The sequence below is a fragment of the Pseudopipra pipra genome, chromosome 24 (assembly GCF_036250125.1).
Source record: "Pseudopipra pipra isolate bDixPip1 chromosome 24, bDixPip1.hap1, whole genome shotgun sequence".
NCBI classification, from domain to species: domain Eukaryota; kingdom Metazoa; phylum Chordata; class Aves; order Passeriformes; family Pipridae; genus Pseudopipra; species Pseudopipra pipra.
The window spans coordinates 25,362-97,450 of record NC_087572.1 but is presented as its reverse complement, the minus strand read 5'-3'; the positions used below and the strand labels follow the sequence as shown (position 1 = coordinate 97,450).

Genomic DNA, 72,089 nt, shown 5'->3' with positions numbered 1-72,089 from the left:
CCTGGGAAGCCTAATCCAGAGTTCAGGCTGGGGGTGGCGGGAGCGGGTTTAGAGGTCAACAGCAATGCGACAATGGCCTAGTTAAGAGAAAAGAAAGCTATGATATAGCAGAATCAAAGAGTCAGTTCACCAATCACTGGGGGCTGCCTCGTACAGAGAGGTTAGAATTTATGCCCTCACTTTAGCCTAAAGTTCCTGATTTAGCTATTCTGTGCTCAGCACACAGAAAGCCTGAATGCTGAACAATAACAGTGACAGTAGAGCAAACAGTAACCAATAAGAAGACAGTGCTGAAAAGAAAACTGTGGATCATGTGCCCAGTGCCATGTTGCATTTACTAGCAAAATTACAGTTACATTTACAGGCATCTTAGACTAATGCAATTATTTTTCCTGAATCACTCCTTACAGTTGGGCATAACGTACTAACAGGATATAAATTCTCCACAGAGAGACTGCAAGGAGAGAAGCAGGAGTTTCTGGATAAACATGTGTGTGTACGCATGCACCTGTGCATATGTAAATTCTCCAATAAAAAGGGACAGGTGTAAATTCAAAAATATTTTGAAAGAGGAAGAGATAAAACTGACATGTGAGTTAAAACATTCACTTCATGAATCTTAATAAAAATAAAGAGTCATGATTGGTTTTCTTTCACTTAGCAGTCCAGGGAAAAAGAAAAAAAGACAAGAAAGTAAAGAAATTCACTATTAAAACTGGCAAGAAAAAAGATCTTTGAGATCAAGGTTGCTCAAGTCTCGCTGGTTTCTACACTACAATCCTGAGAAATAAGGAAATCTGGAATTTCAACAGCAACATAGAAATTGCAAATGAGTCAGGGAAAGCAATATGTAAGACACCAAAGTGGACAACTGTTTTCTAAATACTCACAGGCATTAGTCCAAACCAAAAGACTTACTTTTCTCTTACACAGGGCTACAGATATTTTCATCATCCAACTAAAAGGTCTGAAATATCTTCTAAATCCAGCAGCATTTCAAATGATGTAAAGAATTCTACTAATGCCCCAAATATGTGAGAACGCCATAAGGCATATCAACTAACAGCCCGTGGGCAGTGCTCTTTTTCTGCACAAGGGGGAATTGCTACTACATTACACTAAGAAACATTTCCAATTAAGGAGGAAAGTAGCGTAGGACAAACTAAATACTAAGTAAAGATCCGCCATTGAAAAGCACTAGATTTATTAAGATAAGACACTGTAGATCTGTCCACTTATGGTGCAACATTGATTTAAAAGACTATTCCAGTCTCACTGGAGCTCAGATACTTAAGTGATACTTAGGCCTTTCAGCAGTTCACATTACAAGGACTTCTTCCACCCCTCCCTCAATATTATTCCTTTAATGTGTGACAATAGGGCTCATGTACATGAAAGTATCCGTTGCATAGCTTGAATTAAGCCATTTAACCTCCATGGAAATCCCATAAAGAAAAATCAATCCTGACTCAGCTTTTTACTATAGAAACTAAACCATGATTGGTACCTGAGCTAGACAGCCTCAAGTTATATCAGGTACATCTACATTGTACTGTAATCATTTCTGTGACTGCAGGGTAGACATCTGTAGCCTCTGGAGAATTACTGTCAAGGCCTCAGGAAAAACCTGTCCAATGCTTTTCTGTAGCAGATAAATGCAGTGAGGGATTTTCCCAGAGAGAAAGGTGCAAGTGTGTAAACTGACATAGTTCCTGGAAAAACCTAACATGCACACCTTATTTCCCTATCTATAATGTGAAAACTAACTAGTCCTGTCCTACTGTCCTATTAGAAAGGGAGCTGGCAGCTAGAGAGATTTACAGAAGTAATTGCTCTTGCCCTGCACAAGGTAGGATGCTATGGGATGAAAGCCTATTCCACAGGAAGCACCACAATTATAAAGGGAAAAGGAGATGCATCCCTGTTTCAGGTTGCAGCACTGATATTTTCGTTTACAGCACAGTTGCAGTCTTAGATGGTGTAAGACAGTTCTCTGCCATGGTCATCACTGCAACTCAGTGCACTGTGAGAGGGGGAGGGAGCCTGGAGGGAGAATGGGATAAGCTGAGCTTTATTGACCCAAGTCAGTTATCACCTTCACACGGCAACTTCTTCCTTCATGCTCTTATTTGGAAAGAATAGCATAATTCAGTTGGGAGTGACCTACAGTGATCCACTATTCCAACAGATGTTAGTTATCAGCAAAGATGGAAAAGCAAAACCTCATTTCACACCACCAGTAAGAAGAGCAAATTGCGCTATAGAACTGAAGGTGAGAGGAATAGGTGGATGTTAACAGCAGAGAATTTTCAGCTCTAGAGGGCATAATCAAACTAATTGGACCACTGAGTTTACTTAGAATGAAGGAAATACAAACTTCCAAGAAAGACTCCCATTCAAATAAGAACTACAGCAATTGACACGTCTAGGATAGCAAAGTAAGTTCTTTAGGACAGACACATTTGTAAGACTAAAATGCATCTTAAGGAATTAATTGCTTAGAGTTTCTAGGTTAGACTTAGATATCTTACTAGTTATTTAAATATTATGGCTATAGTCTTTAATTCAAATGTATGAATTATAAACACTGGAAATCAAAATAGGCAAGAGAGAAAAAAGCATGTCAATCCTTACTGCCAGATGGAGGCGTTCCACAAAATGGTCCTTTTTTCTCAGGTGTTAGGACGGACATCACTTTGCTCAAGGAAGACTGCGAAGATCCATACATATGCATCTGCAAAATAAAGAAACTATTTTTCTTAATTCTCTATTGGAAGCTGCTAAATAATTTACATTTTTCAAGTAGTAGGCTATTGAAACTTAACTTCTTAAGTAAGTTTTATAATTTTCTGTAGTTACTAAATGCATAACAGAAGGATTAAATTGTTTGAAACACTGTCTAAGTTTAAAATCTCTCTCTGGTCAAGCCATAAAACAAAGATAAGTGATGTCGGTCCGGGGCCAAATTATCTTTAGAAGGATCAGATTTATTTACTGAACATGCAGGATACACAGAAGTCAGCAGGAAGCATTTATTGATTAGCCATCGACAGCAATGTGTCACCCAAGTGCACCATACTATTGATGAGGTTTACTTGGTCAATGTGCATCTGCAAGCTACTGTCTCCTACAAGGGAACAGTACAATGGCTTTTGGAGAGAAGTGGGACTTGAGAATATAAAGACATAAAAACTCTCCCTGACAAAGGGCCTAGGGCAGCTCTGTTCAATTCCTAGACTAAGAGAAGCAGAGATAATCTACTAATCCTGAAGAGTAGCATAGAGTGTGCCTGCCACCCAAGCTGAGTTCCAGAAAGATTTCTGTTCAAGAAAAGAAGCACCTTTCCCTTTGACATCAGAGGTCATGGGTGTTATTTCATCTGGCATTGGCTGGGAGTAGTAGCTCTTTTCATCGTGATCATTCTTTTCCACTGCAGGATGAGTCTGCTGTTTTCTGAGAAGGATTTACTTTCAATTTCTCTCTAATTTTGAGGAATACAGGATTTAGAGGAAATGAAGCAATTTGGTACTCTAAGAACCTGCTTTCATCTTTTCATTGCACTCTGAAGTAATTTTGCTACTTTGCATTTTAATAAGTAAATTATGTCAAACTGATCCATTCTTAAGGATGGGCAAAGCATACCCCTTACCTAAAGGTGTGTTAAGCAACTCACATAAGAACCTGCTTTAGCTGTTGCTCCAAGTCCAACAAAATACTCAAATACTCTACTAAGTTTGATGTAATTAATGGACAAATCCCTCTTTCTGGTGGGCACTTCTCAGTCCCATTTATTTGCTACAGTTCCACACAGGCCTAGTTACACAGTAATATTTAGTGTTCCACTTTGAAATCTAAACTTTCTAAGGCAGTCGTCTGCATCTCTCAGGTGGCCTGAGTAAATACCCATCTGTAAAAGCTGTATAGTGGGTGTATTCTATTTAATCAATTAAGATTTACTCAAGACTGTCAGATGGGGCAGCTCACAGAATCACAGAAATATAGAATGACTTGGGTTGGAAGGGACCCCAAAGGTCATTTCATTCCACCGCCTGCCATGGCAGGGACACCTTCCACTAGGCCAGGTTGCTCTAAGCCCCATTCAACCTGGCTTTGGACACTTCCAGAGGTGGAGCAGCTTCCCTGGGCAACCTGTGCCGGGGCCTCACCACCCTCACAGGGAATAATTTCTTCATAACATCTAATCTAAATCTCTCCTTTTTAACTTTGAAAGCATTTCCCATTGTCCTGTCACTATCTGCCTGTGTAAAAAGTTGCTCTCCCTCCTTCTTACAAGCCCTTTTTAAGTACTGGCAGGCTGCTATGAGATCTCCCTGAGCCTTCTCCAAGCTGAACACCCCCAGCTCTCTCAGCCTGTCCTCACAGGAGAGGTCCTGCAGCCCTCTGATCATCTTTGTGGCCCTCATCAAAGACGTAGAAATACTTTTATTAGCAGTAAGAACCTTTTTCCTAGAGAAATAGCTTGTCTTTTCTCCTTTTCTTAAAAAAAGAAAAAAAAAAAAAGGGTCATCCTTGCTTTCACCACCTGCAGACTGTCCTGGCAACTGACCAAGAGTCTGAGGATTGTATTTAATTTGCATAAATCAGAGCTGATTACAGTTACTTTCCTCATTAGTACACTTAGTACTGATTAATAATCGGCAATACCCAGAATGTACTGATGCATTCGTAAGGGGCTGAATGCATGGTGGATGCCAAAAATGTTTCTAAAAACAAAACTCCTGTTCCAGAGTGCTCATGCTCAACACACAAAGGACAACGATCTATATCACAATGTAGTCTTTGTTCTGAAAGGAAGAGAAAATCCTGAGTTTCTTTAGTTCCTACAGGATACATTTTCATTTTAAACCCTGGTGGGAGGGTGCAGAGATGTGGGTTACTCTGGTGGCCCCTGTCCCATTCCATACAGATGCTTCAGGCAGAGCTCTTGACACTCCTGACTGCTACAGTCACAGGTCCTATCACCTGAATCTTCTGCACCAACAGCTGGGTTTCAATCAGCAAGACAAAACACTGTCAAGAGGAGTAACCTGCTTTCTTCTTGCCTATACTGGACAGATGCAAGAAGCTCATTCGATATAGCACACCTCTCATTTCATTATGACAATATACATAATCTACCAGCATATTTATTGCTTACACAGATGTGAGTTTTTCTCATGAAAAATTGATTTATCTATCAGATAATTAGTAAACTTCAGGAATTGCAAAAACCTCTTAGCAATCAGTTGACATTGAATTAACATACAATAACTGTCTTTTTAAATCTCCATTAAAAACCTGTTAGAGTTAATTACAACCCATGTGTAGGATTCCATGATTCCTGGGGAAAGCACATTATAGTTAAACAGTAAGCTGCCTGGAACAGAGTTGCTGCTTGTTTCTGTTGCAGTGAGTTGCTCCAGTTTGAGGTAAGGACAGTCCTGTGTTTCAGATTCTAACACTTTATAGTTATGTAAAAATAGGATACGAAAAACATGAATGAAAAAACATGAAATGCTCAAGACTGTCAGCTGGACTCAGTTACAAACCCTTTTTCCTCGCATATGTGTGTGAAATTCATGTCTTAAGCACCTCCCGAGTCTATAATGGCTCTTGTGTTACAACAGAGCTTTAAAAACCATGATAAACTTCATGTAGAGGCACAAATGAATAGTCCACCATGTTCTTTGTATGTCATTCCAATAAGATTATTTGGAACTAGCTATGGCTTGGTTTAAATTTGTCCCCTTGCCCCCTGAGACCTATTCTGCTGGCTTCTGCTAAGGTAGGAGCATCTTCTATATGATCAGATAGGCAAACACTGGATTACACAGAAAGCTTCCAAAACACTAGGCAAAATAAATTATACATTGATTTTTCTTTTACTCAGCCCACTCAAAGATGATCACAAAATAAAAACCCAAACCAATCAACCAAAGAAAAGCCTAACCTTTTCCTCTTGCAAGAGAGGAAAAATGCAAACGTTTAGCACTACTGTTTAATCTGCAGTACATGAACAACTTCAAGCAAATACAAGATCCTTTAAAATGGAAATCAAAACTGTGTAACAGTATTCATATCTGTGCATGTTACTGCTTAAAGTAAGTCAAAGTCAGAATAATGTCAGTACACGGAAAATATGAACAATAAAACTTTGGAAATCTACCGCCTTGTTGTTGTCCTAGCCTTATAGTATTCAGGACTTCTCTTCTACATACAGTAATTTTCTGAACACCTAAGCATATGTATAGAAGTGAAATCAAATGATTGCCTCAGACTTGACAGAACTGCTGAACTAAGAACCATGCACTGTCCTCTATTAAAGGGCATCACCTTGAGAAGATAAAGCTTTGTAAATATTGCTCTAAAAGTTAGTATTGTCTGTTATTGTCTATTATATATATTTATAGAGTTACAAATAATGATCTTATAAGAATGATGTCACCTAGCCACATTTTATGTGACCCTTACAAAACCCAGATATCAGTACTCTGATATCAGTACCAGAGAAGAAACATAGATTTATCTCTATCAAAGTACTAATGTATATCTAAAAAGGGATCCTTTCTTTTGAAAATAGCAAGACAGATACTAAAAAGGAAAACAAACCTCTAGTCAGACAGAAGATACTGGGTAAGAGTGAGGGGCAATACTCACAGTAATCCAGGGACATTCAGGTTATAATGAGAGCACACAATGCATTATTTGTGACTTAACTTTAGTTTGAGGTCCCTGAATAATTAACCTGCTTTGTTCATTCATTTAAATGTTCATATTCTACTGTTTATGAAATTGGAATGTGTTCTACAAAATAAATTCACACTGCTTCCAGAGCTGCACAGAGACTGATTTGAAAAATGTTACTTGTTATAAATCTTATGATTGAAGTATTTTGTTTAAAAGAAAAATTTGCATTGCCATTTTAAAAAGATGTTGAAAGCAAGTATTTTATCCTAATTATAAAAGAATACAATTTGATATTTTTATATTGACATTATATCCACTTGTTCATAAAAATCTCAAATAAAATAGGTTCTTTTATAAAATTATCTCTATTTAAATATTGAATATGTAGTTTAAAATGAATCATTGCATGATATCAAATGGCAATTAGGTAAAGATTTGAGTGCAGCTATTAATACTGTAAATCATGATCACTGGTACTCTGCAATTGAAAAGGTACTATGCTTATGTAAATAGAAACTAAGGTAAAGGGTATATGTTTACACATTCAACTTTTCCAGTTGTCCCACAAAGGATATTGAACATTCCTAGCATTCCACTTGGTGTTACTATCCTCTTATATTTTAAACCACACCTTTCTAATTCTCCTATTTTCTTCATGGCTGCGTCTCTGCATTACAAACTTGCTTCCCTAACTATTAAAAAATATTACTGCTGCTGGAAATTCATCTGTCATTTTACAAATCTTTTTCAAAGGAAGTGATAACAGGTTGTCTTAGTGAAAGAAAATAACTTTGAAACAAAAATAGTTTGCTCTTTGCTCAAACTGGGACAAACCAAGTGATATTTACCTCTGACATGATAAACAAAAGATTAGAAAGTATTAGAACTAATGGCTCTGTAAATGGGATATTCAGAAGAGAGGAATCTTAGTAGAATTGCAAGAAAATTGTATCCGTTTTCAGCTGCCAATTTTTGAGGAATATCCTGATTTATAGAACTGTATTTATAGAACTGTATATGAACTGTATTTACAGAACTGTGTATGATAGCAGCAACTCTGCCATCAGCATCTTTTTACATTACTGCTGGAATTTCTCCTGAAGAGTTATCTACCGTCTCCTGCACAGAAAAAACTGAGGCAGATTATACAGAGGTCATTTTCAATACCGGCTAGATTTTGAAAAGCAGAGTAAAAGCAAATCCAGCAAAAGAGCCCACCTTCCAAAAAGAACACCCAAGTATCCTTAAAAAGGACTCAAGTCAATGGGACCTTGGACAGAGAAGACTAAATGCCCATTTCACAATATTCCTTTCTCTCCAGCTGTGGATCAAAGGCAGGGTAAGAGCAGAACAGACAAGACAAGAGTCTACAGCTGTATCAGAATGCACGAGAATCAAAGACATGCCTGTTGGATACACCTTCTACACACCTAAGCAAGTTATTTTCTAGTAAGGAAAGGAGAAGACAAAGTAGGTTACATCAAAGTACCTTCTGTTTACAAATAAACATTATGGCACAGCAAAAAACCAGCCTAAAGCCTATCTAACCAACACTGGCTTGGCTAAATACGTGAGCATCAGGGAGCTCAAGGAGAGAATGTGCTTTAAGCAACTGCAGATATTCAATAAGAAGGGGAAATATCTTCTGAAATTCTATCTAATTTATTTGAAGATAAACTCACAGCACCAAATTTCTGAACATTTTCTTCTCAGAAAATCTCTCTGGTAATTAGTGTCCATGAAGGACACTTTTGTGTTAGAAACACGCATTGTTTCTGACAACTGCACTGATGTTGCACATCTTACCCCTGCCTCCAAATTGAAAACTCACAATGGTGTGAACACGCCCCCTTCTATGTGATCAGCTCTAGCAGGCCCAGTGTGCTTCATTTTTTTCTAGTTAGTGAATTAAGAAATGTAAGTTGATCAGAGTCCGAGTTTCCGTCTTTCTGGCAATGCTAGATGATTAATAAACGCATACTCAGAAGCAAATGAAAAAATATGCAGTTGTGTAAATGTGCAGTTGTGTAATCATCCAATGCAGTTTCGTATTCATCCCAGATGGATACCAGGTCTTCTCACAGCACTTGCAATATAATTAGACTTCAACACTAAAGAAAAAAATTCCCCGAATAAAACATACAAAGATTACAATCTAAATACAATGTTGTTAGTTGAAAGAAATGAATGTAGAGTATTGAATGTTCAAAATTGTGTTGAACTAGATAAGCAAATCCCATGTAGACTTTGTTAATGATTCATAATCAGCTAATAAGCTCATCTCTACTAGAATAATGATCCATGGACCTGTTAGCTCATTTATCACTATGTTTTACAACACCGGCAAAGAAACTAATTAAATCCCAGCATCATTACACAGAATTCCTTTTAATAGAGATACAATGATGCACTAGAGGCTACAGATTACACTGCAAATTGTACCCAGAGATTCTGGACAGCAAGTTTTAATTAACATGTTAGCAAGAAGCTGCTCACTTAAATAATAACTAACTAGGAAACATCTGCACACTCAAAAACATTGGAGGAAGGAGAGAGTAAGGAAAGGAGCATGATGTGAGGTATGGAAATTGTAGACTTTTTTTTATCCGCAGTAAAAAGCTGTTGCTGTTCACTGACTGCATTCATTATACAACACAAATGAGAAGGCAGAACTCTGGCTCCAGATCAGTGTCGAAGATGCTGGCAGGGGCATGCACATCAGGTCACAAAAAAAAATAAAAATCTCTGCAGCACCAGTACTAGCCCAGTGAAGCTGAAGCATCTCTCAGAATATGGCAAGGACTCACAAGGCAGAGTACAAGAAGTTGTTATGTCATTTTGCTTATTGTGGGAGAGAAGACAGATGGGTAACTGCCCAGATGCACTGTTGACTGCTGTGAAAGAAAGAGAAAAGAGTAGAAAGAACTCAAAGGACAGCACAGAATGAAGAAAGACTGAAATGACTTAATAGTCCAACACTGGTATTCAAAGGAAAGGTGACTAATAGTGGGAAAACAACAGAATGTAGTCACTAGTTTCACCTTTTAACCTGAACATCCCAACCTAGAGCAAGAAGCACACACAAATTCTGCAGCGAATGTGAGACAAGAAACAGTGTTTGCCAGTATCTTTCAAATGCACATGTAAAGGAACATGCGGGGATGTCAGACGTTTCAGTTATGCCTTACAGTAGGTTCATGTGAACTTCAGGTTGCTATGAACTGTCACAGTTGTTTAGCCAATGTTAAATTTTATAAAACATATTGATTTAATTCAAAGTGATGTAATTTACAGTTCTTTCAGAACTGAGGCTGTCAGTTTGTGGAATTTGATGGAGGCTTCTGGTTACGTAAAGAAAACCTCAGTAGATAATTAAGAGCTAGGGACACACATCCAGGGATGACACAACCCATCACAGTGTGCAAGTCATAACGTTCACACTGCCGAAGATGCCTGTGTTAGACCAAGTATCACTTTCCAACGTGAGATACTGGAGCTCCAACCACTACCAATCATATTCCAAGTACAGACATATACTTTCTCCTATGAATATCTTTACTTATCAGCTATTTTTCAATCGCCTTTCTCTCATCATCTCTGGATCTTTACTTCTGGACCTAACCCTAACCCTAACTCTTTTGACAAGAGCCTGTAATTAGTTCCTTTACTTGTACATCTGTTACCACTGGTGTCTGTATCTTTTTAACATTAAACATTCACCTTTTCCCAGCTACCTTTCAGAGTTTTCAATTGAGAGCAACAGCTTTGGCAACACTGTAAGAAAACTCTACAAAACTACTGAATTAGACAGAAACCAACAGTGCTAATAATAATGCCACTGTTGAAATCAATAGTATGGCCTTGCCCAGAATAGTGGTTTCATTTTTGTTTGCTTTATTTCAGAAACAACACAGCAGGAAGAGAAAGAATTCAAAGATAGCTCACAAAAATGGTGCCAGGCCAGCAGGAATTAACTGCAATGCATAATTAGAATCTGAGTCTGCTTAGTTCAGAAGAAAAAGGATCTCATGCAGTTATACAAAAAAACCCCAAACCACATAGGGAATAAACAAGAGTTCCCACTTGCTGCATCTTGGAATACAGGCACATTATAAATAAATCTGAAAAGCAATTAGTACCTTTATTGCAATCATTAAGAAAAAAAGGAGGTTGGGGAATGAATGAAATTGCACATAAAATTCAGTAGGGCATAACGCAAGAGATATTGCTGTAGATAAAGAAAACATCTGCAAATAAAGGGCTGGTAGCACCAGTGATGTGATGACTCAAACATAATTTAGGGATCACAGCCATGCCAGGCAGAATGATTGTTCTAGACAATTGAGACAGATGAGAATCTGGCCTCTAAAACTGTTCTTTCTACCTGTTCAATTTAGGAAAGCGTATGGCAATTCCACATGTGCAGAAAGCATATGCTTTAGCCCTCTCTAGAAGGATCAAGAGGTGATCTCCACAGACCTGGTGCATCAGGCTGGTACCACTGATAGCACAAGCCAGACTTTGCCTCCTCGTTCCCATGACTGCAAGAAATCCACACAATGGGTATTTCTGTATATGTCTCTAAGCTCCTTCTCTGTGTTCAAATGGGAAAGCATAAATTGGATTTTTGCCATTCTTTGTACAGTGCGATCTACTTTAAATGCATAACATGTCTTATAAGACATTTTAGAAGTACCACCCACATGTTTCAGGATGCTCTTCTTTAATGTTGGGTGATCACAATTTCTACACCTTGTCCACCACTAAGTCTCTTGCAACAGCAAAGGTTCTAGCAACAGTCAGCTTATCACAGGATGAGAACTAAGTCCTAAATCAAAAGCAAACATACAGTCATTTTGCATCACTTTAATACAATGTACTCCAGCAGTAATACAAAAAAAGTGTTCAAGCAACACTGTGACCTGACTGCCCCCTATTCTGAAGCTTAGAAAATTACAACATTCCTTTAACCATACATTCCTTCTGGGTGGAAAAAAGAACCATCAACTTACCAAACAGCCCTTTCCCAACAAAAAGAATTTGAGTCCAGCACCCGCTTCTTTTTCCTGTCTGTAACAGAATCCTCAATCTCTAACCAGTGAATGTGAAATAAATGAACAATCCCAAAACACACCCTGGCAATTGCTCAGCCCCTGCCTGCCTGAGTACCAAGACCAGGAGAGCATATGTAAGAGCCAACAGGTGCATTTGATACTGCGATTGATCAGAACAACATTGGGATTATGGGGTTATTTCCTTTAAGGTACTTCAGACTCCAGTGTGACAATTCTTCAGCCCTAGTTTTCTTTTGTACTGTGCAAACTACATCAAGTGGAGTGATATCAATATTGTTGATTCTACAGCCAGTTAACTGACACAGAAGTTTTACTGACTTCCACAAATCACTGCAGCAGCAACTGATTTTATACTTACATTGAATTTTCTTATCTTTAAAATTTAAAAAAAAATTAAAAATAGCTTTTGAACAAAATGATTTTTTTCACAAAATCTAAGAAACTTTTTTACATAGATAAACCACAGATAGTTCTCACATCTTCTTCCATCAAAAAAGTCTTTAATTTTAAGTACAACTCAATCTTAGTGCACAATCCTAATTCACAATTAATTGAATTAATGCCAAGGTGATTAGAATGCTTGTAAGAATGAGGAAGAACTTCCCAAATAAAGTAAAGCAGAAACAAATTACTTTTCTTATATCAAAACATATTAGGCAGACCTCACAGCCTCTTTGTTGGATTTTAAAGGGGATTCTGCAGGAACAATGAAGCTTAGATTTTGAGCAAAGGTAATTTTGAAAGGTGGAATCACAGCTTATGAAACTCTCCAGAGAATTTTCTTGATGTAAAGCTAAGAAGATTTTATTGTGATAATTTCTTAGGAACTGGCCTCATTCCAAGTTGGATTTTAAACACAGATTATAAAGCAAACACCATCCCCCACAAGTATTGAGAAAGAAGAAAACAGAATGGGGGCTGCAGAAATGGTCTCTATTGTGGGACAAAAACCTGTCAATCAAGCAGGTTGACAGGCATCAGAGATTGACAGACAGGCCCTCTCTCCTGACTTCAGTTATCTGGGGGAATGGGAAAAGTGTCTGCAAGAACATGTTAAATTGCCAAAGTCATTACCAGTCACCAATTACCAAAGAAAAGATAACAAGGTGTATTTTAGAAAAATCGATGCAACAACATGCATTTCAATAAAGTGAGTTTTTCAGAACTTTAGAAAACAAAATGAACTATTTAGGGAATACATGATGGTTTTTTCATAGAATACCAAGCACTTTACTATGCCAGCAGGCTTTGGAGATTCATCACTATTCTCCCTATATTTTGTATTGGGGCCAGAGGTCAACCAACAAATATTTCCTTTTGTCTCTTCTTAGGCTTAACCTACAGAAAAGAAGTAATCTCTGTATCCCAATGATTAATTCTAGGTTTGGTGCTTGGAAAAGCTATAATCCAAAACCCATTTTGGTTCTCAAGTGCATTTATTTTAGTTGCAAGAATAAATTCTATTACATGTTAATAAATTACTAAAAAAAGACCAAAGCACCTTGATGTTTACTGCCAGATTTGACTTTTTCATTCACCCAGGCTGAAAAAGCCTCTTAGGAGTTGTGTTGGACCCACTGCATTGCCTTCAGACAGGCTGCCTAAGCTTGGAATACCACATTTCTCTCATATCACTCTATTAAAAATTTTTCTGCAGTCATGACCTGAATCAAGTAAAATGAAATTTATTCTGATACAAAAAATTAAGAAGCCTGCAACTAGGGCTGTGAGAAAATAAAGTCTTTGCTGTGATGGAAGGAGGCAGCTCCCTTGTTTTTGTCACCTTCCTTCCACCAGCACAACCAAGAAAAAAGCAGGACAACCCTTTTCAACATAAATAAAAGTGTTCACTTACTGTGAATTTAAATATACTTGCCTTCAGATTTTCCAAGCTTTCATAACAGTAATTAAATATCACTGCAAATACGTTGAGCGCATAAAGTGAATTAATTTTTTTTTAGATTGCTGCCCACTTATTTTTTGCTGAATTATTCCAAGTGCTTTCCATCTTTTAATTTAGCTGGCATTAGGTGGCTCACTTTCAGGAGTTGCTTCAATTTCAGTGGAAACAAAAGGAGGTTTTTTATTACTGCTGTTCCAGCTGTGATCTGCAAGAACATGATTATAGTCTACATTGGATCCCCAGACAGCACTGAATTCAAATGTGTCCTCTTAGGCATCATCTCTCTCTCCCACTGTGTCCAACAACCACAACATACCCCAGATCACCTTCTGCACTCTCCGTTATTGCCCACGGAGGATAGGATGGAAACTGCTGCTCCGGGATTTATTTGCATACCTCTTGGATACATCCTCAGGGTTGTGGTGACTTCTATTAATTTTTCTGACTTATGTAACTTTTGTGGTTTTTTTTAAAAAAGAAAAATGACTCTGCAATCCAGTTTGATGATCCCACACGCATCTTATACCCTTAAATTCCTGCAGCTCTCTCAAGTGGGCCTTTTGGACACCATACAGTAGGGAACTTAACACTTCACCTGAAGAGCCACTTGTATCCACGTGTGTCACATATCAGACCATATCTCTGTGCTTTCATTCAATCATGGAATTGTAAATTGAGTTAGCTTGGAATGGAAGGGACCTCTGGAGGTCATCTAGACCCAACCTCAGCTCAAAGCAGGTCTAATCAGATCAGCTTGCTCAGGGATCTGTCTAGTCAAGTCTTATGAACACCTCCAAGGATGAAAATTCACCCACAGGGTTAGGAAAAAAAAAAAAGAAGATATTTTTACTGTATCTAGGTGGAATGCCCCATGTTCCAACTTGTCTCCATTGTCTCTTATGCTATTGCTGTGCACCCCTAGTAAGAGTCTGTCTCTGCCTTCTCTTAGCTCTTGATTCACTAATATTAGGACAAAAATATTCAGAATAGTTACTTTTAGAGTGAAGAAGGGAAAAAATCCAAGAAGACTGAAAATATCTTGTGAAGACCTCTCAGAATATACAACTCAAGATCTCAAAATTATTTAACTAGCTAAATTAATTAGCTGGATCACAGATGAGGGACCACAAATGCTCTCATATTTCTAACAGTAACTTTGTACAGATGTGCCTTCAGAAGAACATGAGCATTAGTTCATGTCTCTATAGAAAAATGTCTCTATAGAGAGCACCTAAATCCTGCTGAAGGTCTATTTTGTTGGCTTAACCTTGTACAGGTCATCTCTAGCAGAAAGATGTCTTAAGAATTTTATTATCTTGAGTTGACCAGCCATGTGCTTCTCAAATCTGTGGCAAAGGAAAATACTCCTTATCTGGATTAATGATTTAGATGTTAAGAAACAAACTCTCTATATAAATTATTTATATAAATTTTTTTGTTTAAATTGATTACCTTCTACTGGCAGGACCCTTCCCATGGTTCAGGCTTACATTTCAAAGCTACCTGATGTCTCCAGAATCGGGATCTGATCTCTCTGTAGGATGTCTCAGTGAATATTTATTAACAAGACTGGAGAAAGCAGCCTCTATATTAATCATCTTCTGTCAAAAAAGAGAAGGCCAGCAAGCAACCTGTGGAGTAGATCAATAGATTTGACTTTCTTTATTCATTCAGGAATGTTTAAGTCAACTTTCCCCAGTAGTAACTAATAAGAAGCTTGTCCACTGTTCTCAATGGCAGCAGAGTTTTTGAGTTCTACATGATGTTCTTTAATGCAAAAATCACAAAAAGAGAGTCCATAAGGCAGGGAGTCTAGACCAAAGTACCATGTGTCTATTGCTCATGTCCTCAGACAACTGACTTTGGCTAAAATGAATAATATTTCACAATTGTTATCAATTTACAACTAATTCTAGAAAGTATAATTAAAACAAAAATTACTTTCCGCTTTTTTTTTCTGTTGCTCTATTGCAATAAAGGCCCAGTCTGGACCATGGCAAATACTGTGTGCTCTGCAAACCCAGATGGGAAATACAGAAGGAAGATAAATGAAGAAAACCCAAACAAACAAAACCCTTAAAAACCTGAACTAACATAGAAGATAGCCAACAGATTCACTCTGCAAGATAAGTCTTGCAGGGCAAAGGAAGTTAATGTTGGAATTTCAGATTTAATCCATTCCTAAGCAAGAAGAGTAATCACTTTGGCCTTAACCTCAGCTTTGAAAGCACTGTTCTGCATACATGCTGTTTCAACATTTCTGGGTTGCAATTCAGCATCAAATAATCAATATTCAAGCCTGTTCCCCTTGCAGCCTCCCTGACACACCAGACTGAATGCCACCTTCTACAAGAGCGCTGACACTATTTGAAATTGAAGAACAAATTTTGCATATCTTCAGGTCTCAAAGAACATTTTTGTGCAATACAGATGCTATGCTGAGAATTGGTATATGCATATCTGGTTTCATCCTTTCAATAGGTGTTTCTTCCTTCCTGTGTTTCCCAAACAGGAACAAGGTAGCTCTCAGCTACCTAGAACACTGTTGCAAATGCCCAAACTTCAACTAGTTCATTAGCAAAATTTCTGCATAACAGAAATATACCTGAAAATATATTTAGACAGGTGTAAAACAGACAGAATTTATAATCTCTTTTTCAGTAAAAACTTCTCAAACATACACAGAAAATTAACCATGAGAGTGTAAGATTTGTTCTATTTTACTGCAAATTCTACTTTAAAATTTTCAGGTCTTTTGATGTCTTCATTTTGTGACATTAGTGCATTTCCCAGATAAAAAAGATTATGAAGTAATTAAAGATGGTGAAAATCAAGGTTTACAGGGAGAATTTAGAGAGAGAGGTACAGTGGCAGTTACATTTTTTGTGTTCATTGAACACATAAAGAGCTTAGAAAAAAAAAATCAACAAGACCAGTCTATGCTGTGGCTTCCTCCAGAGGTGCACCCAGGCTGCATTTTTTTCCCACCCACTTGGGTTTTTTCTGGTAGCACTGAAAGTATCTGTGACAGTTCCGTGAAGTGCATGACAAAATTAAACAGATTCTTTTAGAGTGAACCAAAAACTGGAGGACCCGGGTGCCTTTTGCGTAGGTGCACGTCTGCAGCTAACCCTGCACTAGAAGGTCCCCTCCCAGTCTGGTTTGACTCTGGCTCCCACTCAGCCAACTGAAGGCTCCCAGTAGTCTTTATAAACACTACAGGTCTCTGGACTAGCTGTTGCCACCCATCCTGGGACAACACTCAGCCTTCTTGAGGAGGACAAACACAGCTCACCGTGGTCAAGTCAGAATGTGTTAGCAATTACCAGTCTTTCTTGTCACAACTAAACTTTGACAACATCAGTGATTACTACAGGGGTGTCTGCAGAATACTCAATTTTGTATTCACTATTTTCTAAATTCACAAGAATTCCCACATGTTGTTACAGTTCAGTAGAGAACTACTATAAGTCTTTGCACAACAGCACTTAACACAAGGTGTCTGACTACTCCACCCTTGCCCAATCTGCAGGAGCTCCTGTGTATGTGATGCTGCCCCATGCCTCCCCTCAGCAGCATGGAAATAGTTAAGGTCACAACAGAGTGCTGCTATGTAAAGGAGAAATTTCCCTGTCCTTGCCTAAGTGAATGTCTGGGATTAAACTGACAGCCCACCTTAGTGATGGTGGAATAATTGGTTGTTCAGCTCTGTCCTTGTCAAGCTCTGACAGTTCTGCAGATGTCCTGCTCGGCTCTCCAAAGGTTAGCCTCAGCTGAAGCTGGTGTTCATTAATCATTCCTTCCTGACAGGACTCAGAGCAGCCCACATCTGCCACTCTGTTCCCCTCAATCCCTGACGCACCCAGCTTGTGCGTAATCACTGCTGGTTTTCTTAAGAGGATACCTGATAAGGGAATATGCATTTAACTATGAAACTCATGGTGTTGTCTTCTTTCTTGGTAATTCTTTCAGTGAAGGGCCAGTAATATGAATTTGGTGTCTTTGTCCAAGACACTCTTGTAGAAAAAGAGTGAACTGTGGACTGGATGTACAGTAAGTACACAAGTATCACATTCTTCTTACAGTGTCTGTAATGCCTTCATATTACAGTAATTTTCAATCTAGTGGCATACTCACGCTGAAGATGGAATGACATGGTATTGCAATAACCTTGCATAGGTACATGGTAGCTGCCAACAGCACCTGACTTGGAGTGGGGAAAAACTCACCATGAACTATCCCACTGAGCAGCTGGGAAAAGAAAAGCCTCAATGCCGCCTTCTGATCTGGTCAATTTTTCCAACCATTGGATCTCTCTGGACTATAATAGTTGCTTCAGAGCCTGTTTGTGGACACAGTGAGTGAAAAATCCTGTCAGCAGCTCTGCTTTAACCCAGGTGAACTGGGTAATCTTCAGAGGTTCACAGAGGACTAATTTCGTTGGAGTATTCTGACTGCTTTTACCAGAACCTGTAAGAGTCACCCATGATTAGTATGCAGTTTAGAAAAATCAGAGAACTATTCAGATAATTCCCAGCAATTTCAAGTATACTGCAAGATTTCAAGTGTACATCCTACAGTTAGACAAAAACACAAATATATTACTTATGACTCTTGAGTAAATTGAAATAACCATCAGCACACAGACAGCCAGTGTATTATAGTTGCCAAGACTGTGTAAGGAATGAAATAATTACCCACTTCACAAACTTATTATGAGATTGCCCACTGACTTTTCTTGGGGTGCTGGTGTTCATATGTGAGCATTGTAGGAATCATTTCAAATAATTGATTAACTGTCTAGTCCACAAAGTTTAAAAAGGAACAAACAAGGACATTAAGCGATTAACATTCTTCCATTTAATTTGCAAATCCTATCTTCACAGCTAAAAAGCCAAATGCCTCAGGCTCCAAACCAGACACACAGATCCCAACAAGCTTGACAGTAGAAAGAAGGTGTTACAGAGGCAGATAACTGACATGCTGGATTAAAGCAATCAACACATTGACCATTAATCACGACTGAAGGCTTTACAGTGCACTTAAAGAATGGCAGTGGGCCTGTTCCAGAAGGGAGCAGCAGTGATGCTGAATTTCAAACTGCTGAGCCAACCCACTACTGTGATTTGGTTAACATAAGCTGTTATAGCTGCAGATCTTCAGTTAACTCTGGTAAATTTTGGATGTAGACAAAAAGAGAAAAATCTAAGTAATGGACCACCTTTCAAGTTCCACAACGCTGACTTTACTAGGGAAGCCTAAGTAATCAAACCCAGCCTAAATTATGTACTCAGATAACCCGAGTCCTCATCATGTATAGCTGTTCTCCCACTGCTCAGCTGACAATGATACTTTGTGGTGCTGATCCCAGAGTAATGGGATATTTTTTAATTTTTTAATTGCAATTCAATTATTGTTATGGGGACTAAAATTTGAGAAGATTTGGAATTTTTACCAATATGCATTGCTAAAAACTGCAAATCTGCTTCTTGTGTTGAATGGCAGAATTTTTTCTTCCCAGACAAGTCTTCTGTTTTGCAAATTTTATGGAAGACAGTATGGTTTTTATAGGTTCTAATATGAGAACTGATTACTGAATTTCTATGAAAATAAACCTGATCTGACATTCAAAGGGGGATTAGACATAATCCAAATTACAGTTTTTTGGATGGCTATCTAACATCTTGTCTGTGCAAAAATGTCATACGTTAAATGGCTTGGAAACCATGACAACACCACCTCTCTAGAGCTCACACAAGCTCAATCAAGCCATAATCAAGGATTTCCTTATATGATTGTCTATTATCTCCTTCTCAGTCAGAGATGCACATTATAGGAGTGAAAAGATCAGAGTGGAATTGCCAGCATTAATTACATGCTAGACTAGATCTGTCTTCCTGAAGGAGCTGTCAAAAAGAATTTGGAGTACCTGTAGCACATTCAGAATAGTCCTGTATTGATTCTGCACAGGGTGTAAACCAAAATAAAAAGGATTAGTACAAGTCAGTGTTACTGAAAATATATTAAATTCTTCATATTTGCTAAAAGAGAAAGTCTACTCAGCTCCATGAACACAGATGCATTCCATAATGCCTACTATGTCCTTCCAGTGCTGAGAAGGTACCTAAAATTATAGCACAAGTGAAATGTGCTTACCATGAAGAAAAAGGTTTCCAACTAATTAATTCCTGTGTATATTTATTAGAATAAAGGCTTGTTAATAGAAGCACAGTCATTTTAAGCCTGTGCTGAAGAGACGTCAATTTTTTTTCTTTGTAAGGCTGTTTGAGAAGGCACAACCTCACTGTGATAAAAAATTAATTACAACACTTTCTCACCTCAAATACTTTATCTATTAAATGAAGTAAAAATATAGCGTGAATAAAACTAAAAAAAATAATATACACTTTGTTTTTACTGGGAACATTCTGTTTTACATATGATATCTCATAAACATTGCTGAAGGTATCAGAGACATGTGGGAGTTTTATTTTTAACTTCACAAAATATCATGCATTTTATAAGAAGAATTTATTTACAAAAATCAAATAATTCAGTGACTATTCTGAGTAATTCACTCTGTCTATATTAAAAACCTTAAATCTCTAGAAAATTCCAAGAAGCACTCTAACTTGTCTTTCTTCCACATATGAAAATCCTAACTCTTAAAATCTGGGCTTTGGAGGGTGTATCCTGCCACTCCAGAAATACTGTTAGCATTCAAGACAAAAGTCCTTCTACTCTGCAACAAGGTAGACACACAGAGAGCAATCCTGGGCTCTCACATTTGAGTAGAAATGCTTCCAATCTTTTTCTGTTCATATGAACAGCAGTCTTGCAGTTAATCTTCATAAAAATAAGAAATTACATCAGTTCCTTCCCCATCCTATGCAACCACTGATTAAATTACTCAAATTTATGATCCTGCTTCCAGAGGCTTTCCCAGTTTTGCCTCTTCTTTTCAATCCTCGCATCTCAAACTTTTCAGGTACTGAAAAGTTTTTCCTCATCTACCTATTCAAAACAAGCAAAAAAGGTAAAAGTCTGTCCACTTCTAGAATTTCCTCTCTGTGGATACACTGATGAGATTAGGCATTTGAGGAGGAACAGAAGCTAATTGTTAGCTCACATTCCTCTGTCATTGAAATCTCCTGAGAATGACCAGGGGAATAAGGAGACTCCTGCCCTCAAACCCCACAGAGAGCCATGTGCTTTCTTGCTTCTCCAGTGGAGCTTCTTGCTTCTATCACATATCACATATTCTATCACATAATCACATATTCTACACGCTGCAAACTGTACTTGCAAGTGGAGCATGTGTTGGCCACCGAGCTCTGACCATGCTGTCAAAAATTTCAATTCACATCACGATTTCATGCTGATGATGCCATAGAATACATTACTTTCCTGTAGAACATCAACTGGATAACAACTTTTGCCCAAAAGTAAAAGTTTTTGGTTAGCAAAACTAGAAGCATAGGTGTTCTCACGGCATTGGCAGCAGACTGCATATGAGCTGCGAGATTACTGCTGCTGCACATGTTTTCCCTTAACATAAAGAATTGTGGGTCTGATGTTTGGTTTTAACTATTCATCAAATGAAAAATTCACCTCAGTGCTATAGAGTTCAGTTTTCCAAAGATAAAGCCTACAACAAGAAATGGGTGCCTAAAGAAAGCAAAGCAAAGCAGAAGTATATAGAGAAAAAATCATTAGGTCCCCATTTGTAGGTTCAAATAAGCCTACAAATTAAGAAAGATCAGTGGGTTCATAAAAGGGATTGCTATAACCTTCAGGAATGCATCCCTTTAAATTTAAGTGAAATTACCTCCACCACTTCTGGGATAACTGATTATTATACCTCATCCCAACAAACATCACCTCATCACAGAGGTTCCTACAAGCTCCCTCATACCAATAGGTGTCACATCTGCCAGAAAACCCCCTGACTGCATAAGCATCTCTAGACAAATCCTTCCCAGGCTTTGGTTAAAATCTTGGGTGCATGGCTGACAAGTTTGCTCTAAAACAGGCAAAGACCATCCCCAGCACTCTTCCCTCCAGGCTGCCGTGCCTGCTCAGTACCCTCCTGTTCTCAGGAGCTGTTCAAGTGGCTGGAGTTGGCAATAATTGCTGCTGACAGTGTTTGGAGCCTTGCCTCCCTGCCAGAGACAAATCTTTCATTCATGAAGAAGTGCTTGTTAGGCCAGTGCTGGACTCCAAACCTGCTTAATTAAATTCAAAAAAAAAAAAAAAAAAGATTCTTAGCTCTGGTGGGAAATTTGCACACAAAGGCCTGTGCCTGAGCCATTCCCCCCACCATTGTATCTCTCAAACAGTTTTGCAACATAACAGGGTCTCTCTCCCCCATCCCTTTCCTTCCAGCCACTACAAAGGCAATGGTGACCCTCATTAAAAGACCAGTTTGTTATGGAATGTTTTCCCCATGATTCACTAACAGGGCTTTTCTCCTCATCAATCAAGAGCTCACAAGTGCTGTGTAAGGGTTCTCCAAGGGCCAATGGCTTCAAGAATTTCAAAAGTAAAGAGTGTAAACAGGTACATGGAAAAAGCCTCCTTTGAGCAGCTATGTAAACAGTCCCATTGCAATTTAAAAACCTCCAAGCTGAAACTGTCAAGTCTGATTCTTTTATTTAATAGTATTCACATATCTCTTTCTGCAGACACCTACTGAACAACACTGGGTCAGATACTCTGGAAAGTGATGGCAAACACAGTTCAGGGCTGTGGAACAGTAAGTGGGAGTAAAAAGATCAACAAACAAGCTATTTTGTGAAGAGGAAGTTCAGGAAATGGAGTAAGAACTGAACACAATACTTGAACAGATTTGGCTTTGGCCTAATCCAGCAATTTCTGGTCTTTGTCTTGGCTTTCAAATTAATGTGATTTGTTGCTGTTGTTTGGTTTAGTTTTGTTTGCTTATTTGTTTGTTTTAACATTCATTTAATTTTAAGCCTTTTGGGCAGTGGCCACAGGTCAATCTGAATCTAAGATCAGAAATTATTTTTTTATTATGAATATTTGAGATTACTGTTTTGTGACCTGTGTAAATCAAGTAAACATTTTCAAAAAACTAAACCTTGGAAATGATTTTTCATCTCATTTCCTGTATTCTAGGCTACAAAAATTTGTTTTTTACATGTGGCACCGTCATTCAAGCCCCTAATTCTACTTCATTTCTGTTTGAAAAAAAGTCCACGAGTACAATAATGTTTTAAAGATAATGAGAACTCTGCAGAAAAATGCGTGTATTTGCAAACCTACACGAGGGTCAATTGCTTACCGTATTGCTCCCACACTTCCACACAAGAAAACCAGGTTTATCCAAAGCTGCCTGCAGGGACACCTTCCACTAGAACAGGTTTCCCCAAGCCCCGTCCAACCTGGCCTTGGACACTTTCAGGGATGGGGGAACCACAGCTTCTCTGGGCAACCTGTGCCAGGGCCCCACCACCCTCATAGGGAAGAGTTTCTTCCTAACATCTAATCTACTCCTACCCTCTGTCAGTCATATCCCTATTATTCACTTATATCCTTTATTGTGATTTGCTTTCTCTCTAGTTTGGGAATCTCAAATTGCTAATTATGGCATTTTCATGTAAAAAATGGCTTCTTACCTTCCCACAGTATGTAGAATTCCCAGAAAACAGACAAGATATACTATCATATCTTTAAAGCGGTTGGCTGGTAGTGATTTCATAAACAAATATTTTTGTCCTTAAAAAACAAAACAAACCCCTAATGTCACATTATTAATAAAAAGCTTTTGCCCATGGCCCCCAACAATATGACAATTTATTTAAAACTGATACAGTCCTGAAAGTGACCCACTTAAAATTATTAAAAATATATGGTGTTTATTTTTGCTGTCCATAAAACAGGCAATGGCTTTTGAATATGCAAACTGATCAGAAGTAATTAACATGATTGGCTCCTACTGAAAAACAATCTTTTGTGTTTAAGGGAGTTGAATGTAAAAACTAATGAGGTCAATTTAATATGCTCGTGAAAAAAGCATCAGCTGTCAATGCAACTGACAACAATGCTGGTACTAATCCCCGTTTCTGAGAAAATCATTTAAATTTTCCTCAGTAAACTAGGAAACCTCAAGAGTCAACCAGTGCTGATAAATGTGGAATGATTAATAGGGAAGAAATAAAAGCTTGTGTCCATTTATAGTAACAATAAACATGGCATTTAATTAACTAGAAAGTTTTCAACAAGTGTTATGGACAATTAGTTGACCATCACAGCACTGGCTTCATCAATCCTGTCCAAGACTCACAGTTCCAGAAGATAATCTGCAAATATCTGACCTTAAAGAAAAGATAAAATGCAACTATGTATAATGACTTCAGCAATTTAACTAAGCAGGTTTGACCTCTTTGCACAAAAATCTATGCCTAGAAACTGTTGAATGTTTAAATGTTTACATTTTTCTTTTCTAGTGGTTAAAATCCCTCCAGCCACCTCAAAATACTACTCATGTCTTTTCTGTGCAATCCCTCCTGCTTCTACATAATAATAAAAAAGGAAATTCTAAAAGTAAAGGTGAAAATGAAACTTTTATTATAATACTCAGATTCAGATATCACTGTCATGCCAGTTTAAGTGAAGAATTTGTCTTGAAGTGATATCATGGGCCTGTGATGTCATGAAACAACTGTAAAATTTCAGTTTGGGGTGTTGTCGGCATTTCTTTAATTCTGTGTTTGCATTTATTACATCAGGGCTATAGTGTATGCAGTAAGCTGCAGATAGAGAAGTATTACAAGTACTCTAAGAGCCACTAGTAAATATCTATGGGTTCTTATCGAGATGGTTACAACTCTTGAAAACAAAAAAAAAGGTAAAACACCCTACCTTTGAAAAGGGAGTCCCAAGCTTTGGTATGCACAGGCCCTTTGATGCTGCTTCACACAATATGCCTGCTGCAAAACCAGGGTGCAAACCAGTTCAGAAATCCCAATTCTAGCAGTTCCCCATAGCTCACTACCAGGTAATCCACAGAAGCCTTACTTGGTAACACTACTGCATTTTGCAAAGGATTTTCAACATCAACTATACTGAGTGGCCAGAAAAATATCATGGGGATAAACTGACCTGCTGACACTCAGAATGAAATCCTGACACTGTTCATATCGCTAGATGCTCTAGTACTACACAACAGTTGAAGAAATCTTCCTCCATCCTTCTTCCAAAATGTGATATACTAGACCACAGGATATGGAAAAATGGCCCAATCTGAAACAAAATAGGAAAAACAGAGCCAGATATTTAGTACTATTGAGGGGAGGGAGGTGTCTGCTCTGAATGAAAACAGTTCAATGCTCGAATCACCAGCAAGATTTTTTAAACACTAAATAAAAACTTTTAATTTACTTTGATTCATCCCCCTCCTTTACTAAAATAAAGATAAAATCAATATTTTAATAGTGGGAATGGCTCTTACTTTGTAAGAACTGTGGTATATTATTTTGGTTGTGAAGGTGCCATGGCTAGTCTTGTAAACTTTCATACTCTTCTGATTTACATATTTATTGGATTGTTATCCTAAGAAAGTTTAAAACATACTCCAATCCCCCAAACAACCCCTTCAGAGTCTGAAGCAAATCAGAAAGGAAGCTTTAATTTTCAGTTCCTGCCAGGTGGAAGAAGACATAACAACCAAATTCCAAAAAAGGATATCAAGGTTTGTTATTAAGAAAACTCTGTGAGAAGAGTGATTAAGTACTGGAAAAGACAGTCAAGAAAAATGAGCATCAGTGCTGCTTTTAAGAACACATTACTCAGGGACAGTTTAAGACATAATTGACCAACTTGGGGCAGATGAATGGGTGAGATGTCCTCTAGCAACACTTTCAGTTTTCTTTTGTATGATGTGAAAATTTAGATTCTTTTGAACACTGATGCACACAAATAACAGGGAGCAGCTCTCCACGAGTCCCAACAATACAAAAAACCCATCGGGAAATACCACTCAGGGCTCAAACACGGGCACATCAGGAAACACCGAGTTCATAAGCACTGCTGGCAGACTAAGCAAATACCCTTGTAGTGTATTCCTTATATATAACTGGTTCCACATTCATACCAATGCTAAGGGCCTCTGCCACTGGCACTTAAGGCCTTTAAGACCTTTGTAATTCGAGGCCAGAGAAATCCACTTTCCCCCGGGTTCCTATGGAGTAACACTGACACCCAGTGACAAGTTTTACAGTAACTTCCTGTGAGCATCCAGAAAATACCATCACTCTTCTGTTTAAAAGGCACAGTGAGTTTGTCTGTCATTTACATGTGTCCTTTGCATGCTGCCCGTGGAGCCTGGGCAGGGAGTGCGCTGCTGCATCCTCTGCATGACCAAGAGTTCAACAGCAAACTCTTCCTCAGCACCATCCCTTTGTGCTATCTGACCTGAAATAGCTTAGTAGGAAATATGAAACATGCAGAGTACAATTACTGCTAACTTAAGAAAAGTTAATGCACATAAATAATTTTAACAAGCCTTGATAAGTCAGAAGCATTTTATAAAGAGCTCAATTAAATACAGTCCTGCATTCCTTGCAACTCAAACAGGTGATACAGTCAGGAACCAAATATGTCTCAATGTAGAAGCATGCAGACCTAAATTTAAATTTGGTACTCCCTTTACCAATGTAGGCATCATTCTGCATTTTCATGATACTTCCTTACAATAACTGTAAACACAATCTTTTTGAGGACCTAGTACAACAAAAGCCTGATCTTCAACTGCACCACATTATATACCAATAACATACCATGTTATTGTATTTTCACTACCTTTTCAAAGCTTTCAATTTCAGAATTGATTTTAGCAAATATTCTCTTACTTGAAATTGCTGGTTAGGTAATTCGGATTATTTGGATGAATAACTCTAAAGCTATAGGTCGCCTGCAGCCTCTAAATTTGTCTTGACTCACTGGTCACCACAGCCAAAAAGTTAACCAAGCACAACTACTGCTCATTACCCTAACTCAGAAAAATCTTGATCTTGGATCTGTTTTCTGAATTCTTTCACCATCACATTGCAAACAGTCCTGTGTGATACATTCCCACTGACAAAGGCATGTTTTGTAAAGAAGGCAACTGAAAACAGCAGGTATCCCACTCACTGTGCCTTACCTGATCACCCATGGGAACAGGTCTGCTACAGCATGGCAGAGGGCCAGAGAAACTGTCACTGCAGAATACAGATAAGCACTCCTCTTCTGTACCATAATTAGCAAGAGATAATATTCTAGATGTCACTTTACTTCCAAGACCTCTTTTAGTGCTGCCTTGCAACTTCTTGACTTTGTGAAAAATCTCTGTAGAACTGTTCCCTAAATGTCTGCTTGTAAGTTTAAGACTAATATAACTATTCCTTCTTGATCTTTAATTAATTATAAGGCAAAGGAACAGCCAGAGTGACAACTGTTAGAACATTATTTTCAAGTTGATATTAGTAAAAATTCAATTAATGTAGTACTCACAAAGAAAAGATTAAAGAGGAAAGGAAAATTCCAGACAAGCTGTGGTAGTACACAGGTTAGCAAGAATAGGAAGTTCAAAGCCAAGGATGGTTAAAGCACAGAGATATGAATCTCTATATTTGTCTCTGTTAGTGGTCAAAGACTGGAACAGGTTTATGAGAAATACTGTGGAGTCTGCATCTGTAGAGATACTCAAAACCTGACTGGACACAGTCCCTGGGCTACCTTCTCTAGGTGACCCTGCTTGAGCAAGAGGTTGGGCTAGGTGAACTCAAGACCCTTCCAACCTAAATGATTCTGTGAATCCTTTACAACTCTGTGGTGTATGGGAGCTTTAAATGAATGGTGAATAACAAAGACATCAATATGACAAGGTAAGGAATAACCTACCCAACCTTGTGCAATTCTTATAAAGCCCAGGTGGTACTGCTCTGACTGAGTTTGAGGAGAGAAACTATCTTGACTTCAGACTCACAGCAGTACTTTTAACAATCAAGATGGTCACCAACACATCAGTCTTTCAGACACTACAAAGTGGTGTGTTAGTTTAGCAGCAACACATGATCTCAGTGAAAGGTGTATGACACTTGAGTCAAAGTAATTAGCATGTGTATCCTACCTTATAAGCAAAACATCTCTGGTGTTTCAGAGAAGAACAAACCTCCCAGAACACAGCACTAATAGTAACCATTTCTCATGAAGGTGCAGAGGTAGTTTCTAGGCCTTAGGAGAAATGCCACGTGTGCTTTTCATGGTGGTAAAGAACAGTCCCAGAGCAACAGAACAGACAAGGGCTCTAATTCAGATAGTGGTGAGTGGAAAGAACTGGACAAAGGCCAATAAATGCCAAGAACCTGTCACTGTTCATAAAGCATAAGGCATATGGGAGATTGGTAATTTTCTCAAAAATGGTCCAGGAGTTGGACAAAGCAGTATCACTAATCCAAGAGTTGCAAGGAGTCTGGCACTGGATCAGTATACTCAGGCAGAGAGACTGCAGTCACACTCACAGTGAACCAACATATGGAATGAAACAGTAACTAAAGCCTAAAGCCCTGCCCTCTGTAGGGACACAGTGCAGTAACTGGCATGTAATTGTGTCCATGATGGATGAAGGAAGTAGTTACGTGAATCAAAGCACAATTATTTGGCTCCAGAAAGCATGATTTGCATGAATAAAATAAAATTATTGCATGTTTTTGAAATTAAAGGCCTTATTTACTTACTATAGTGCAAAAGCTAATTATAGTTACTGAAGACTTTTGCTATTTACTCATAATAAGCACCTCAGTGCAGCATAATTAAAATGACTGTCAGCTCATCGGTGTTGACACACATTAATAAGGATCATTTCCAAGTCTATGAACCAATGCAAAAAACCAGTTGAATTGAATCACGCATGCAGGTTGCCCTCCTGCAAGCCAGAAATGCTCAACTGCCTTCTTTGCAAAACATGCCTTTGTCAGTGGGAATGTATCACACAAACATATTTTCAAGGGTATTGTGAGCACTACAAGGAAAATCTGTGTGTCCAGACAGATCCAATTGTCTAACAACAAATATTTTGTTAGCCTCACCCACAGGAGGCTTCCACAAGAGTTTCACAGTATTTATCAATTGCTAATCTGTTCTCATACAGGCCAACAGAGAAAACATATATTCCCTACTTTCCACTATGTTGCCACACAGCTAAAAATTAGGCAAAAAATGTCCAAAGATTAGTTAAAAAAAAAAAAACAAACAACACTGCTGGCAACAAGATTAAGAATTTTCTACAACAGTGATTCACCTTCACATCTGGATGACTTGTGTACTCACTTACCCCTTTTGGACACCCTTGCTATGATGTTTTTGCTCTACCATAGTCATTACCCTTACATCCAAATCTCTTAATGTGCTTCTGGAAACAATTTATACAGCAAACAAACACACAGTTTTCCTCCTCATCTTCAGTCAGGTAAGTGCCTAAAAAGACTGGTAGTGAGAAAACTTTCTTGTTTAAGTATAATATTGAAGATTATACCCAAGTATGATATTGAAGCAGAAACTAACTAGAATGATAGAACAAAAAGTTGCCTATTATTAAAAAGAGAAAGAAGTTTCACTATTTTTTCTCCTGACTTCCTAAGAGATATAACAGCAACTGGTAGCCTTATGTTTTGTATTTCAGCCCAGACATGATGGCCAGATTTCCTTCCCAGGAAGAAATTTCACAGTGCAAAAATCCTGCCTTGTGGATCATATCAGTGGCTGTTGTAAAGCCATTTGTTGTGACATACACATGTGACATTTGTTGTGGCATGCACAACATGCCAAGCCCTGCCCCATGTGACTACTCACTGCTGCAGCACAGAGCCAAAAGCAGCAGCATGAGAAGATGCAGGGAGGAATTTATGCCTGGAGACACACTCAGTCCCCAGAACACCCAGAGTAATCAATCTCATGCTGAATTGGACAAAAGGGTACTGTCACAGCAAGCTGCTCACTGGAAACAGAGAACAGAGAAAGTAATCTATGAAGGAAAAGCATAAATGGATTTGCAAATGCTCAGGAAAAATTCTTTCCATATTTCTTTCCATATAAGACAGCAATCTCTTTGGTAACCAAAATTTCCATTTCCAATAATTTTCAGGAAATTTAGTAATATATAATTTTAGTAAAATGATATTACATTAAAAGTGGTAGAAATCAAACTTTCACGACCATGAGCATAGAGAATCCACCAGCTCTGTGCCACTGGTGTTACTAATGTTATTACACAATAAAAATGCAACCAGATTTGTTGAAAAACAATTCAAAATGCAAACCCAGAAGTCCAGTTTAATTTCAATTCTAGTATTTTAACAAATACCATGTCTCAATTTTTTGAGTCCTATTTGTAGAAGAAATAGTAAGAATAATTAACAACATGTTAAGAAAATCTTGGAAATATATCCCCAAATACATTAGGATCCTCATGCTTAGTTTTCCTGAAAGAAGTATCACTCATGTCAGGCAGTACAATCCCACCCAGGGAAATAATTTATGAGAGAATAGACAATCTGGAAAGTGGAAATTAGGTACGAGGACTTGTTGCTAAGATGGGTGCCCCTGTCCAAGTGGCAAAACATGGAAATCTCCAGGAAAACCTTAGTTTGGACCTGAAAACATTTTCAGCAGATAACTGGAATGCTGAGGAAGACAGATTGCAATGAAAAACCCAAATCACACAACGACCTTAAATAAAGATGCACTGGAAATATCTGTCCAGAACACCGATAATCAAAGTATTGATTGTAAAATGACCAAGCAGCCTGGGCAGCCATGAGCATTCAGAGCAGGACATCATTTTGTGGCACTGGCATCCTTTCTCAGATGAGCTAAACATCAGCGGACAAGACGATGAAAATCAGAAGTAGTTCATTACCATTTTCTTGTGTTTTCCCAAAGAGTTTGTCTACATCAAATCCTCACAGAACCCTGGCATGTACAGCAATACAGTAAAATAACATCTGAACACGAGAGATTGGTAGACCTTTCAATAGTTAGGCCTTTCATCAGGTCTTACATCAGAGATTTACTAAACCTATGGCCTCTACCATCTTATCCTTAGCACCACAATGAAAGTGCAACTCTCCAGATTTCAGTTCTGTCCAAACCTGTTGGCAATACAGCTGAAGCACAGGACATTTACCTGCAGGGAAGAATGGCTACTTTCTGCAGAATAACAGTGTACATCCCTGAAAAATGTTTTTGTTTAGTTAAGACAGACATCTAGTTGGGACATTAGTGCATTAGTGCCTCCTATGATTTAACTCTATATTTAGGCAACTGGTTACTGCCTCAAACTGCAAGATTCAAGAACCAACTTCTCAGTCACCAACACGTGCTCTTTAAACAGTGATGGATCAGAATAAAAATCATATCTCAAAATCTCTTCAGATAGAGTGACCCTGAAGAGTTTAAACCTTTCAAAGACACTTCAAGAATAAAACTATAGCAGATATAAACATAATTTCTAATATTAATTTACTGATTATTGCTGAGATATTGAACTTTATGCTATTCTTGAGCTACTCAAGGTAACTCAAGAAGTCCATGGCCTACAGCAGTACATAGTGCTCTTCTGGAAGCAATATTTGCTGTTTGTATTTCCAGACAGATAGATAGATAGATTGCACTTACACCATTTTTGTGAGGGTGGATTTAGGCTGGATATCAGGAAAAGGTTCTTCCCCTAGAGGGTGGTCGGGCACTGAACAGGCTCCCCAGGGCAGTGGTCACAGCCCCAAGGCTGCCAGAGCTCAAGGAGCGTTCGGACAACGCTCTCAGGGACAGGGCAGGATTGTTGGGTTGTCCTGTGCAGGGCCAGGAGTTGGACTCAGTGATCCTGATAGGTCCCTTCCAACTCAGCATCTGTTCTATATGCCAAATCATCAAAAACCAGAGGAATACAAACGTGTATACAATATATATGAAATGGTGAGGAGAAATATAATAAGCACCCCAAGGAAAGAAACAAGTATAGCCAGAGAATTGAGAAGGAACTCCTGGAATTACTTCTAATTTCAAAAGTTCCAGCATAAGATCAATCTGAAGAAGACACCTAAGCAAATATAATATATATTCACAGTTTATCTAACCTACCCAGTGAATTATGGGCTGCAAGGTGTAATTTTTAAAAATTATCTTTCCCCAGTTAGACACCAAACATGTCTAATGTGAAAGTAGTCTACACTTAAATTGATAAATTAAAAGGAGAAGGTTGGGGGTTTTTTAAGTACAAAGTTTGCATAATGATCCAGTTTTATCACTGGCACCAAATGTATCCTACCCAGACACCAGAAAAGAAATGCATAAAACTCCCTGCAATGGTGATGGTCAATGCTGACTTGGATCCCCAAGTGTGAACGGCTACCGCAGACTTCAGGAAGTGTCTGTCACAACTCATCTGTTTTGATGTCCATTATGAAACCCTCCTGGGGTTAAATAGTACGCAGATACAAGACAGTTTCACCTCCACTGGAAGGGTTTTAAAAATGAAATTAGACATTTTTTGAGGCAAAATCTTTTGCAGTTAACTCCCCAGTTCTGCACATATTCCTGTAGAATCTGTGGCCAAAGGAACCTCCTCTAAACCATTTCCCATCACCTCCTCTGATCTGTCAACTTCAATTGGGCTTTTCTTGCAGCACTAGTTGTCCTATACTGAGAGGATAACAAACAAACAACTCAACTCATCCTTCTAGATTCATAACTGCAATCTGAAAATCTGTATTTAGTATTTATTCTACTTGCTTAAAGGTCTGAACTGTTTCACCATACAGTACTCACTACCGCACATTTCGGTCTACTGTGCTTTACTCATTTCCATCATTTATCCAATACATTTGTTTTTAACTGTTTGTTTTATTTTTAAATAACCTTGCGATTGGAAGTGAAATAAATTGAATTTTTCTGAATGGAATTGTCCAACAATCTTCTCTCCTATGAAGGCATTTTTAGGAAGAAAAATTAACCAAATACCTGGAAAAGCATCTTGTTAGTTTGCGATATAAAGCGGTCAGAAAAGAAATCAAACAAAAAGTCCATGAGACCATACAACCACTCATCAAAGGTCTTGCAGAAAAAAATTTAAAAAAAGAGAAAGAGCTAAATGTAAATACAGTAGATCAAAAATACTCAAAAGGCAACTTGAACTCTCACATTGTCCTTATTTGTCTTCAGTTTATGGGGACTTGCCAAAAACCTGGAGCAACTGGTATATTAAACCTCATGCAGGAGAAAGGTCTAAAACATACTAACAGTAAATTTCCAGTCAGATGCTTTCATTCCCTAGTGCAGCTAACATGATTTCCTCAACCCTCACCTTTTATTTGCCATTACTCAAAGAGAAATTATTCTTGACTGTGAGGGACAGCACTGCTACGCACAATAAAATTTGTGCCAAATGTTTTAATTGAGGAAATATTCTCAGGTTTTCAATTGATGGAAATGGAATTTGAGTGTTACTATTGGATTCTTATTACATTACTATTTTCTAATTTACTTTTGTGTAACAACTATGACAAAGATCATTGTGTCCCCCTGTAAGTAGAGAAAACCCTGTTTTCTCAAAGGTGATCTGTTGTTTCTCTTACCCAGATTGTTACCAATTGTCTTAGACTTGCATCACTCATTTGCCATTTTCCCTTCTGTTTTTTTTTGTTGTTGTTGTTTTGTTTTGTTCTGGTTTTTATTTTGTTTTGGTTTTCGTTTGCTTTGTTTTGTTTTATTTCATTTTGGTTTTTGTTTGCTTTGTTGTGTTTTATTTTGTTTTGGTTTGTTTCATGAGAGAACAGGGTTTTTTACTCAGAGCAACTTGTCCACAATCCACTCTGGCTTCTCTGAAGTTCCCAGATGGGCACTATGGTACACACTCTGATTTGACAGGTTCCAAAGACTTGCTGTTACCATGGATTGTTTGCCATACATTCTAGGGAAGTTTTTAATCTATCAGCCAATGCCTATGGGGAGGAAGTATTCCAGGTTTCATGTCTCTGCAATCCATCCATCTCAGAGTAGTTGCTGACTACTAATACAAACAAGCTCTGAGAGTAACAGATGACTAATTTTCTGTTAAATGCATATTCGTACAATCCAAACCTATACAAATGAGCAAGAAAGTATCACAACTGATGGTACAAAGAAAGAGGCAATTGCTGTCAAATCATATCTACATTTAGTACTCAGCAGCCCAAGAGAATAGCTTTTCAATTCTCCGTTATTTTGCTCTAGCAGATACTGGTACAGGCAATGGAAGAAATGATGAGGATTTCCTTCATAATGGTCACTATTATGGCTACTTATTTCAGATAATGTCTTTACCATGGAATACTAGTAAATAAGTAGACAGAAAATGACATAAGATACACAGCCAGCATTTGAACATAAAACTGCAGAGAAATAGGCTTCCTATGCATTTCTCCTGCCATTACACCCTGTGAATGAAAAGAACTCCCTCCTACATTAAAATGTACCTGTTCAGTCATTTCTAACTCTCAATGAAGAGGGCTGGGGAGCAGGATCAGAGGAAGCTGGAGGTAGGAGACTGTCTGATGTTCTGCCAGGTGATAACTGACCATTAATCTTACTGTAGAGTCTGAAGCCAAGAAGAAACCACTTCTTAACACTAGTGATCCTCTGAGTCAAAAAACCCTACATAAACAGTCCCCAGTGAGAAGAAGACAAAAAGAGAGACAAGAAATCATTTACCATGACCAATCAGATTTCTCTCATGTAAAACTCAGAGTAAGAAAATTCCCTGCAAGTTAAACTCGAGGAATCCTGAATTCTTGGACAGAATGGTTAGGGCAGTAGTTTTCTTGTCTATGTTCATATAAGCTACAGAAATTTAATTAAACTGTTTCCATCACCCAAGAATGTTTAAGTATGTCAAGGTTGTTGTTTCCAGCATTATAAAGACTATGCAACATTCTCAGATTATCACTGCATTCCATGACCCCTTGTCAGACTAAATCAAAAGGCAGCTTTAAACTAGAGGTTCATGTAGAAATTGCCCAGTCTGTCACTGTGTGCACACTCTGAACATCTCCACTGTTAATAACAGAAAGCTGGAGAAGTAACAGAAAGAACCACCCAGTAGATTTGTATATAAATAACACCAGTCTTATCAAACTCTCTTTCTATAACCCTAAGCCCTGTTTTCCCTGCAAATTTTTGGTTCTAGCCACAGCCTCTTCAGGCTGTTAAACATCTACTGTTCAAAGTCGAACCCACTGCCCAAATGTTTCCAATGTCTACATTTTGAAGTTACAGCAATTTCAGTCATTCTAAGACTCAGCACTCAACATCTTATTGTCTGAGGCTCAGAGTTGCTGTGAATTAGTAGTACATATTCACTCCTCAACGGCTTGTCCTCCACTGCATTTATTTGAAGGTAGAAATCCAAAGAAATGATCCAGCAGCCAGACAACATTCCTTGACTTTTGGTCTTCTAAAATACAGATCACATATCATTTATTTATGTAAGGCCCAAATAACTTACTGTCAAGATCTTCCAGACAATAGAAACAAATCAATGACTAGGCTCACCTTCAGGCTAGCCTGATTAGCAAAACTGAAACTTTTACATGAGATCAGTCTCTTGTCTAGGTGCAAGTGATCTGTAAACTTTCCATAGCTTTCTACAGACAGACAAGATCTTTTTTGCTTTCAATAGCAAAGAACGATAGAAACTTTCAAATATCTTTAAAACCACAGACAAGAATAAAAGACTTTAAAGAATTCAGCCATATGACCTAGAGCATAGAGAAGTCACCACAGGTAGAAATGAGAAGAGAGGTACAAGTAACATAATAAATTCAGCTATTGTTGTAGGCAATATTAGAACTGACAGAGCACACAGAGAAACTTGCACTATAGCTAAAAGGCAAAGTCAGATCAAGATGCCAGCATAGCAAGTACAAGCACATGTACACAGCAACCCCTTTTTATTACTATTAACTTTCCCTATTTGGTTTCGAATTCAACCAGCTGCCAGCTTCTCATCAAAATGAAGGATGTTTAATATCTTTTGCAAAGCAAAAAGAACATGTGCCACAGCTGTACATTGAACCATACACACAGGAATGGAAAAAAGGGAAGCACTGCTTGTTCCTGGAGAAAAGAGTTCCATCTCATTGTAGTACATCCAAGGACATGTGCAGGGTTCATTCAGTTTGAGGTTCCCTGTTATAATATCACAGATGGCAAGTCCACTTACATACACTGTCTTGGCACATTATAAGGCTATACGTTTGCCTTTATGTCACGTGAACTAAAAATTGAATGTTATTAGATTAGTGCAGGCCTCCACAAGGATGACAAGTCAAGTTGTAAAGCCTGCAATATTTTCTATAGTAAGGCCTTAGCTGGAATATCCAAAATTAACCTGTGGGTACCATACTTAATATACTCATGTATAAACTGAGTACAGACAACAGAAAAGGAAAAAGCACAAGCAGATATGTAGAACACAACATACAGTGGGAAAAATTGAAAACACTGGAATACAAAATCTATAGAAGATAGAGCAGGTAAAAACATGATAGCAAGTATTCAAATGTGTGAAAGGTTAGTGCATAAAGGAAAACAAGCTCTTCCCCTTTTAACGTAGGGGGGATTTGAACAAGGCAAAATGTAGACGGCTCAGATCATAGCATGGGAAATAAGATATGAAAAACAGAGGTTTGAGGTGTCTCTCACCCTAAAAGGAGTCCTTCCCATTAGGCTTACAGGAGCACTCATTCTTACCAGTGCTGGTTTTTCTTCATCCTGCCACTTCTCCCCTTCTTCCCACTTCTCTTCTAGGATGTTCATGACAGTACTTCCCTATTGTCATAAACTCTGTACCTTATACCATCAATACAATTAAGTCACTTTTCTTTGGAGGGTTTTCCCACCATAACCAAAACTTGAGCCCTGCTTCTCAAACCCAGGTGACTGTTAGATTCTAGGCAACACAGGTGCAAGAGCTTAGAAGTGAAACAAACCCTACATGTTCATTTAATTCACTCTTCTGTGCTATTATACACAGTCTGTGTGTGACAAAGAGGGATTACAGAATCAGTCTTAGTTTTCCACATAATTCACTCAGCCTGCAACTAGAAAGCTCCATGTGTGCAAAAGTCACTTCACTTCATAAACATATTTCAATCTTCTAATGATTCTGCATTACTAAAAGTCCTGAATTTGTAACACTATAGTCCTTCATCACCAGAGTCTTAGTCTTGCCCGTGGTTACTTCCCTGTTGGTAGCAAGATGGCCAAGTAATGCCTCCAGAGTGAAAGCAGCTTCTGGTCCACCAGGCTCTGACAGCTGTGCACATCATCTGGCTCCATTCTCCCTGAGAGCTGTTACTGTCACTTCTGCAATAAGTCTCCACCAGCCAAAGGACCAAATATGCCAATTACGATCCTGAGCTGTGGTGAACTAGCTTGCAGCAATGTAAGCAAAAGAATGGACATGTTTTAGAAAAGCAAACCCATTAGTCTTTCACCCTAGAACTCACAAAGAACTTTTATATGAAGTGGATTTTTGAGTGGCCTCAGTTGCTTAAGTCATAATTGGGAAATTCTTCAGTAATACCTTTTCTTCTCCTGTTTTTGGTAGAACACAGAAGTATGTGGTTTCAGAGTTTTCCTTGCTACCCAAGCTTTTGTTTTCCTGCCTCTTCTAACAGAACAGTAGAGAACCAGAAAGAAATGTGCATCTAAATGTTTCTGTTTCTGCAACTATGCACCTACATGCTCAGTTTCTACTCCATCATACCCACCTGGGAACTGTATTTTATTAAAGCACTGGCCTAAAGACTGGCTCCCTCTAGTGCAAACTGCCAGTGATCTAATCCTGTAATGTAAACACCAGGCTTCAACCGGTTTTCTTAAATTACACATTCTCAGATACCAGACCTCTTGTCTGATATTTCAGTAGTTAATAATCTTGCACTGAATAAAACATCTGTGATCAGCCTTACTTTGTGTCATAAATACAGATTATGTTCAATTAAACAATTTTTACTTCTCAGTAGGGATTTGACTTCTAGAGTTCCCTTCCAACTAGAAAGTGCATGTTCTTTTAACAGAAACACACCTACACATAACTGCAACAGCTGCCTATAGTTAACAGCCCACAAATACGATGCTCTTTTAAATGACAGAATTTATATTCTCAGTGGGTTTTTTGATCCTGTTCCAGCATGGGTAGCTCTGCATACTGGAGAATGCATACAGAAAACGGCAATTTCTGACAGTCATCTATGTCAGTACAGTTGTCGACAACTGCGAGATTGAGTAGCCTGCCAGAGATTTGAGCATAGCTAGTGGATTTTACATGCAACAAATTTCAACAAAGATCTCAACAGAAACCACTTTTGATCCTGCAGAGAGAGACATAGGCTTCATCCAGTTGTTCTAGAACACTCAAGCAAGAACAAATCAGGCACTCATTTTCTCAAGGTATTGACAAAGCCAAATATCCACCTCTTCCTTTCCCAAAAGGCCTTACTGTCTATTACCTTCCTCTACTTACATTAATTGCTGATTTGATTGGGCTTTAGTTTTTGGTATATATGTTTAGCCTCCACATTAACTATGTCTCCCAGAACAAAGAGCCTCAAGAATGAGAGTTCCTAGACACACTAAACTGTTTGCTCTCTCTCTCCAGGGAGTTTACCTCATAAGACACAATAAATTGCATATTTCTTCTATTAGAATAACTTTAATGCCACTAACACCAATTCTTAGACATTTCTGTAATACATTTCAGTGCTTGAACTCTGGCTATCCATGATTCATACAACAATTTACAAATGCCAAAAGTAACAAAGAATAAAAATAAAAACAAAGTCGTGGTGCTTATAATCCAAAGTCATATGGAAACCCACTTCCTTTAACAATAAATAAAAAAATAAATGAAGCTCACAACATACCAGATAGACATCAGCCAGCAAACATAATTCGAGAATTACAGGATAGCCTGAAGTGTATTTCCTAGTTTCTATAATGCAGAAAGAGCTTCTCCTTCATGCCTTGGAATTCTACATATGAAAGTTTGCTTTAGATATTCATACAGATTACTTTTTTTTGGTTTGTTTGCTTTCCCCCTGCTTTGCCTTCCTTTCTTCAAACTACTGAGATGCCATAACATGGGGAAGCTGTGTAGAGCCAGGACTGTGCCAAAAGTCAAAAGAGCTCCAGCAGATCATGCAATAGTATTGATCAGTCTGGAAGTTTTCTTTATTAGGGCTCCAAGTCTATTCACAAATGATAACTATCTTGGTCAAAAAGCATTTGTGGTCAAAATGCCAACTTTGAACAAGACTGGTACAAAAGTTCTTGCTGCACTCAGCATATGCCAAGAAGCCAGGAAGAAATATGGCTATGACAACAAAAAGGTGGGGACATTACTGCCAGATAAAGAGAGGACTTGTACCCAATAACGACAGCAGAAACCCCTTTCCTTCTGACTTTTCAGACCAACAATAGTGTTTAAGAATACCAAAGCAGTACCTTAAGAAACAGAATGGAAGCACTCGTGGAATACTTGATTCCAGGTTCTCCGGATCAGAAGTAGCTCCACTTTACTATTCGTATTTACATGGAGCACAAAAATGCCAGAATTACTCAAAGTTTAATTTTAAAAAAGGTTTCTGAGCTACACAATGACTCATATCTTAACAAACCAGCCTGAAAGCTACTGTAAGCTGCTCTCAGTATCAGAGGTTCAAGTTTCTACTTTATTAGCCATTAGCCAAAATTTCTAAATGCATTTTAAAGTAACAAATAAATAAATAAATAAATAAATAGACCCACCATCTTCCAGTACATATTGGAAGCTTCTATAACTTGTTTTGTATCTCAGCTGTGCTGCTCCTGCTTTAGTTTGAGTGAGCTGCACCAGAAGAGCCCTTGGACCATGTATTTGTTAAATAGCGGCACCTCCAGGAGCTTTTTATAGTGACAGGGAAGGGGAAATGCTCTGTTCAGTCCCTACCGCTGAGGCAGTCGAGAAACACACAGAGAGTGGCAGCACATCTTGTAACGACTTAAAATCCTCCACTAAACGTCCTGCTTCTATTTGACAATACAGACAGGGAGCTTTTGCTTTATCACACTTGTCACACCAATCACTAACACACAGTAGAACAGTCTGTGCTTCTTCACAAGACAAAGGATGCTCCAGCTGCATATCACAGAGATATCTGCAAAGCTGCAAACATCCAAGGACACAGGCATGGATGTGATCCAGCAAAGACAATGTGCAGAGGCAGGTGTATTGCCTCCTAAACATCAGTCAGGCAGACGTACATTTCTTCTCTGCCCTCTCTGTATGTTCTGTCCCTGGCTCACCTCCACAGACTGAATCCCAGGAGCACCTTACACTTTACTGACTCTTGTGCCACAGTTGTGCCTCTCTCTGTCCTCAAAAGCTGTAGCTATGTAACAGCTATTTGGCTGGATTGTTTCCCAGTCAGTGACTTGTTCTGGACTAAACTTTTCCAGAAGTCCCCCAGGAGTTATGCATGCACAGGGATCTTAGTAGCTACTCAACAAGGGGCATGTTTGCTTCTACAAAGGAGTGATCTTCAACTCTGATCTCAGTGAAAACACACCATGTTGTGTGTTTGCCATTTGAGCTCATACTTTGTCATTCCTAGTTTTCAATAATAATATTTCTTTTAGTCACCATTTTTTTGATAGGCTTTGTCTTAAAAAAAAAAAAACAAAACTACATGACTTTTTCTTGGATAGTCTGTGAAGTCAGAAGATCCTGTTTCAAGAGACTACTGCCACTGGAGGTCACTATCTCCTGGAACAAGAAAAGAATATGGTCCAAAATATAACTCCAATCCCAAACAAATACGTGTCTCAGAACACAAACTACTCCCAGGAATTCTGATCAATGGGTAGGTACACAGGAGCATATGTAAAAGGAGCTACTGTGTAGACAAAGAACAGGTTGCTCTGCATATCTAATATTGACTGCATTTTCTAGAGACCTGAAGATGTCAGTAGGGAGACTATGTCCATCTCTGACTTGCTGAGTCTAAGTATGTCTAGGTAAGTGTGATATGAAAAAACCCCACATCTTAAATACAGCTGCTTAATTATCAGTAGCAGCTGGAGTTGATGCAACCCACATTATTTGTGTTTTCTGGCTACTTACAGCATCAGACAAAAAGCAACTAAAATGTGAATATGCAGATGGCTAAAAAGTCTGCAGGATCTGAGCACAGGCATAAAAGGTCAGCAGTCTATTCCATCCTGAATGATTCTATGCTTTTACTTCTTTTCCCTCTTTTCCTTGCCTAAAAATTGGAGGGGAAAAGCTAACATGAATACCTTTCACAAATACTGTCAATTCTATGTTAGGTTTCTTCTTGTTCTTACTGAGGTATGTATGAAACTCTAAGTGCAACTGCTTTCTCAGAGAGCCCCAAACCAATCAAAACATCTCTTCTATGCTTTACCTAAGGATGTATTACTGTGCAGTACCACAGCCAGGATATGAGGCTAGATGTATTCTTACTTTTATTAAGCAGTTTAGTGTGTCTATAATCATAACAAATTTTATCTATTTATGTTCTCAATAAGACAAAACAGAAAAAAATACTAAGAACTGGATTTCTGTTTTACAAGATTCATGGTAATGTACAGAAATTGAAGCAAGAATTCTTAATATGTTTATTAGTAATTCTAAAAGAGGAATTACTTTCAACTTTTGGCAGACTGGCAAAAAAAGCACCCATGTGAACTAAAATGACTGTATAGCATGTTTCTGAAAGAAAACTGCTGATGAAACTCCATGGTTTCAATTCCAAACTATCAATACTAACAAGAAAGATCACAGAATAGTAAGGAAAACCAAAGGAAATCCTATTTCTAATAAAATAAAAAATTAATTTAGGAAAAAACAATGCCAAAAAGTGCCAAACCCAGCTAGGGAACTATAACACATGATGCCGCAAGTTCATTACAGTAGGGGTAATGTTTGAAACATACATCTCTAACTACAACATACTGTTGGACACAGGACACTTATTTTAGATTTCCAGTAAGAGTTCTGTAAGACTCTGCAAGATGTCCCTCTCCAGATTATCTTCAAACATATCTGAGTGAAAGGGCAAACAGAAATTTGAAAGAGATGATTGCTTCCTTTGTGGGGAATACAGTTACCCACTGAGACAGGGACTTACATGAATTCTGATTTGCAATCATTTAAACTATTTATGAGGTCACTGGACTTGCTCCTGCTGAGCTCAATTTAGCAAGAGCTTTGGCTAGAGCAGTGCAGAGGATATTACAATCACATTGACTTGGTGATGTCCAAATTACCACAAATGCGTAACTCAAAACTGTAAATAGGCTGAAAACTAAGCATATTTCAGTACACAGACAGATTAAAAAGCCAAGATGTAAGTACAAATTAAATAATGGCCTTAAAGGCATCATTAATTATGAACAAAAAAAAAAAAGTATGCAGCTCATGCACTTAGGCAGCCATACTGAAGTCAACAAGAACTCCAGAAGGTAATTAAAAGCTTCTGTTTAAAACAAACAAAAATTCCACAAAACAGCAACAGAAACCCTCTCCATCACAGAAAGAAGAAACATTTCCACCATCACCACCCCATTTTTCAAATACACTGAGCACCACACCACTGAACGACATGCATTATTCACATTTCAGTCTCCTTTTCTCCTACAAGGATTGTCTAATGATCACTGCAATCAGGAGAAAGTCAATGGCTATAAATGCAGAATATTCTGTAAGATTTTTTCTCTTTAGTTTATGCACATCTAAGCAAACCTAATAAAATAGACCTAACTATTTCATCCCCTTCCTTATAATTTATCATTTTTTTGTCATCCTTTAACTGATGATTTATGTAAATTAATAAATTACATGTTCTTCTTTCTGGTAAAATCATTTTTACAGGGATTTAAAATTTGCTATTTCCTAACTTTAACAATCTACTATTTGGACTGAAAGATCTTTAATACATGTTGTACATTCCTCCATTTTCATGTTTAGGAAACTTCCTTAGCTCTTCATGTCCCAGACTTTGGCAGAAACTTGTCCATCAAAACAGTGATAGCAATGGAAATGGAATCAAAATGTTCCACCTAGTGATGCTGGCTTATTCTTTTTTCAAGTGTAATCTTTGGTTTCACTACACTTAAGTATTTTTTATTGGTGTTTGCACTTGAAAAGAAACAATGTGCATTTTAAAAGAACTGTGAAGGGTGCTGCAGATGAAGTTGAGAATAATGTGCCTTTTCTTCCTGGAAAGCCAGCCTATAGAAAAAAACTCATTCTAGTAATTTAGTTTAGCCCTATGTATAAAATAACTGAAGTCAAGGTGCCTGGGCTGTTATTATTTTTTTCTGATGTTTTTGACACCAGTGTGCTGAGCTTTATGGCATCCTCGGTTTCAGCAGTAGCAAGTTCTCACTAGGTATAGTCGTAATACTCCTTAATATTTTCATTTTGATGTAATTTGCGTCCCCAGCTTTTTAAATATCTGCTTTGTAATAATGTTAAATTTCAGGGGTCACTCTGCCAAGGAGTATATTAAAGCCTATAAAACTCATTTCCAAAGCTCAAATATCAAACTGTGATCAGGTTAGGAGGGCAGCATCTGTGAATATTTCATCTTTTATCATGCTGATAATAAGGAGATGACAGAGGCACATTATTACAATGAGAGAATTGCTCATTTCAGCCCTGGCTGCTGGAAGCAGGGTCTGCACTGCGCGTTACTCAATAAAATCAATTCTTATATGAAAAGCAAGTTTACTGAGCCACCACTGTGTCTTATTTGATTGTAATGAATAATATATGGACCCAAGAGCTTGTGTATCTGGTAGGGAGAGGGAAAGGAAAAGGCTTAAGCTTGAAGGGGCACTTCAGTGTAGACAATAATTTATCAAAATGGTATTTTATTGTTCAGAAGTGATGCTACGGGACTGCTGTCTGTTAGACTTATAACTGTGATAACAAATCTTAAAGGTCCACTAACACAAAGAAGGATGCTAGTCTACACTGAACAGTGTAGAACAATTTCCATCTTGCATTTGCTTATTTCTGCTCAACACATAATGACTAACTAGTGTGACAGTTTAAGGATGACAAAATTTCTGCTGCAGTCTCTTGTATCTTGACTTTTTTTGGCCACATTTCACACTGTTGTCCACCTAAAGAAGAAACATTTGAGAAAAAACTAGTCTGTCTTATCATCTGTGAGATGGAAAACACTTCTCTGAAAAAGTAGCAGCATCAAATCTATTTTAAGAGGGAAATAAGAAAAAAAAGCTGGCATCCTTTTATCTCTTGGATCATATACTATTACTATTTTTTCTTAAATATATTTATGCCATTTGAAAACAGCTTACTACGAGCAGAAATTCAGATAATTTCACAGAGTAACACATAGGTTTTTTGCAAATTTGGTAAATTTAACTGTTGGTACTGTCTTATCTCCCCCGAGCCTGTTTTATTCAAACATTTGTTTCATGACTAAGATGTCAAATTGAATCAGCTTCAGACCTTTTCAGCTGTGAACATAAAAAAAATAAATAAAATCCACCCCAAAATATCCAAATGCTAAAGAAAAAATAAAAAAATATTTTAAAAATCATCAAATTGCCAGCAGTTTTTTGCATATTTACACATAAAACTCTCTGTATATTATTCACCATCTGAAATTCACATTTTCTGTTATTATGGGCAGTTCCTGTTAGTTCTTCTTTTAAAATAAAATGTTACATATAAAAACTACTTTACAGGCAATTTTTTTATTACACATTTAAATTTTCACATAATGAAAAGCAAACCAACCTTTTACATCACTGAGTGTCATAACTGCAGTATCTAAGGCTAGGTTTAGAAAAGCAGATCATTTGTCTGGAAGCTTTTTTCATAGCAGCATCTCTAGTTAAATGTTCACATGCTTCCCATTTACTCAGCCCTTATCCAGCTATTTTAAATAAGGCAAACAGCTCCTGGATTCACATTTTTCCACACTTCAAAAATCTGGCAGACTCACCTCTGCTACAGTTACACATCAATCTCTGTGTCATGAAGTACAAGTTATGAATTGGATCTAAGGAATAAGGATTTTTCAGGCAATTCTAGTTTTCAGGAAATGTTAAAAAGTATTATGTTACTGATTTCTTTCTTTTTTCCTTCTCTTTCTCTTCTTTTTTTTAAAGCATCTGAGTACTAAAAACCTCATATTCCCACTTAAGGTGAGAATTACTGTGAACTGCAGCTTTAAATCAATGCATTAAAGGCAAAGCAGTCTCAGTATAACCAATTATTTATTATTAGTAACAGTATTAAAAAGGGCCATTTTTTTTCTTAACTTCTGAGAATAAATGGCCCTCATCACAAAAATAATATGCCATGCTGTGATAATGACCTATCATTTTGGGACTTGTAATCCAAGTTGTGTTTGATCCAATCCCTTGCTGTAAAACATATTTAACTCATTTGCATCTAAATATTTATTCTGCCTGCCTTCATTTCTTTCCCTTCACTTACACACCACCAACTTCAGTAGAATTTCATGGGTTTTGTTTGTTTGGTTTTTAGCTATTATTATTTTTATTCTAAGTTTTTGAAACTCTCTCCTCTTTTTTGGGGGGAGGGGTGCGGTTAGACAAACTGAGACATTTCCACCTTCTCAGAAAGAGAATTAAGGAAATGATTGAATTCAAGCATCAGGAATACCAGGAAGATTCCCAAAGTTTAAATGCAGACACTCCAATTCAATAAATGCAGACTAATGCTCGTAAAAATACAAAAGAAACCCACTCCGATTGCAGGAACTCCAGGAGGTCATGTATTCAAAACTCCTGCCTTGTGCAGAGTCAACTTTAAAATGCAATCACATTGATCAAATATTTTCCAGGATGGTTTTGATGGAGATGCCACAGGTTCCTGGGCAACCTGAGTGCTTACCCACTAATTCTGCTAAAAAATCTACTCAACACCTGGTCTACTGACATCTCATGGGCTACACCTTTCTCAGAGGGGAAAAAGAATTCTAGCACAGGAGCCAGTGGGTCTCATTGACAGAGCTTTAAACCAGCTTGAAATGGGGAAGGGGACAAAACCAGGTTCACCAGTGATGAGTGATAGGATGGTGTGCCAAAACTTGAGAAAGGAACACTCACGGGATCCCTCAATCTGCCTCACAAGGTATTGGCTACAATATACCACACCTACAACGTTTCCACACCAATGCAGGCAGCACGAGGAACAAACAAGAGGAGCTTGAAGCTTTGGCCCAGTCCCAGAGATTTGACATCACTGGCATATGTGAAAGCTGGTGGGATGAGACCTCTGACTGCAGTGCCCCGTTGGACAGTTATAGGATCTCCAGGAGGGACAACAAGGCAGATTTTAAATCTGATGATCTGGGATTTGTTGTTTGCTGTAAAAGATCACAATTTCCTAGTGGGGTTCTCCCCCTACCCTAAAACTCTTTAAAAATACATCATTTGATGTTAGAATTATGCATACAAAATTTCAAGTCCACTTTATTAAAAAGGTAATTTCATAGCAATTAAATCTTAACAACAGACATTTCCAGCACCAGAGAGGGTTACTTTTAGCAAAACATATGTCACAATAGCAATGTTTTCTTCCTATCCTCAAAATGTCCCTCAAAGTACAGATCTTCTAAGACATGAAAATAATTCACAGAATCAGTCAGATTGGAAAGGACCACAGTGAGTCATCTGGTCCAACCTTCCTGTTCAAGCAGGGTCATCCTAGAGCAAATTCCTTATCATTTTAGTCCTGTTCTTTGAATTCCCCTTAATGCAATGTAATCACAGCGACCCCCATTTATGATCAAAATGAAAAAATATGAAAAAAAAAGGGTAGTTTCACATTAATTCAATAACTTGACCTATAAAACAGCATAATTAGCCATTTGAAATTATATTCTTACTTTTATCTTTCATTACAGCGCAGAAAGATTCACTATTAATGCTCAAAGCAGCACTTACTAGTGAGTATATAACCTTAAATACTTGATTAAAAAGTGCTATTTCCATTTACAGAAGGTATTAGTGTAGTCAGTAGCTTTTAAAGGGCTTGTTAATGGCTCACTCTTTTCATTCATCATCAAAATTAAAGTAATACTTAGATGTGTTTTATTAACTTAAGTGAAGAAATATGCTTATTCAGCTGTAACAGCGCATTTGCAAGTGATAGTTGCTCCTTATAGTAAATTTCTGATATTCAATGGTTATAATTGTCTTATTAATGGAATGATAACTATGTGAATGTTATTAGCATACCTCAGATGATGGAATGGCCATCTGTCATGGTTTAGGAATGGTATTCTCCAATTTAGTGCTCCCACTGAAACCTCCAGCGGCTGAAGAGGAGAACTGGAAGCACAAAAGGCAAAGATCACGAGTTGAGATCAGAACATTTTACTGGAAACAGCAACAAGATTAAAAAAATGAACAGTAACAGCTACAATATTAATTAAAAAAGTGTACAAAAGAGAGAGAGCGATTTGACCTGACCACAGCCACGCTACCACTGCTCCCAGAAAATGATGTGAAGTGGTACAGAATAACCTCCAGGTTCCGGCCATGCCTGCACCTGGCTACTGCAAGAATTAACTCTGCCCAGCTGGGACCAGGACATCATCACACTCACGGCAAAGGAGAAGTTGCAGCTGCGCCAAAAGTTCAGTTGACTTACTGTGGGAAATTATTAGAGAGTGAGTTCTTAAATAAAACCAAGAACCCATTAAAAACCTGCTCGCAAGTACTCTTTCATTTAGAATGCAACAGACAAAATCCAGTTTACAGGGCAGGTGTGTGCTTCCAACTGTTGGGAAAAATCTCACTCCTTAACTACTATACCGATTAGTCTGCATAGTATGAAATTATATTAACTTTCCTAAGATACATATCTAGTTTACATTGTATATGAGTAGCAACACTTGAGTATCAAACTAAAGGACCCCAGCTCATCACAAAGAGAAGGGCAGCCCAGCCCTGGAGATAAGGACTTCACTTCTTGGAATCTTATGTCTGCAAAGGAAAAAAGAGATTCTGGACAACCAAGAGAATGACAACGTGCCAGCCCCTCCATATATTTTAAACTCTCCCGTTGTCTGGTGTCACAGGTAAGTAACTACAGTGAGATTTACTCCAGGGACATCTCTATCAATAAACTCAGAGGTGTGGGTTTAGGTGTTTGACGCGAGAGATGCAGGGACAATAGCGACTGCTGCTAGAGAATGAAAATTAGCCATCAGCATTAAGGAGAACAGAAACCGTAAAATCTTGTTTAGAGCCCTAACAAATTTTTTTTTGTTGCAATTTTGCATTCTTACACATTTGCTAAGGTTTGGGCCAAAGCCCACACCCCTTACAGAATAACAGTTTTCTTTCTGTTCACTTTCCTGTTCAGTATCAGCTACACTAGCACTAGCTGGTAACTGCAGAGAAAACATAGATTAGAATTAGAGAGATAGTCTTTACCTCTCAAACGCAAACCTTCCAGGCAAGAAGAATTCATTCTGCACACATTATAGACATGTAGTTTTTGGTAGGGTGGGGAGAGGTAAAGGAGGGAAAAAAAAAACCAACACAAACCAAACCAACAAACAAAACACTACAATGCTCATCTCGAACACATCATTCTCCTAATACATGAGAATAGAACAGTAGAATAGCTAGGTGTTATTATTCATTACAATTTTTTATTACACTGTGACAAATGGCACTCCCAGAGGTAGAGCTGCTCAGAGGATGCTTATTACAGTCATTTAAGTGGGAGCTGATTTACCTTAAATAGATTGTTTCATATAGCTATATGCCATGGCTATACAGGTCAGTCACTGCTATTGTTTTCAGTGCTGCAATAACTGGATTTTAACTGAATGATGACTGTTTCATGTATGTATCACACTGTATCCTATTTATTATATCTTGCAAAATAAGACAGTACTAATCCTACAAGCTGTAGATCTAGAATCTTTTTATTCTGTTTAGAGATTTGATCTTTTTTCTAGCTTCAGGTTTAACAAGTGTTGTTGGTTAGAAGACAACCATCACTCTCTAGAGACAATTTTAGAGAAGACAACCTGCAGGCTGTACTAGTCAGTTTGCCATGTATCAAAAGCAGGCTTCTTCCACTTATGTATTTCAAGATACCTGTAATTTGGTACATGATTTATGCGCAGATGCACAACACCATCCAGAAAGCACAAGAGTTTGGGTACATATCTGACAGGAGCAGACTTAGCTCTTCTCAGGGGCCTTGGCCTTGTCACTCCTACTGCCATAAAACCACACATATTAAAAGCAGGTATAAGGACATTTTGCTTCAGTTCATATCAATATGACAGACGTTTAAGCCTATCAATAGTCTGAATACAACCAGTGTAGGTCAATATTTAAAAACACAAGTTTAACTTGGAGAAGATAATCTATGGAGCAAATGAAAGTATGACTTCATATTTTCAGTGAAAGGTGAATTGAAGGGAAGAATAAAAAAATGTACAAAGAAAGTAAATTATCCTACTGAACAAAGTGCTGTGTAGCTTTCTTCATCATGTTCCTAAAGTTCTCTAAAAAAAATCTGAAAGCAGAAACATTTCATCAATAGTCACAGGTTTAAGTTCTCAATGCTGCTTCTCCACCCGAGGTAGCAGAACTTGTCTCAACAATTTGTTATTGTTGTTCCTTCCCCAGTATTATCATCATTATTCTGCAAATATACAGAGGCATTTGCACTATATATGACCTATATAGTTCTGAAAGAGCTTTAATTAATGTACCTCTCACAATAATGAGAACAAATCTCATACAGCTGAATTGTATAACCACAATAATATGTTTTAAGCAAGTTACAGGAGGTTTAAAATTGCATTATGTATTACTAGCAACCAAACAAGTGAAAAGCCAGAAAGTGAAAACACAAAGCAGTAACATGATAAATTTAGAATTCTATGCCAAAGAAGGAGAGACTACCTAAAGTTAAAGATCTTACTCCCAAATAAAGTTCAGAGCAGACAAACAGGTGGGGAAATATCTTTATATATTGTTTTCTCTGATGTGAGAGAAAGCTGTATTTTTTCTTTCAGATTTTGGCATTCAAATGCAAGTATCAATAAGGTTCAGCATCAGGGCTAATGAAACTGTGTCACAGTACCAGAAGTCCCTATGCTAGTGAATGCTGGGTAAAAATCTCTTATAATCACACTGGACATCATAATGAAGCCTGGACACAAAGTTTTTCATCTGATCCTGTAGAACAAAAATTACGATAAGCAAGAGTAGGGTGCAATAGAAAATATGAAGCAAAGCTCAACATTTTAAAAAGACTTCTGAGGTGAATGGCCAGTCTTCGCGAGCGAAGATTTTGGGAAAGGTCATTAACCCTTCCAGCCTGCGCAGTGGATTTTTTAGGTGAGACACAGCGTGCGCTGAACTGAGCCCACCCTTTAGTCCTGAGGTTCATCTGCCGGGGCAGAGCAAAGCTTGGACAGTGGCAGTGAGGTCCCCAGGATGTAGGTTTGTTTAGAGTGACCTTCTCTTAGGTGGATTGCCTACACCAAGGCTGACGAGCTCCACCTGCCCAGGGGGCCGGGAATCGAACCCGGGTCGCAGTGGTGAGAGTCAGGCACTCTAACCACTAGACCACCAGGTACCTATTGGCAAAATAGCTTTGTATAAGCCACCTTGACAGTACAAAATCATCAACATAAATGAGGATGCTAAAATTATATCACTCATGTATGTGAAACATAAAAGCGTTGATAAATAAGCAATTTTATATAGAAAAGTTAATGTACTTGTTGATAACAGAAAACAGTGACCCCTTGCATTCCCCTGCCTTTGCCATTACTCTTCAAATGATCGTCAGCATCAATTCACAGACCCAGTTACAGCAGGACTTTCCACCAACTTTGTCTAGCATTTTAAATAAGTATTTTAAATGGAAAACAGTAATGAATTAAACTCTAGCTTTCTAACCTAAATGAGTAATCCAACAGCCAAAACATATTCTGCAGAGCATACCTAAATCAATTAAACTTTAACTACTTTTTAAAACAAAGTCTTTTAGATGCTAATGGCCATTGTTTTCTCACTTAGTAAGTAAATTTTGTGTCACAAAAAGGTTAGATGATTTCAAAGATTTAACTGAATGTCTAAAAGAAAGGGAAATGTTTCTTTAAAAAGCTAAGATGGACCTCTTACCACATTCCTACAGCAAAATGTCCTGTAACAATAGAGCTGTGATTTGCTGAAATTAAAATGCTATTATGGTGGAATTAGGCCTTCAATATTTTTAGCAGCTTAAATAGGCCTTCCATTTTTAAAGGACATCTGATAACAGATAATTACATTTCATCTTACAGAAACTGAGTTGTTTTTGGAAGGAAAAATACTTTTCTTTTTTTCCATAGAGGTTAGAGCATAGCCATCATTAGTAGCAGCAATAGGCTTTAGGTGCCTACTTCAGCTTGGGGGATATATATTAGCATATAAATAGTTGGTGGCTGCTTGATTCTACCTATTTTATGTTTCAATGTGGTATCAGAATGCACTTAGCAAGAAACCTGGGGGAGTAGGGGAGGCAGCAAGATTTGTGCTGTAAGGGAGGACTTATGTAATATGGGGGTTCTACAGAGGGGGCATTTTTTGCTATTAAAAAAAAAATCCCCTGTTCCTATGCACTGAGTTTTCTTCATGTTTACTGTATCATTTCAATAGTCTAATTAATGAGTTCTACAGAGCAATCTGACATTCTTAGAAGACAGCGCATTGATTTAAGCACCAGCACTCTTTTCTGAGAATACAGTAATAAGTCAAGGTAGTGCATATATATATGTAGTGTATATATATATAGTGCATAAATATAATTGTTTATTTATTTTATATTTACATGAAATGTGTCTCAAATAATTTTTACCCTTTTTATTGATGGAAAATAATGGAAAAGCAAGGTGTCATTATTACCCTGCCAACACTACTTTCATGCAATTCATTTCCTCTTGGGAAGCAGGCAGGGAAGGAAAGCCACGAGCATTCCCTGTCCTCTGTTTCAGACTGACCTTCAAGATTTACTGCTTTAAAATGTTAATCATCATGAGTGACATTTCTTATGTCACTAAGTGGATTGTAATGGCAGAGGGAGAAACGTTCTTTTTAACAACTTCCCTCCCAGCCAAGGAGGGGTGACTGAAGCTGGAGCAGAGGTGAGCGGGTGGCTCCTCCAGGAGAGCTGTGAGGGCACACTTAACTTCAGTCAATGCATACTTATGAGGGAGGTGAGGAGGTGAAACGAGCCTGCATTGAACCACAGCATGCAACTGGTCCAACAGCATCTCTCAACCTCCTTCTAGTTCAGGCTCTCAACGAACAAGAACACCAGGCAAGATGACACGACCACCCTGGAATCAGAAGCACGTTGCACCCAATCCAGAACTGGCACGCTGCTCCTTCGCAATCACCCCAAGGATGTCACAGAAAAGTGCACCTGACTATGAAGCTGCAACAGACATTTGCATTCAGGCAATTTCAGGGGAATTAAAGCATTACCTAGGAAACATCATTAGGGTATATCAGCTTGAGCAGGTAACAGCATAAAAACAAGATGGTCACCATGAAAAAGTAACTAACTTCTGATACTACGCAGTCTAAGCTCTGAACTTTTCAGACCCTCTCAGTAAGCACACGTAATACAGGATGGAAGAGAGCCATAGCCTTCTGGAGAAGGACATGCCACTGGCAGCACCTAAAACTCTACTAGGGTCTGGCACTGGAGTAATTGAATCCCACTGTTCATATCTATGTGTTTTGAGAATAGGAACTATTCACACACATCCTGCGTGCTATCGATGCATACTCATTTTTAACAAACCACATCTGTCATGTTCCAAAAGGTTTGGTACAATTAGAAAGCAGCCAATATTATGGACACTGCTTTCATGGATGCAACTTTCAAACATTCTGCCTGCCAATATGAAGTAAGCTCTTCTAATCAAAGCTTAGAATCTTCATTTTTCACCTTTCCTCTTAATTTTGGCCTTTGGCAAAGTCTCATTCAACAACAAAACAATTAGGTCCACAAATACCAAAATAAAATACGTAATTTCTGGCACCACAAGTACCAGTATTTCAAATCTGGTTGAAAAATTACAATAAGAAATTTTTAGATTGGGCTGATTAAAATTGTCATTAGAAGTGTTAGTATTTAATTATAAACAAAACACTGGAAGAAATTAAATACTAGTCCCGTCAATTTCAAAATTACCATCTCAGTTAATCAAGTCTAAGAAAGGTCAAAGACCTCTATCTTCTAACAAAAACAATTCCCGATTCATTACATTAGTCAAAAAATTTAGATTGCAGAAATGTGATATAATCCTACTATTCTATCCGCATCATTATAATTTTTAAATATGTTATTTCATCTCCATGACCTCTACATTACAGTTTATATTGAATGAAGCAGGGCCAATGACTTGCAAATGAAATCGGAACCATAACCAGGCACTTCAGATGTCTCTTCTTGATTAAAAGGGCTGGTGAAAAGAATTATTTTTTTAATTAGTAAAGTCTACTTTTACAGCTTTTAAGTCACTCAACCAGAACTAAAATATTTGTACAGTAAAGGCAGAAAGATGGAAGGAACATCATGAAATCTACTAGTTCTTAAAATAGCTTAACATAATAGGTCTACATTCTTTTCAGACCATTTAGTGTTGTTCTAATAATTCCTATTCTCTTAATGCTTTCTCGTGGATGAAATAATAAAGTGCAAACATTACCATGTGATCACACATCATGGCAGGTCAGTGAAGAATGGAAGTTGATTTCTGCCGTAGATCCACCCACAGAGCTGATCCTCCTCAGCAGAGTTCTCATTTTCTGAAACCCTACCTTGACAAAGTGAAGCATAGATACAATACTGTTTGGCACCTCAAGCTAGCAAAGAATGAAATTCCACTAATACTTAAATGCTTTTCAAATCAATACTTAGTATCTTGAAGAAATGAGACTGGAAACAGCTTCACCACATACACATTTTAGAAGGGCAAAGTATGGTGAAGCTGGTCCACTTGTCTGGCTGCCTCTCAATTTAAACTGAGCCATTTCATATGTTCACTGTTACGGTGATTTTCCTTACCATGGGCTTATTTCCACTCTCCACATGAAACAATTCATTAAACTTAATTTGAGAAAACGATCTAAAGGCACAGACCAATATTAAGAACAACATTTAAATGTGTTTTAAAGAGACAAAATCAGAGGAGAAAAATCATGCAAGGGATGAACCAAGCTATCACTCAGCTCCCCAAAATATATAAATGCTATAGCTATATTTCTATAGATTCACCCTCACGTAACTTGGGACTTTAAAATAATAATAATAAGAAGAAGAAGAGGAACAACAATAATAATAATAATAATTTAGGAAATCAATTCAACACAGAGTTAGGTAATTTAACACTGCTCTGACTGTAGAAAAAACTACCTGATCTGCTTCTTCCTATTGGGAGGTAACTCAACATTGTATTGCAAAAGCAACCCAGAAACATATTTCACATTCTGCTGACTGACTGGGTGGGAAATGTACTACCAAGATAGGCAAGTCTCCTGAGTGCAAAAACATCTGTAATCATAATTAAATGATAAAGTGCTGGTAGCATCTGTTTCCTCACATCCCTGAGGGGCTTATGAGTAGCATTTGAGGTGATCTCAGCATACTGGCCAAAAGGGTTAATTATTGTACAACACTAAGGGGGAAAAAGTAACACTCCAAGGGGAAAGTATTACTGAGGAAATGTACATGTACTGAGGAAATGAACCAAAAGCCATTAGCTGAAGAACAGATTCACAGCAGGCTGCTAATGATGAGACAAAGATTAGAGCTTGCTGGTAAGGACACCAACTCAGAAGTAATAATAATGCTGAGGTAGCACACACTAGAATGGACGTGTAAACAAAAAAGGAGAAGGAAACAAAATTATGAAGATGGAAAAAAACCTCTCAGTTGATATTTATTCATTTCACTAAGTACTTCAAGTTCTGTGAGTCAAACATAGCAGGGGGGGAGCTTCCTTCTAACCACACTTTAGCAGAGCAGGGGTTTTCCCCCTCTCCTTCAAAAGTGTCTCTATAGAGGTCTGTGTTGCAAAGCAGTCCATAAAACTTAAGGGGTTTTAAAGGGTTATGTTCACAGGGCCAGACACACGTATTCCATTATGACTGCTGAACTTATAAAAATGTGTCATTTTGAATTGCGAAGATGAAGTATAACACAGTGAGATATGTTCAGTTTCCTAATGCCTTAAGAATATTTTGTTCACTGTATAGTTATCACACACTCATTTCTGCAAGGCATGCTGCTTCTTGTACATGTCAGCTGAACCGACAGCAGCCCTACTCAGACAACTGATGTACCTCCTGCTGTGTTAGCAAACAGACACTCAACAAGACTTGACTTTCACTGCTAACAGGCATGGACAGTGAACTTTACAAATGAAGCCTCGGACTGAAAGTACGTGTTCAAGGAGCCCAAAGCTTCAGTCTCCAAGTTGTAGTCTCTGCCCTTCAGCTTGATCAAAGCAGCTCTCTCAGTTGGCCTTGTTCTTTCCAGATCTTTAATTCAAATTGTGAATCGAGGAAAGATTTGAAATGGAAAAGACACGGGAACCGACCACTGACAGTTCAAAATAGAACATTCTGGAAAATCAACACAGTTTAATGACAGGGTAATGTGATTTTCCCCCTTAAAACAGACACAACAAATTTGCAAATATTATACTATTATATTGCATAAGAGCTTTTTCTTATAAATTTTGCAGTAACTGAAATAACTTTGTACGCTGAACTTTATTTCTCTACAGTAACATTGAATTTGCTTATTAATTTACCTAAATAATGACTTGGAAGGCAAGCAGGGAGACTCTCAAGTGCTATTTTCCAGAACTGGATGACAGCAATTGTGCACTTATATCTACCATTACTTAAAATAACCGGAGCCTGATGACTGACAAGACATTCCTAAAACAAAACAAAAGAATAACCAAGAAGTTGAACCATGGAAGCTCTTTTCAAATGCCAGCAGTCACTTCTACCCTTTAGATATGTACTTCCTTGATGTTTATGGTAATCAAAAAAGTCATTACCCGTTGGTACTGTAGAACACTCATGTTACATAAGAAAGAACTTTCTCACCACGGTTCTAATGGCATATGGTGCAAGACTTATTCTGAAAAAGCAACCAGGAGAAAGCAGCACAGCATTCCTGATCCCTCAAGGGAGATCTCTATTATGCTTAGTAGCTCTAAGGAAATTTGAGTAAATGCTTTAGTCAAAACCATTCACTAAGAAACATATAAAAACACGCTGGGATTTTTTTTTTCTTTTTTTGTCAGCAATTATTTAAAATTGCTACCACTAAAAGGGAAAAAAAATACATTAATAAGTGTTTATATCTTATTGATACCTTCAGAGCACAAAATATAGAGAAACAGTATTAGATTCTACTACTTACCACAGCGTAAAGCAAGAGCAACTCAGAGGAATCCAGCACAGATATTCAAGTGTAAGCTGTTTCAAGTTTGGAAGTAAATAGAGCCATATCAGAAGGGCAGAGGAAGTGTGACAATGATATCTTTCCTTTCAATAGAGTTTTTGAGTTTCATAAATAACAGTAGTCAAGCCTCCCTGCCCAGTGATTGCTTTCATCTGGTTAATTAACTGCAAACAAATTCAGCAGAAGAATTAAGATCCAAAGCTCTATCCAATTTCATTTAATAAAAACCCAACAAAACAAAACCCAACAAAACACAAACAAACAAACAAACAAACAAAAGAAAGAAAAGACAGCCCCCCAAAAACTAACAGCTAAAGACAGAGAAAACATTCGTTTCCCCCATTGAAGTCAACTCTACACTGTAAACTCAAAAATTGCCCATCTTTTGGCAGCAAATCAATATATGGGTTCCTTGCATTTGATCATAAAACTCTTCCGCCACAGCCTATTAGTAGTTAAATGATGGAAGGAAGAGCTTAGGGCACTCAGAACTAGGTATCACCAGTAAGAAGAGAGGACTATCTGCTCGCATATTGACTTGCTCAGAACTTAGCTACTCTTGGGTATAAGTCCTTTCGTACAGGATTCAAATTAAAAACAAACAAAAAAGAATATTCATGAACGCTGCCAAGACAGGCTTCTCAAAATTAATGATTCTGTCAAACAGCATGGCAGCCTCTGCCTTCTAACATATGAATAATAAAAATCAGCTGATAGAAAAGCTTGTGCAAATCTTTTGCAACAGGTTAGAAAATTAAAAACCTACATGATATGATTTTCAAAGATGGTGAAAAATTTCACACAATCAGCTAAATTAGCAAGAGAAAAAACATGAACAAACTTTTTTGACAATAAATCCAAAACTGGGTAAGATGTAAACAAGATTTTAGAAAGAAAAAATCAGAGAAGTTAGGCAAGTTATTTAGTTTTGCCTCTGATTCACTTGCATTTTTGCTAAAAAAGTAGCATTGTTATAAACATAGACCAAATAAGTGTCAGTGTATAACAGATCACTCCCATAACTATGCAAAAATGTCAGAAAGTGTGATTCTATCAAACTGTTTAATTTACACACATAAAACAACTCAAAAGTAATTTTAAACTGGCTTCTTTGGAAAATATACTTCAAAACCGTGTCAAGCTATGCTGTAATTTGACTAACATTTGAACCCTCAAAAGCCTAATCTTACTTTTCAAGTAATAGTGTGCCTAATCTCCTTAAGCTTTAACTCTAAAGAACCACATAGTAAAAGGGTCAGTCAACTCACTCTTCATTTTATCGAAAGTAATCAGAACTAGAGGAACCAGTAACAGAAAAGACTTTTCAGAGGGAAACTGCAAATCATAAAATCAGGTATGAACAAAAAGCCTTTCATTGTTATAATTGGCATTTGACAATACTGCAACAGTATTTGAACACATTAATATCTCCACACATATTTTGTACAGAAGCTAAAATACAATTTGGAGATGCTTAAATCCACAGTAAATGAATGCCCACCAACAGGGAGCACAGAGATCTTGGAACACTCTACCTCGAGCTTTGTGATGGGGTGGCTCTTCCATATGGAACAGTTTCACTGAACCTGGTAGGTTCTTTAGACTACTATGTATTTCCTTCCTGGACTGACAAGAGCAGCAGCAGAGATTTCAGCACCACCATACAGCAAGAGAACAGTAACAAGAAAATGGAAGTTATCCAGTCTCCCTACAGACAAACTTTCTATTCTGATTGAATCCCATCCAATTTCTTTAGCTATCACAATACACAAACTGTACATGAAGATCAGCTGATCACTTAAAAACAACACATAAATTCATTAAATTAAAAAAAAAGCAAACTCAAATTTTAAGCATTGTATCTATCACTATAAAACATAATAAGGGTTATTGTGAAAACAAGCAAAGACAAGATCTCTTCCAGTGTTTTGTTCATTCTACATTTGACAGCTTTCTATCTAGCCAGGCAATCCAAAATGTACAGCTCCATAAACGTGGAGAGGGGTTCAAAATAAGAAAGGAAACAGCAACAAAATTTGACATAGATCTCCTCTACATAGGATACAATATTTGATTAACAAAAGACCTCACCGTAGAGCATCACAAACCAGTGCAAAAATATCATCCTTAAAATAAAAGAAACATACACTATAAGGAACTACTAGAGCATCTGTGGGAGTTTGTTGGAGCAGCAACTCTATTCTTTTATGTGGTCCCATTTGCTAGACAGAAGATAGTTGGCAATTATGAATGGAACACAGAATTTCTTTTTATATGCATGGTAGAGTAACAGCTACTTCCTGTTAAATGGAAATGGCCTGGTGTCTAATGTTCTGCATCTGCAATTTTATGTAGGGTTTGGATAAACATATTCTGATTATTCTAATGTGACTTAGAAGAAAATAAAACAAAACAAAAACTAAAAGGAATTATATTCTTAAATCTTCCCGGACCTTGAAGGCTGCTAGTATTATGCTAAGAAATGAGTCCCCAAAAAATTAACGCTATTTTAATTTATTTTCACAGAACAAATAATCTATAATTAGGTACAGTGATGAAATGAACATGTTAAGCATGCTACAAGATGCATTTTCTTACGTGCATCTATCTTACAGAACACAGGATAAAGTTGTTTTAAGTACAATTTTACATTAGAATTCATAGTTATCAGTTTACTACATGTTATTAAAATCTAGGAACCACAGATTACTATCTCTGTCAAAAACAACCTACATTTCTACTACAATATTGCAAATCTGAAGGAATAATACCACAGACTTATAAGACATTTCCAAATATTTTTTCTGCATTTGGAAATATAAAAAGTGCAACATTGTTACATGAACACTCAAAATATCAATATACAGAGAAAGCAATGCAATATTTCTTCTTTCCCAACAAACAAAAAGACAGATTAATTAGATATAGCTATGTCAGTCCACTGGTCTACAGTGTATCATTCAGCCACAGATACGTGAAGTTGTCTCACTGTGTATGAATCTCTACATTACTACCAGAAAAAAACCCCTGCAGTTAAGAAAATGACTGGCTAATAATATATTTAAAACCCCACCTGACATGATAAATGAAAGAGAATAAATGTATACAGTGAGTGAAACTTCCAGGGAACAGGGGGAGACTTCAACACTTCTGCTGACAGTGACTTTCCTGTCAGTGGCCTGTCTCTCTCGGAGGCAGCTGTCAATCACAGCCCATCCCTCTCTCCCAGAGGAGTTCATTGTGCCTGCAGACAGTTGTGGAATAAGTGCTCCTGGGCGTCAGAGCGGCAGATGGAGTGTATCTGTCAATCATTGTCACTAATTATTAACTTCTGTCACTCAGAGCAAGGCAACACATCTCCGCCTGATCCTCTGTGATTTGATCTGCTACGCCACCTCAGAGACAGGCAGTTCAACCTTTCATTATGTGTCACACACACCGCTCTGCTGGGTCAGCCCTCCTGACTCAGGGCTCCAGCAGGATTCTATTTTAGCCACTGAACATTACAGGGAGAAGCTAGAATGAAGGACACGCTCTGCCTTCAAAATGCAGCGGTCACTCATTTTCTGTAAACATTTTGAAGCTAGAGAAGCACAGAAACACCAGTCTCCTAAGTTTTAAACCAAGGGAAGAAAAAGCATCTAAATATAAGCCACGTAACTCAGATTTTCACAGGATAACCTGCCCCTTCTAATTCACTAAAATGTTAATTATCTTATCTCAAAAGACTTACCCTGAAAAGAGGCAACTTCTTTTAATGGTAATTATTTACAATAGCTAGTAAGGTTAAGGGGGGGCAGGCCAGATAATAAGGATCATGCCTTACTTTTTGATTGGCCCAAAAAATTACTAGAAATTATAATCAGTGATTTCCAATTGGTCTTACGTTTTCCTGCATTTTCTATCTTGGCATTATGGCCACTTCTATTAAAATTCCATGCAACAACATTGGCCATGTTCACTAAAGGAAAAGGATCAATAACTGAAATATACTGCTGAAGGAAAAGCAGTCTGTCTTTTTTTACATTCTCAAGTATTCACTTGATATACCTCTAGAAATTCTATTTAGTCAAACCCAATGCAGTATCCCAGGGTTGATCGACAACATTTATTATACAGAGTTTATGATACAAAAGAAATCATAATACCTTCAGTACTTAAAATTCCATTAATCCAAGAGGATCCTGACACTTTTTAGAAAAACAGAAAACTTCATAATTTTTCTTCAAGCATCTCTGTTTTGGGAAAAGTCTTATGCACAGACCTATTTAAATAAACACACCTCTCTGTCAGCTCAATTCCTTTCCCTCTCCATTATTTATAGTATTGGCAAAGTCATTAACAATGAAGAGATTCATTCAGGCATAAAGAGAGGTGTGGATTTTTTAAAAAGTGCCAATGCTATATTCTATTTTATTGTATTCTAATATAACAAAATGCAAAAATATGGATATCAAAAAGGGATTCAAGCAACAGATACAGATTAGGGGACAAGATCTTGGGAAAGAATGCTTCCAAGAAAGACTTAGGGAAGCACTTCAACTTAAGCTTCCATTGCGGTGTTGTGGAAAAATGGTTGAAGGATCATCACGGAAAGAAAGTGACAAACATTCTGCCAGCTTTTGGAGACTGATCGGAAAGGAAAGGAAACAGAACTAAGCATATAAATTAGACATAGGGTGAAAAAACCCAAATGCCCTCCATTAGCACTTTTTAACAGCAGAGATGATCCATTTAAACACTGGATTGTCCACAGTCCCTTGATAGTTCTGGACATTTTCCTCTCCAGACAATCCAATTTAGCTGAGTACAGTGCATTTTTAGAAAAGTTAAGGGGTTCAAGGAGGCATTAATGGTTGAAATACAGTATTAGCCTGTCCCATTTCCATTATTATCTGTCTTTAAGGCTCCTAAAAAGTTAAACTTCAAATTTTAAAAATTTAGGTAGCTCAGAACTGGTAAGATTTTGTTCTCATCTTCAATTCTACTAACTCCTTTATCCAATACCACTTAGCTTGACTGTATCTTAATAGCTAGCTATGCCACTTTATTTCCTTTGCTTTGAATTAAAAAAAACAACCAGCTGATAAAGTTTAAATCTTGAAGACTTTTCCATACCAAAGGATACAGATCCCAATCAGCCCCAGGTTCAGTGCTTCTCTCCCTTCAAAAAAACCCCAAAAAACCAAACCAGCAAGCAAAACAAACAAACAAACAAACAAAAACCTAGACTTATTTACATATTTGCTTTTAAATACTCGTTGCCGTTCTGATAGCTCTGTTCAAGATCCTTACCCACTTCTCTCGGAATACTTCCGACTCAAACACAAATCAAACTTCAAACTGGTAAACAAAAGAATAACAGGGAAAATATAGTTGAGAAGGGGAACCATCATTAGAAATTGCATAGCAAACCAATATTCCAAATTTATTTCGTCACACGTGCCCATTGAAAAGAACATGCATTTCAGTGCCTCTAATAATAAGGACTTTTGATAATGTACAGTTTTCACTGGAAAACAAGAACAAAAAGAGACCATGAGACTATTTCTATTTCTCTAGTTTAGACCGTGACCATCTGCTGTCATTACAGCTCAAAGAACATTTCATTTCCTTTCATAACCTTTGACAACAAGAATCACTAACAGAATTTTAGCTGAAAAACTTTTATAAAATATTACAAATCAAATAAATTGCATTAACACATTCAAACCTCTAAGTGCAACACAGTGGAAAACACAATACTTCTTTATTATATCAGCTGTCTGGTCATATATAAATCATCTATAACTAAAACCAAAAGTATTCAGAGTACTATTTATCCAGAGTTAGCAAAAGGAATTATCTGACAGCTGAAAATGAAAAACCACTAAAAAGCATTACAATGTATTGCAAACTTTAAACAATGTGATTAAGGAAACTTTTGCAATAATAAGGAGTGTATCTGATTCTATTTTACCTTCCTAACAAAATTCCTCTGGGATTTCTTACTCTGTTATACAATAACTAAACTAGAATATTATGTTAAACAAGCCTCATATTCCAGCTGTATTCAGTATATATTTAAAACTAAGAGATAATGTTCTTTGAGCATATTGCCCTTCACTAAAGCATTCATATTTTCACTCAACATATATGCCCAAAACAATAAATAGAGAAGAAGTCTAAAAGCCCTAACTAATGCTTTGGCCATTTAGATACTTAAGACATGCACTGTAAACACATTTAAACCATCATTTATCAATGTATTTTTAAAAGATGAAACAAGGAATTCTTCAGAAAGACTGAGTAGAAAACTCGGGTAGGGAATACAGTGAAGAGATGGTAGAAAATAGTACATTTACCATTTCTCCTGCTGTGAGAAGCCAGTAGCAAAACAAACAACAAAACAAACAAACAAAAGCCTGCAGTGTAATCCTTCACAAAAATACAACAGTGAAAAGAAAACAGCAGCACAGACAATAATTACATTGCCTATACTGTTCTCTTAATGATAGAAAATTGAAACCAATGCAAAGAAACAGAAATCAATCAAGATGTATCCAGGAAGAATGTGCAGATAAGAAAGAGGAAAATTTGTCATTTAGATGATGTGCTATGGTCAGCAGTGGTTAGATTCTATTGAGCAACGAAAACATTATCAAGATACGGAAATCAGATCAGAGACTGTCACTGAAATGCAAGGTTTGATAGCAGCTTCACATCATTCACCTAGAAAACACTATACATGACAGATATTGTATTCCCAAGTTATACGGAATTACAGTTTCTTTGTATCTGCATTAAGCCTAGTTTTAAAATTGTATTTATGTTCCTTATTTAATTTACTTAGGGCACTATTTCTGATGAAAAAAATATTCCAGTACCTGCTTTTACTTGGTACTATCAACATACCATTTGAACGAGCAGTTTCACTACATTGAAAGCAGAAACAATTACTACAAGTCTTTGAAGTCAAAATCCTTGAATTTAAAGTTTCCATAAATTTCTTCAGTACATTTACTGAAATCTGCAAATGACTGGCAAGTATTCTGGCTGTAGAGCTTGCAAATTACTATTTCACACTCAGTAAGTCCAAATGCACAAATAATTTCCAGCTAACTACAATGCCCTAGTAAGTAGCCATTCCAAAGCATGATAAAATTTTCAAACAAAACGAAGTACACAATACAGAAATAACATTTTCCAAACTCCAAACCATTAAAATTATTACCCAGTACTATTTAAATACTTTAGGTTCAGACTTGTATGCATCTGAATCGGCATATGCAGTCCATTTGCCTCTACAGTTATAATGCAATGATGCAAATTCATAAAAATGCATCCAAATCTAAGTCTTCATCTTGCTCATATTTCAAACCCAGCCACAGGGAGGTTAAAGTCATAGTTCTGTATAACTGCTGTTTATGTCAAATAGGTTGCCACAGGAACATATGAGGGTGAAAGTTTATCCAACATTTCAAATTCATTTCAGCCAGATGAAGCAAAGCAAAGCCTCAGACACTCCCTCCTCTCTCTACTTTAATCACATCTCAACCTGTAGTTCTTTCTCTTTCAAAGCATTTCTGGATTTAGTAAATTTCAAATAAATAAAGGAAAAGAGATGGCAAAAGCATGTGTCTTGATCACTTGGTTTAGAAAACAATGTACTCAATCTTGACAGTTTATGTTTCCAAGCTGAAAAATTAAAAACGCCAGGAACCCATAACTGTTGTTCCTAACCTCATTGCGAGCATAAATAAATTTTATTTGTTTGGTCATGTACACAGGCATGGTGAACCACACGTTCTCCTCTTAGATCTTCAGAAAAAGGAAACACAAAACTCTTAAGAACCATTTGGCAATAAATTTACAAGTGAGACCTATCACCCTAATTCTCAAATGCTCTACTCAGTTGCCAGTCAGCTTTGAAAGGTACCCAAATTCCCTGTGTATCTAAGTTTCCGCTGGGCAAATTCCTACTGCACTTGAACTCCTGCTTATCAACACTGGGTATAAGTGAACCTTCTCCTTCCTATATTCTGTATGAAAAAAAAGACTAACGTGCCTTGGTTGTTTAATGAAGTCAGACATCCAAATCTTTAACAAAGTGGAATATCAAGCCTATCATTTTCTTTGGTATTTTCTATTTGCTAGTTAAAGCGGTTTAGTAAATAGGCTGTTTGCTCAAGTGGCATTTTCTTTATATGGTATAATGAAAATGAGATGTTTAAGATTGGACTCCCCATGTCAAAATAAAGAAATGCAAGGTAAGTTTTTCCAGCACCATCACTTAAAAAAAAAGGACAGAATATTGTGTTGTGCCAGAATATGTAAGATATGAGAACTATGATGCTGAAATAACAGCCTATCATGAACCCAGCTTTTTTGGCTTTCTCAGGCTTTGGTCTTCTCTTCCCTGAAGGCCTCTTGTGCTTGCACTTAACATCAAATTTTGCTCTCTTTATGAACAGTTACAGGTCCAGACAGATAACTAAGAACACATGTGGTAAAGAACGTAAAGGCATTGGAACATTGTTCAAACTTCAAGAGGCTTTTAGATATTGTGATAAAGAATCTGCAGTGTTATGAAGTGACCAAGGATGAGTACCTTTATCACTACAAAAGAGGAGCTGTGCGGCAGTCACATTATGCAAAGATACTGAAACAACCAGGAATAGAAAATGAGCACAAGGTAGAAAATTTTTAGAATTAGGCTAATATTATAATTCCCTTGCTGTCACTGGAGAGCAGCACCAAAAGAATATTCATTCTAGTAGTGCCTTTCCTAGGCCAATCAGAAAATATCATTCTAATGTTGAAAATTAACATCCTGCCCTGTCCAAGTCAGAGAAATAAATTACAAAACAAAATGTCAGATTTGCAACAGTTCCAAAAGGACATTTTCTTATTGCCCAGAGAACTAAGACTGGTAATAATGATAATAATTTTTATTATTGCAACAACAACATTTCATACCGAATAAGCTGGGATGCTTTATGCCCTCACAGAAACGCATGGAACCCGATAGTCTGAATGTTTGATTCTGAATGTGTCTGTCAGGAAACAAACGCGAGCCTTCAGCAGCCTGATTAGTTCCACAGTCACTCCAACGAGCTATCAGCTTCCCAGCGTGAAGTTCTCCTGCATCACTGCTCCAAGCCTCTAGGCAAAGGATTCTAATAATGAGTCACAGTGCCGTGACTGAGGCCACACTTCTGCTCTAGTGAGCTGCTTGCTGAGAGGGGCTGCACGGTCCCTCATTATAATTTTACAGCTTTTTTCCCCTTTTTTCTTTTTTTTTTTTTTTTAATTTGTTCTTTTGTATTCCTTTTCCTTCCTCCAAATGCTTGGTGCATTGCAGTGAGAGAACTTAGTGCTACCACCAGCATATAAGCCATATGTTCATGTTTAATAACATTCTGGTGGGAGGTACTCATAAAACTTAAGACAAAGCGGAGTAATAAGTGGAAGAATAAGTTAAGATACAGACTTCTATCACATCCTCATAAATAGATGTTATCACATTCTAATAAATAGGATATCACATTCTCCTTCCAACCAACAGAGGTTACGTTTTGTCCCTAAGAGAGTTCTGTGACACAATTCTGCGTAAAATTACAGTTAACTTATTCACTAATAGATTCATGTATTCTTTAAGACTGATGTGCTGTGAGCCATTACCAGCTAGGCTAAGTTGACAGACTTTATTAAAGCACAGTAATGTCATAGAAATTGTGATCTTAACACAAGCACATCTGATGGATACCAATTATTTTGCTTTTTTTCATAAAAAATCTGCACAACATAGGAGTTGTTATGAATGACTGGTAAGATCACTGAATGCTTTACATCATGTTTTTCAACCATGATTCATCCTTAATCATGGAGTAAGAACAACAGCTTATCTATCACAGAATGGATCAGGTTTGAAGGGACCACAGTGGGTCATCTGGTCCCACCTCCCTGCTCAAGCAGGGTCATCCCAGAGCACGTATGATTGGATCATGTTCAGATAGTTCTGGGATATCTCTGGGGAGGGAAACTCCACACCCTATCTGGGCAGCCTGTTCAGTGCTTGGTCACTGCACAGAAAAGAAGTTCTTTCTCATGTTCAGGTGGAACTTCCTGAGCATCGGTTCCTGCCCTTTCCTCTTGTCCCATCGCCGGGCCCCCCCAAGCACAGCCTGGTCCATTCTCTGCCCCCTCCCTGCAGACACTGACAGACACTGAGGAGGTCCCCTCTCAGTGTCTCCTCTCGAGGCTGAACAGCCCCAGCTCCCTCAGCATTTCCTCATAAGAGAGATGCTCCAGTCCCTTCAGCATCTCCGCAGCCTCCGTTGGACCTGCTCCAGGAGCTCCACATCTCTCTTGTCCTGAGGAGCCCAGAACAGGACACAGCAGTCCAGATTTGCCTCACCAGGGCTGAGCAGAGGGGCAGGATCACCTCCCTGACCTGCTGGCAACGCTCTTCCCAATGCCCCCCAGGACACCGTTGGCCTTCTTGGCCCCCAAGGCCCACTCCTGACTCAGAGACAGTTTTTTGTCCACCAGGACCCCCCGGACCTTCTCCACAGAGCTGCTCTCCAGCAGGTCACCCCCAGCCCATACTGGTGCCAAGGGTTATTCCTCTGCAGGTGCAGGACCCTGCATTTGCCTGTCGTATGCAGGAGAGGCAGCTTAACCAGTCACCTCTAACCAAAGTTACCATCAGACTGTGCTAATTGTCACTTACGGAAACTGGTATCTCTTTTCAAGACAGCAGAAGGATGCTTAATAATCTTAAGATCTCTCCTTCAGAAGCATTAACTTATTAGAGTCTTTTCCAGAAAGCAATTATTTTAATCAATGATAAATCATGTAAGCTATCATCCCTTCACAATTGTCTTTAACAGCAATTAACTAGACAGTAGTTTCTAAAGACCCTAAGATCAGTGAAGTAGCAAAAAAGGAGAGCACTTCCTGTTAAGTGTGACACTTAGTGAGAAAACTCCATTTTCAGCAGTTCAGAAGTAGGAAAAAATATATATGAAAAGACATGTAGAAACAAAAGGCACACTGTAAAAATTAAATGTTTTCATCACAATTCAGAAAACTGGGCAATAAATCCTTCTGCCTCTCTGTACTTACACACAGCAATTAACAAGGTCCTGTTCTAAATTATTTGCTTACAAGTAATGATGTCGGCTGAATAGCAAACATTGTACTCACTCCTTTCTCTGTTAAGCAGCTTTATCTAGCCAAGTAAATGAAAAACTTCAAGAAACAAAAAATTTAGCTTTATTAACAAGGAAGAACTGAAAACCTCAGGAGGTTTTCACTCCACACCACTGATGGGTTATTCGTGAAGATGTGGTTTTATTAAGCTGTTATTTGGAAATTAAAGTATCATTTACATAATTTTTCTTATATGATAAATTAGTGGGGTTTTGATATAATAAATACTTGCAATTCTCTGAAACAAGTTAGTACTTACCCTCCTCCCGCCCAGTAGAAGACATCAGCTCACAGTTGTTTGCAGCAGGTTTTCAATGTTACAGTCACATCAACATTTTTGCTCATAAACGTTACACTGCAAATATGCAAACGTAAAAACTAATTAAATAAACTTTCTCTCACAGCACTACAAGACTCTGTATAACAGATTCTTTCAAAGAGAACAAGACCGCCATCTAGAGGGCAAGAAAAATAAACTGTCTAGATCACAAGGGAACACCGAATAACCAATTCACTCACTGTAAGCCAGAAAAGGTGTAATAGATCCCCATTACTGTTACCCACCAGAGAGTTTCATTTTACTTGGTACTTCAACATAAGTCAGTTAATCAATAATCCTGAACCCCAAAAGTGACATTTTTTTCCTTTTAGGATGATAACTTATACAGAAAGTATGTATTTTTAACTTACACAGAAAGTACATATTTTTTAACAGTAAAATGATTTTTCACTACATGGCATAGAAGTCTAAATAATTAAAAGCACTGATCCATAATTAGGGATGGAGATGTCAGTTCTGTCTGGTTTCTTTACCTGCAGTACTATACTCATCATTTCCTTCTCCTGTACTAACTGACTCTGGTACAGAACAAAACACGGCACAAACACCCACTCAGCTGCTCCTCATATGCTCTAGACCTATCACCATTTCATAGCCTTCCTCTTGGGTGCTTTCTAACAGTACTCGAGGTGAGGCTGCTGCAGGTCAGAGCAGAGCAGGACAATCCCCTCCCTGGCCCAGCCTGCGATGCTGGGCCTGATGCCCCCCAGGACACGGTTGGCCCTCCTGGCTGCCAGGGCACTGCTGACTCAGGGCCAACTGGCCACTGACCAGGATTCCCAGGGCCCTTTCCTGGCACTGCTTTCCAGCATCTCATTTCCCAAACTGTACAAACCTTCAGGGTTACCTGTTCTAGGTGCAGAATCCAAACTTGTCAATCTTAAATTTCAGGATTGGTGATTGCACTACTCTCTAACTCGCCAAGGTCTCACTGCGGGGCCCCTGCCCTTGAGGGAGTCAACAACTCCTCCCAATTTAGTATCATCGGTGAACTTAATTAGTATCCCTTTAAGTCCTGCACCAGACTTGTTTATATAGACAACGTAAGAGAATTTTACCAAATGTAAGTTGACTCAAAAAACACTCCAGCATTCAGAAAAGGTGCCTGTAGAACTTTTTAAAGGATATGTTTCTACCTGTTTCCACAACTGTCAGGAGAGAAATCAGTGCTGGGAAGGCAAAGCATAGCAGGAAAAGGAAAGGAAGGGAGAAGATGGCCATATGCACAGCAACAGGAGTAAATGGAAATGTAATGCAAGAAAAATATAGAATGCTTTATTTGGGATACAGCAACAGCACTTGAGAAAACAGAGAAGTTTAAAGAAGGTTCATTTCCTCTGCCGCTTTGTTCTGAAAATTAACTCAAGACTCCAAGGAAAAACTACAAACACCTCTGACTGTCCAAATGTGCAGCAATAAGGGGGCTGGGGGGGAGTTTGTTCAGAGCGAGACCTACCTGAGACCGAAAGTGAAGATGGCTTTGCGAAAGAAAGCATTTTTTAAAGTCCTCTGGCAGACACGTTACCAGAGCGCTGTCTACTGCGAGTGGGTGCTCAAAGCTAAAACCCACTATTCCACACCAAAGGGAACACAAACCCTTTGGTACACGAGAAAAGTCCACGCACACAGAGGTGTGGGGCCGTGCCCACTCCGAGCGACCGGCAGCTCCCAAAACCTGTCACATCGTGCACTGCTCGGGCCAGGTGGCACATTCCAGGCCTCCGGCACCTCGGGCCACGCCGGGACAAGCGTTTCCCCTCAGAGGAGTGATGGCCCAAGAGTCGCTCGCCCAGAGCCCGCCCACAGCCCGCCCAGAGCCCGCCCGCGTCCCGTCGCCGCCCCACGCTGAGGGAGCGAGGGACTTAATAACAGGGGACTTTTAGGGAGGTCTGAGGGAAAGAGAGGAAAGATCACACCATCTTCCAGCCAAACGATAGGCAGATTGAACCCTTCAGGACCTCAGAGGGACGTCATCTTTAACTACTCTGCCCGTCTCCCCAGGATTGGCCTTCCCCTCCATCCCTCTCCTGTGCTACAGCTGGCGGGATTCCCAACAGGAAACTCAGCAACCCTCGGTGGCAGACAACACAGCTCTGAAAGGTACCTTGCAAGGGATTGCTTTATTCTTCAACAGAACAAAATTTTCATTCCTTCTCCCGGCAGGCAGACCACCATTTTCCCTGTCCTCCCCTGTCCACACCATTCTTCTCCTTAGAACCACACATCCTCAGTTGTTTGCAAAAAGACTGCAGAGCATCTGTACCACTACAGGTTTAGAGGAGAAAAAAGGGAAAAATAACAAGGCAGAAAGGTGAAGCGGTAGTTGATGGTTTCCTTCACAGTTTCAGTTCTTGTATTGGAGAGACCATGATATTGACTTCCCTTATCTCTAACAGGATCTCTCCCTGCAGGTCAGCATAGGAAGGGGAGACAGATCCCTGCACAAGGAAGAAAATAAAGCCTAATTCCTATCCCTCCTCCTCCGTGGCACCATAAAGATTTCAGCAGAACCAAAAACTGCCTCACTAAAGCAGCAACAGGTTAGTAACCCTCTACTTAAACAGCAGCATCTGACTTAATTCGGAAGACTAGTTCCAGTAAACTAAAGAAACACCGTGCTCCTTACTAAAGACAAATTTAACTTTTAAAGTTAATAGTGTGCAGGTAACAGTGAAAATGACAGTATTCAGTTTTGACCTCCTACCATTAACCTTTAGGTGATGCAACAATTTCAGAGTAAGGTAATGCTGACAAAAAAACCCCAACCCAAAACAAAAAAAAAAACCCTGCAAAAAATTGAAACACAGAAAGCCACCACAACATGCACAGCAGAAGGCAGAATTTCAGAACACAGTCTAAGGCTCACCATTAATGAAAACAACAGGACAAGTCACATGATCATTTATATGCCTTTACAGTCTAGAGTCATCTTCTGAAAATTGAGTATTTGTTTTGGATTCAGCTTTAATTGAGATGAAAGTTAAGCTTGACTAAAATTTTTGAAGTCTCACATGGAAATGTGGTATTTAACTTTTTTAAAATATACCATAAAGATAACATGGCTTTTAAAAATTTGCTTTAGCATATAGGCATTTATAGACTTTTGTCTATAAAGACAAGCAGAAACAATAGTGTTACAGTTTGCCTTTTTTTTTTCATTTTATTAGCACAAAATCCTGTAGTGAGTGAAAACAAAGAGAACGTACACATGTATTTAGAACATGGAAAACTCACTGCACAAATGGGAATTATTTCATTCTTCCTGTGATCTTGCCAATTATTTCTTCTCTTACCTTTAGTATTAGAACACTCTGACAGTGCTTGCAAACTACAAACCCCAATCTTACAAGCCTGCAGCACTTCCTTAAAAAAAACAACTCTGCAGTTCCATTACCAAAAAGGGGCTCAGCCTAGGTTTAAGAGAACTGACCTAGAGCACTTGAATTCCAAAGTCTCCTGCTGTAAAAAAAAACCATTTATTCAGTATGTGCATATACCCTAACGTTAATGCATGTATATTCATTTTTACATAGTTCAGTTAAAGTTCTTTCTATAAGCACAGAAGCATTCCCATGGTTACTTCTGACCACATAAATACACCAGTTGCAGAGATTGCTTACAGTTAGTTCTTCTTGTACAAACTTTTATAGTGGCACTTGTATAGTCGGTCCAATGGCTTTGCAACACCTATACACACATAGGGACAGGTAAAGAGAGGCAAGATCTTTACGGGCCAGTGGCTGAGCTTACTGCATAGCAAGGCTGATGTATAGTATGATATCGACTGTAATAATACCAATATCAATAAATTAAAGAATTCAGATAGACTGCCCATAGTATGAAAGTAAGCATTCACAAAATCAGAAAAAACACTGTTCTAGTCAGCTCGGTGACAAACAAGAAGGTGTTTGTCATAGTACAGAATCAACATGCTTTCAAAGTCCAGTATTATTAGTAGGTTATGGCAGATCGATACTTAATTGCCATGCATGGATAACACCCTCAGACATTTTCCTAGGAATTGTCTTGATTATCAGCCAGAGTGGAACGAGATCCACCAGCAGAAGTCAGTAACTTTGTCATTTTTCTTTGTTTGGGAATAGCTGAAAGTGGTTGCTTTATTTCAACAGATGGCAGACATTTCAGTTCAGTTAGCCATGCAGTTTTGTTTCATGAACAGGATTAATCACACAGATTTATGACATCCATGTTTTTGCAAAAGAGAGCAGGTAGTTTATTTCTGATTTTAATACTTCCCTT

The 72,089-nt window shown here is 38.0% G+C and overlaps 1 protein-coding gene and 1 long non-coding RNA gene across 2 annotated transcripts in view; both read right to left on the bottom strand.

Moving 5' to 3' along the window:
- Positions 1-43,600: 43,600 nt before the first annotated feature.
- Positions 43,601-56,533, bottom strand: LOC135402380 (uncharacterized). Its single transcript, XR_010425104.1, has 3 exons — positions 56,252-56,533; positions 47,017-47,109; positions 43,601-43,899 (listed from the first exon to the last, which is right to left on the bottom strand). It is a non-coding gene; the product is annotated as an uncharacterized LOC135402380 (long non-coding RNA).
- A 14,430-nt stretch (positions 56,534-70,963) lies between these two features.
- Positions 70,964-72,089, bottom strand: part of RRAGC (Ras related GTP binding C) — an 11,256-nt gene continuing 10,130 nt past the window's right edge. Inside the window, exon 7 of the mRNA XM_064635281.1 lies at positions 70,964-72,089. This exon is cut by the window's right edge and continues 833 nt beyond it. The gene's annotated coding sequence lies outside the window, so the exon portion shown is untranslated.